The sequence below is a fragment of the Arachis hypogaea genome, chromosome 8, assembly GCF_003086295.3.
Source record: "Arachis hypogaea cultivar Tifrunner chromosome 8, arahy.Tifrunner.gnm2.J5K5, whole genome shotgun sequence".
Taxonomy (NCBI): domain Eukaryota; kingdom Viridiplantae; phylum Streptophyta; class Magnoliopsida; order Fabales; family Fabaceae; genus Arachis; species Arachis hypogaea.
The window spans coordinates 4,805,167-4,871,636 of record NC_092043.1 but is presented as its reverse complement, the minus strand read 5'-3'; the positions used below and the strand labels follow the sequence as shown (position 1 = coordinate 4,871,636).

General features: G+C 39.9%; 1 protein-coding gene across 9 annotated transcripts; it reads left to right on the top strand.

The window, feature by feature from the left end:
- The first annotated feature begins 13,824 nt into the window (after positions 1 to 13,824).
- LOC112705761 (PHD finger protein EHD3) lies at positions 13,825 to 24,914 on the top strand. 9 transcript variants are annotated; one of them, XR_011864460.1, is made up of 9 exons: positions 13,825 to 14,172; positions 14,616 to 14,927; positions 16,101 to 16,277; positions 16,374 to 16,706; positions 19,872 to 19,961; positions 20,069 to 20,113; positions 22,689 to 23,624; positions 23,922 to 24,271; positions 24,388 to 24,914. XR_011864460.1 is itself a non-coding variant. In XM_025756715.3 (8 exons), the coding sequence occupies exons 2-7, from the start codon at positions 14,628 to 14,630 to the stop codon at positions 23,574 to 23,576; spliced, it is 1,833 nt and encodes a 610-aa protein (XP_025612500.1). In that variant the 5' UTR covers positions 13,825 to 14,172; positions 14,517 to 14,627; the 3' UTR covers positions 23,577 to 23,624; positions 23,922 to 24,914. The 9 variants fall into 9 exon arrangements, 6 of the variants coding, with proteins under 6 accessions (XP_025612500.1, XP_072056535.1, XP_025612497.1 ...); XR_011864458.1 differs by having other exon boundaries at positions 14,517 to 14,927; XR_011864459.1 differs by having other exon boundaries at positions 13,851 to 14,280; positions 14,517 to 14,927.
- Positions 24,915 to 66,470: the final 41,556 nt, after the last annotated feature.

Here is a 66,470-nt window from a genome sequence, read left to right as displayed (position 1 = left end):
TGTCCTTAGCTGGACAGTGAGCTCTCATCGAGTCTCACAGATAATCAGAGCAAGGTTAGGACCTCCCAACATCAAACTTAGAGTTTGAATGTGGGGGTTCAACACCAAACTTAGAGTTTGGTTGTGGCCTCCCAACACCAAACTTAGAGTTGGACTGTGGGGGCTTTGGTTGACTCTGCAGTGAGAGAAGCTTTTCATGCTTTCTCTCCATGGTTACAAAAGAAGAACCTTGTGTCTTATAGTTTGCAATGTCTGCAAACCACAGAGCTTCCTGAACAGCAAACAATTGCTCATCCGGAAAGGTTTCAGAGATCTCAGTAGGAGGGAGGGATGCTCCTGCTACTAGTTCTATCTGGGACAGGTGATCAGCTACTTGATTCTCTGTTCCTTTTCTGTCTCTTATTTCTATATCAAACTCTTGCAGAAGCAACACCCATCTTATGAGCCTGGGCTTTGAATCCTGCTTTGTGAGTAGATATTTAAGAGCAGCATGGTCAGTGTACACAATCACTTTTGATCCTACTAAGTAGGATCTAAACTTGTCAATGGCATAAACCACTGCAAGTAATTCTTTTTCTGTGGTTGTGTAATTTTTCTGGGCATCATTTAAAACACTGCTAGCATAATAAATGACATGCAGAAGCTTGTTATGCCTCTGTCCCAATACTGCACCAATGGTATGGTCACTGGCATCACACATTAGTTCAAAGGGTAATGTCCAGTCTGGTGCAAAAATAACTGGTGCTGTGACCAGCTTAGCTTTCAGGGTCTCAAACGCCTGCAGACACTTTGTGTCAAACACAAATGGCGTGTCAGCAGCTAGCAGATTGCTCAGAGGTTTTGCAATTTTTGAAAAATCCTTTATAAACCTCCTATAGAATCCTGCATGCCCCAGAAAGCTTCTGATTGCCTTAACATTGGCAGGTGGTGGTAATTTTTCAATTACTTCAACTTTAGCTTGATCCACCTCTATTCCCTTGTTTGAAATTTTATGCCCAAGGACAATCCCTTCAGTCACCATAAAGTGACATTTTTCCCAGTTTAAAACTAGGTTGGTCTCTTGGCATCTTTTCAGAACAAGTGCTAAATGGTTAAGGCAGGAGCTGAATGAGTCTCCAAATACTGAAAAGTCATCCATGAAGACTTCCAGAAACTTCTCTACCATATCAGAGAAGATAGAGAGCATGCACCTTTGAAAGGTTGCAGGTGCATTGCACAAGCCAAATGGCATCCTTCTGTATTCAAATACTCCAGATGGGCATGTGAATGCCGTTTTCTCTTGATCCTGGGGATCTACTGCAATTTGATTATATCCTGAATATCCATCCAGGAAGTAGTAGTATTCATGACCTGCTAGTCTTTCTAGCATCTGGTCTATGAATGGTAAAGGAAAATGATCCTTTCTGGTGGCTGTATTGAGCCTTCTATAATCAATACACATACGCCACCCTGTAACTGTTCTTGTAGGAACCAGTTCATTTTTTTCATTATGAACCACTATCATGCCTCCCTTCTTAGGGACGACTTGGACAGGGCTTACCCAGGGGCTGTCAGAAATAGGATAAATAATCCCAGCCTCTAGTAATTTAGTGACCTCCTTCTGCACAACTTCCTTCATGGCTGGGTTCAGCCGCCTTTGTGGTTGGACCACTGGCTTGGCGTCACCCTCCAATAGGATCTTGTGCATGCATCTGGCTGGGCTAATGCCCTTAAGATCACTGATGGACCACCCAAGAGCTGTCTTGTGTGTCCTTAGCACCTAAATTAGTGCTTTCTCTTCCTGTGGCCCTAAAGCAGAGCTTATGATGACAGGAAAAGCGTCACCTTCTCCCAGAAATGCATATTTCAGGGATGGTGGTAGTGGTTTGAGCTCGGGTTTAGGAGGTTTCTCCTCTTCCTGAGGAGTTTTCAGAGGTTTTTTTATTTCCTCTGGTTCCTCCAGATCAGGCTGAACATCTTTAAAAATGTCCTCTAGCTCTGATTCGAGACTCTCACTCATATAGACCTCTTCCACCAGGGAGTCAATAATATCAACGCCCAAGCAGTCGTCTAATGTGTCTGGATGTTGCATAGCTTTGACCACATTCAACTTAAACTCATCCTCATTGACTCTCAGGGTTATCTCCCCTTTTTGGACGTCAATGAGGGTTCGTCCAGTTGCTAGGAATGGTCTTCCTAAAATGAGAGTTGCACTCTTGTGCTCCTCCATTTCCAGCACTACAAAGTCAGTAGGGAAGGCAAATGGCCCAACCTTGATAATCATGTCCTCAATTATACCTGATGGGTATTTAATGGAGCCATCAGCAAGTTGAAGACAGATCCGGGTTGGTTTGACCTCTTCAGTCAAGCCAAGCTTTCTGATAGTGGATGCAGGGATTAGGTTGATACTTGCCCCAAGATCACATAGAGCTATCTTGGTGCAGTTACCCTCTAATGTGCATGGTATCATGAAGCTCCCAGGATCTTTAAGCTTCTCAGGTAAGCTTTTCAGAATGACTGCACTGCATTCTTCAGTGAGGTAAACTTTTTCAGTCTCCTTCCAATCCTTCTTATGACTTAAGATCTCTTTCATGAACTTAGCATAAGAGGGTATTTGCTCAAGTGCTTCTGCAAACAGAATCTTTATTTCAAGAGTCCTGAGATAGTCTACAAAGCGGGCAAATTGCTTATCCTGTTCCGCTTGGCGGAGTTTTTGAGGATAAGGCATTTTAGCTTTGTATTCCTCAACCTTAGTTGCTGCAGGTTTATTACCTGTAGAAGTGGGTTGGGAAGCCTTTTTAGAAGGGTTGTTATCAGCACTTGTATGTGACTGATTTCCCACTGGCGTTTGAATGCCAGGGGAGGAAGCTGGAGTGGCGTTAGACGCCAACTCCTTATCTGTTACTGGCGTCTGAACGCCAGAAATGAGCATGGTCTGGGCGTTCAGCGCCAGCCTTATTCCTTTCTGGGCTCTAATTGTCCTCAGAGGGATTTTGAGTAGCCATTTGTTCATTTCTTGGCTTCCTGCTGCTTTGAAGTGAGGTATTTAATATTTTCCCACTTCTTAATTGAACTGCTTGGCATTCTTCTGTTATTTGTTTTGACAGTTGCTTTTCTGTTTGCTTTAACTGTACTTCCATATTCCTGTTAGCCATACTTGTTTCCTATAGTATTTCCTTGAATTCGGCTAGCTGCTGAGTTAGAAAGTCTAATTGCTGATTGAATTCATTAGCCTGATCTACAGGACTGAGTTTAGCAGTTACTGTTTTAGCTTCTTCTTTCATGGAAGATTCACTGCTTAGGTACAGATGCTGATTTCTGGCAACTGTATCAATAAGCTCTTGAGCTTCTTCAATTGTTTTTCTCATATGTATAGATCCACCAGCTGAGTGATCTAGAGAAATCTGAACTTTTTCTGTAAGCCCATAGTAGAAGATGTCTAATTGCACCCACTCTGAAAACATTTCAGAGGGGCATTTTCTCAGCATCTCTCTGTATCTCTCCCAAGCATCATAAAGAGATTCATTATCTCCTTGTTTGAAGCCTTGGATGCTCAGCCTTAGTTGTGTCATCCGTTTTGGAGGAAAATAGTGATTCAGGAATTTTTCTGACAGTTGTTTCCATGTCCTTATGCTGTTCTTAGGTTGGTTATTTAACCACCTCTTAGCTTGATCTTTTACAGCAAATGGAAACAGTAATAATCTGTAGACATCCTGATCTACTTCTTTATCATGTACTGTGTCAGCAATTTGCAAAAATTGTGCCAGAAACTCTGTAGGTTCTTCCTGTGGAAGACCGAAATACTGGCAGCTTTGCTGCACCATGATAATGAGCTGAGGATTCAACTCAAAGCTACTAACTCCAATGGAGGGTATACAGATACTACTCCCATATGAAGCAGTAGTGGGGTTAGCATATGACCCCAGAGTCCTCCTGGACTGTTCATTTCCACTTAGTTCCATGATGGAATAAAGGAGATGGTATGGATGTTGATATTATTTATTTTATAAAAATTTATTTTATAAAATAAAATAAAAACGAAATAAATAAAAGAAATTGAAAATATTTTGAAATTGAAATCTGAATTTTTATATAAAATTTTCGAAAATGTAGTTCAAAATTAGTTAGAAAAGATTTTTTTTGACTTTTGAATTTTATGATGAAAGAGAAAAACACACAAAAGACACAAGACTTAAAATTTTTAGATCCAATGCTCCTTATTTTCGAAAATTTTGGAGGGAAAACACCAAGGAACACCAAACTTAAAAATTTTAAGATCAAAACACAAGAAAGACTCAAGAACACCTTGAAGATTCACAAGAACACCAAGAACAAAAGAAAGAACACCAAACTTAAAATTTTTAGAAAACCAAGATAAATTTTCGAAAATTAAAGAAAGATCAACAAGAAAACACCAAACTTAAAGTTTGGCACAAGATTAAATCAAGAAAAATTATTTTTGAAAAAAAGATTTTAAAAAGAAGATGCCCAATTGCCAAGAACATAAGCCAATGCTATAACCAACTGAGCTAAAAATGTAATGTATTTTAAAGATGTATTATTTTTATAGATAAGAATAAATTTTTGAAAACTAATGTTTTGAAAAAGCACAAGAAAAACAAGAAAAGACACAGAACAAGAAAAATTAAAGATCAAACAAGAAAAATAAACAAGAACAACTTGAAGATCAAGGAAGAACAAAGAACACTAATACGAAAATTTTAAGGAAAAATATAAAATATGCAATTGACACCAAACTTAGAACAAGACACTAAACTCACGAAAAAAAATTAAAAATTGAAAAAGAAAAATAATATTTTTGAAAAATTTTTAAAAAGGGATAATAAAAGATGCAATTCTAGTGAAAAAAAGGATAAATTCTTCCTAATCTAAGCAACAAAATAAACCTTTAGTTGTTCAAACTCGAACAATTCCCGGTAACGGCGCCAAAAACTTGGTGCACAAATTTGTGTCTGCCAATATTAATGGACTATTTAACACAGCTTCGTACCACTAACCAGCAAGTGCACTGGGTCGTCCAAGTAATACCTTACGTGAGTAAGCGTCGATCCCACGGAGATTATTGGTTTGAAGCAAGCTATGTTTATTTTATTATTCTTAGTCAGGATATTAATTAAAATTATCAGTTGGAATTATTAGAAATAATAAAAGAGTGTGAAATAGTTACTTGTTGTGCAGTAATGGAGAATATGTTGGAGTTTTGGAGATGCTTTGTCTTGATTTATTCCTGTAATGTAATATTCCATCCATGGAAAAGTGCAAGTTCCCTCCATGGCAAGCTGTATGTAGGGTGTCACCGTTGTCAATGGCTACTTCCCATCCTCTCAGTGAAAATGGTCCAAATGCTCTGTCACAGCACGACTAATCATCTGTCGGTCCTCAATCAAGTTGGAATAGAATCCAATGATTCTTTTGCGTCTGTCACTAACACCTAGCCTTCAGGAGTTTGAAGCTCATCACAGTCATTCAATCCCAGAATCCTACTCGGAATACCACGGACAAGGTTTAGACTTTCCGGATTCTCATGAATGCCGCCATCAATCTAGCTTATACCACGAAGATTCTGATTAAGGAATCTAAGAGACGCTCATTCAATCTGATGTAGAACGGAGGTGGTTGTCAGACACACGTTCATGGATTGAGGAAGGTGATGAGTGTCACGGATCATCACCTTCTTCATAATTAAGCGCGAATGAACATCTTAGATAGGAACACACACGTTTGAATGGAGAAATAGAAACAATTGCATTAATTCATCGAGACGCTGCAGAGCTCCTCACCCCCAACAATGGAGTTTAGAGACTCATGCCGTCAAAGAGTATGTAATTCAGATCTGAAAATGTCATGAGGTACAAGATAAGTCTCTAAAAGTTGTTTAAATAGTAAACTAGTAACCTAGGTTTACAGAATATGAGTAAACTAAGATAATTGGTGCAGAAATCCACTTCTGGGGCCCACTTGGTGTGTGCTGGGGTTGAGACTAAAGCTATCCACGAGCTGAGGCTTTTCTTGGAGTTGAACTCCAAGTTATAACGTGTTTTGGGCGTTCAACTCCGGATCATGACGTGTTTCTGGCGTTTAACTCCAGACAGCAGCATGTACTTGGCGTTCAACGCCAAGTTACGTCGTCTATCTTCGTGCAAAGTATGGACTATTATATATTGCTGAAAAGCCCTGGATGTCTACTTTCCAATGCCGTTGAGAGCGCGTCAATTGGACACCTGTAGCTCCAAAAAATCCATTCCGAGTGCAGGGAGGTCAGGATCCAACAGCATCAGCAGTCCTTTTTCAGCCTTTCTCAGATTTTTGCTCAGCTCCCTCAATTTCAGCCAGAAAATACCTGAAATCACAGAAAAACACACAAACTCATAGTAAAGTCCAGAAATATGATTTTTGCCTAAAAACTAATAATATTTTATTAAAAACTGATTAAAACATACTAAAATCTACATGAAATTACCCCCAAAAAGCGTATAAAATATCCGCTCATCAATTCGCATGCCCCTTTGGAGTATTTGCCTACAGAAGAATGCCTTTTGGACTTTGCAATGCTCCAGCAACTTTTCAGAGGTGTATGCTTTCAATTTTTTCTTAAATGGTTGAAAAGTTTATTGAGGTATTTATGGATGACTTTTCTGTTTTTGGTAATTCTTTTGAATCCTGCTTTAAGCATTTATCTCTTGTCTTGAAACGTTGTCAAGAATCAAACCTTATTTTAAATTGGGAAAAATGTCATTTTATGGTTACAGAAGGTATTATTCTTGGACACCGGTTTTCAAGTAAGGGAATTGAGGTTGATAGAGCAAAGGTGGAGGTAATTGAAAAATTACCACCACCAACTAATGTTAAGGCAGTCAGGAGTTTCTTGGGTCATGCAGGATTTTATAGAAGATTTATAAAGGATTTCTCTAAAATTGCTAAACCTCTAAGCAACATGTTGGTTGCTGATGTTCCTTTTGTCTTTGTTTCTGATTGTGTGCATGCTTTTGAAACTCTAAAAGCAAACCTTACCTCTGCTCCCATTATAGCTCCCCCTGACTGGGATCTACTGTTTGAATTAATGTGTGATGCTAGTGACTTTGCTATAGGAGCTGTTTTAGGACAGAGGCATGGTAAGCTTGTACATGTCATTTATTATGTCAGTCGTGTGTTAAATGATGCCCAAAAGAATTACACAACTACAGAAAAAGAATTATTAGCTGTTGTGTGTGCTGTTGATAAGTTTAGGTCCTATTTACTTGGTTCTAAGGTTATTATTTATATTGATCATGCTGCTTTGAAGTACCTTCTAACCAAACATGATTCTAAACCAAGATTAATCATATGGGTGTTGCTCCTTCAGGAGTTTGATATTGAGATAAAAGACAGGAAATGGTCAGAGAATCAAGTAGCTGACCATCTTTTCAGAATTGAGCCTGAAGCAGGAGTACAACCACCCACAGCTGTGACTGAGATGTTTTCGGATGAACAATTGTTCCTCATTCAGCAGGCTCCATGGTTTGCTGACGTTGCAAATTATAAGGTCATGAATTTTATCCCAAGGGAGTACAGCAGGCAACAAGTGAAGAAGCTATTGACTGATGCAAAGTACTACATTTGGGAGGAACCATACCTTTTTAAAAGGTGTTCAGATGGAATCATCCGGAGGTGTGTCCCAGATGAAGAAAAACAACAGATTCTTTGGCACTGTCATGGTTCTGAGTATGGAGGCTACTTTGGCGGTGAAAGGACAGCTACAAAGGTCCTTCAAAGCGGGTTCTACTGGCCGACTCTCTTCAGGGACTCAAGAGCATTTGTAAAGTACTGTGACAGATGTGAAAAATCCACGAATCTCCCTACCAACCATGAAATGCCACAGCAGGGGATTCTTGAGGTTGAGTTGTTTGATGTATGGGGTATTGATTTTATGGGACCTTTCCCACCCTCACATTCAAATAACTATATTCTAGTGGCAGTTGACTATGTGTCCAAGTGGGTGGAAGCTGTGGCTTTACCCACCAATGATGCCAAAGTGGTAATGAGCTTCCTTCAGAGATATATCTTTAGCCGGTTTGGTGTCCCAAGGACACTCATTAGTGATGGTGGAAGCCACTTCTATAACAGACAGCTGGACTCTCTTCTGTAGAGATATGGAGTCCGTCATAAAGTGGAAACCCCTTATCACCCTCAGACAAGTGGTCAGGTTGAAGTTTCCAATATAGAACTCAAGAGGATTCTAGAGAAGACCGTCAATGTTTCATGAAAGGACTGGTCTAGGAAGCTTGATGATGCTCTCTGGGCATACTGGACAACATACACGACTCCCATTGGCATGTCTCCTTATCAGTTAGTCTATGGCAAAGCCTGTCACTTGCCAGTTGAGTTGGAGCATAAAGCTTATTGGGTAATCCGATATCTGAATATTGATTCAGAAGCTGTAGGAATCAAGCGAATGCTTCAGTTGAATGAGCTTGATGAATTCAGATATTCAGCCTATGAGAATGCCAAGCTTTAAAAGGAGAGAACCAAGCTACTGCATGAAAAAAAGATTGCCATCAGAGTCATTAAGCCAGGACAAAGAGTGTTTCTATATAATTTAAGGCTCAAATTCTTTCCCGAGAAGATGAAATCTCGATGGTCAGGACCATTTGTGGTTACCAGAGCTTCACCATATGGTCATATGGAAATACAGGAAGAGAATTCTGACAGGAAATTTACAGTGAATGGCCAAAGGTTGAAGCACTATCTTGGAGGCAAGATTGATCGTCAAAGGTCCACTCATCTGCTGAACTAGCAGAACTGACCGTCAAGCTAATGACGTTAAAGAAGCGATTGTCGGGAGGCAACCCGATAAATTTGTACCCTTAGCTAATTTTCATAGTAGTAGTTTTCTTTTTTTATTTTTATTGAGTTTTTACTGTTTCTCTGATCATGCAGCTATGTTATTCCAGGAACCGAATACCTCTAGCTAAAAAAAAAAACAATAAAGAGCACACGACGTGCAAGCGTCGTTGACACGAACGTGTCAATCATGTGTGCATGAAAAATAATATTTGACAGAGAGTTATGCGGGAGTGGCGCTGGACCCATGCTTGGCGCACAAACATGACCGCGCGTACGCGTACCACACGCGTGCGCGTCGTTTGCAATTATCGCCATCCACGCGTGCACGTCATTGACGCGAATGCGTAACCTGCAAAAACAGCATAAAAAAGTGTTTGGGCAGAGAGTTGTGCTGTCTTGGGACTGGAAGCTTGCTAGAGGCACAAATTTACTCACGCGTACGCGTCCCTGACGCGTACGCGTCCCTGACGCGTGCGCGTCATTTGCAAAAATGGTCCTCTACGCGTGCGCATGTATGACGTGCACACGTCATATGAAATTATTGGTTCCCAAGCCATGCGAACAGAGAGTTGTGCGTGTGCGCGGCTGGCTTCGCGTGAATCGCACAAAACCCATGGCACGCGGACGCATGCCTGATGCTAACGCGTCATAAAGAAAGTTCGCGACCCACGCGTACGCGTGCTATACGCTTACGCGTCGCCTGCGCCGCACAAATACACTTGTTTACCGCACAGTTTTTACTTTTCTTTCTCTCTCTCCCAATCCTAATTCTCTCTTGTTCTTTTGTCTTTATATTCTTCTTTTCTCTCACTATTTGTTTTTATTTTCAGTTCTTCTTTGCTTGAGGACAAGCAAACCTTTAAGTTTAGTGTTGACGCTTTGCTTAAGGGTTTTTTCTGTTTATTTTTATGGCACTAAGGGAGGTGAATCATCTTCACAAAGGAGCACAACCTGAAGAATAAAACGACCGCTCAGGATAGCTAAGGTGGTTGAGTTCCTTTCATTTTTTCCCTCCCGCTTTTATTATGTTATGTTCCGGTTTCCTGCTACTTTGTTTTGTTTAGTGCATGATCCTTTAGTAGTAGATTCATAGGTTCTAGTTTAGTTTTCTGTTAAGTGCTTTAATTCTGAAAGATGTCTCATGTATTACTCACTGAACTTGAATTCAAATAAAAAATACAGAAGTGATGTATTGCATGAGAAATTGAGTTAATTTTAAGAGTAGTCTTATTTACTTAAAGGTGGTGGTATTTTCTGTGATTGTTGAATGCATGATATGAACAGTGCATATTTGAATTTGAATCAAGGGATGTTGATGTATAAGGAACAGAATTAATTATCTTTTTGCCAATATGGATGCTACTTTGAGTCTTTTACAATTTTGTTTATTTTAGGTAGCATTCGGTGGAATTTGATGGAGTTTCTACAGCACAAGAATCAAAGGAGATGGCAGCGAGGAGCGACGCGTACGCGTGAGCAACCCGTACGCGTGATTTGGTGCTTTCCATGGCGACGCGTGCGCGTGACTGACACGTACGCGTGATTTGAAGATCTGCTCAGTGACGCATATGTGTGATCGACGCGTACGTGTGATCGACGCATCCGCGTGACTTGCGAAGAAGACCAGCGACGCGTACGCGTGACTGACGCGTATGCCTGACATGCGCCACGTGTAGAAAATGCAGAAAAATGCTAAAGGCAATTTCTGGGCTGTTTTGACCCAGTTTCCAACCCAGAAAACACAGATTAGAAGCTGCAGAATGGACAAAATAAGTGGTCCCCACCATTAGCTAAAGACTAGTTAATGAATTCGAATTTAAATTCAAATCTTATTTTGAGGAAAAGATTTTTTAGCTTTAGATAGATTTTAAATTAATTAGGATTAATTATAAAAGGAATGCCAACAGGGTTATTCCAATACAACATTATTCTATTCCAAATTTACAATCCTAGTTTTTTCTCTGAACCATGAGCAACTAATCCTCCATTGTTAAGGTTAGGAGCTCTGTCTATTTGTATGGATTGATTCATTTGATCTTTCTAATTTAATTCATGTTTTGATTTATATTATCAATAATTGTTTTCGTTCTTTATTTTATGAATTTGGGTGGAACGGAAGTATGACCCATGTTCTAATTGAGTTCTTGTAAAACTTGGAAAATGTCTCTACTTGAACAACAACTTGAAAACATATTATCCTGAATTTCTAATTGTTTGTATTTAACGGGATACGTGACATATAATTTCCTTATTTTTGGATAATTAGGATTCTTGTGGCATATAAACTGGAATTTGATCATCACCTTCTAATTGGAATTAATTGACCAAGAAATTGGCAGTTAATGAATTTTAAAGAAGACTAGGAAGGTCTAAGGAATTAGGGTCTAGTCACATATAGTTTGCCATGAATTAAATCTTGCATGATTAAAATAATTAGTAAGAAAAATGAATTCAGAAAAATAGATAACTCTGAAGCCTTAACTGTTTTCTCTATATTTTATTCCCAACTCATTGCTACTTGCTTTCTGAAATTCTTAATTTACTATTTAATGCTCTTTGAATACCCAAATACTCTTTTCTGTTTGTCTAACTAAGCCAATCATTTAACTATTGTTGCTTAGTCCATCAATCCTCGTGGGATCGACCCTTACTCACGTAAGGTATTACTTGGTACGACCCGGTGCACTTGCCGGTTAGTTTATGGGTTATAAAATACCGCACCAGAGCACAAACAAAAGCTAACTGTGGCAGAGATGAAGATGTCGAGATTGATGCGTGGTCATACACAATTGGATAGAATAAGGAATGAAGATATAAGAGAGAGAGAGAGAGAGAGAGAGAGAGAGAGAGAGAGAGAGAGAGAGAGAGAGAGAGTTAGAGTACCATCAATTGTGGAAAAATATTATAGAATCGCGTCTCAAGTTGTTCGGACATGTGAGAAGAAGACCGAAAGAATACCCAGTCATGAGGGTGGATGAGATGGAAGATGGACCAGGGGTGAAAGGTAGAGAAAAAACTAAGAAGGTCATCCATGAGGTGGTTAAACGAAATCTATATTTAAACAGTCTCTCTATAGACATGATATATGATAATGCTCAATAGTGTCATTTGATTCATGTAGCCGATCCCACCTAGTAGAACAAGATTTTGTTATTGTTGTTTTTGTTATTGTTTATGTTGTATTTTTAAATATTTTAAAATAGAATAATACAATATATTCTCAACGTATTGTTAAAGATAAATTAAAAGAAATTCTAACTACAGCAATTTGCTCTCTACAGATAGGGCTGCACATGGATGGGATATACGCTAAAATTCTATCAAATCTGCACTGCTCCCATTGGATCGGATCAGATATGGTATCTGCGTTTTTTTAGGTCGGATCGGATATCAGATATATCCACATAATTCAGAAATTTGTTTTAAGGCCTTGTTTGGCTGTTTTTGCAAAAAAATGTCCAGAAAATCATTTTTTCACTTGTTTAGGCCTATTAACTTTTAAAATATTATCAATAAAAGTTCTCTTGAATAATAAAAAAATAATAATAGCACAAGATCTAAGTTTGATTGTTCTAAGTTGGAATACAACATAAAAAATTAAAAACAAGATAACATAAAATTTATGATAAGACTTTGTAAAACAACACATTAAATTAGCAATTCAACATACCAAAACATACTAAAACAGCAACTCAGCAATTAAGCATACTAAATCATACTAAAACAGCAACTCAGCATACTAAAACACAGTAAAAGAGCAACTTAGCAAGTTCCAATTGACATATCTCTTCCATTTGACACTGTATCAGCAACCATTCATTCCTATTGAGAAATAGTAAGTGAGAAAAATTAGTAAAACATGTTAGAAATAGCAGGTCGTCACTCAGCAAATACTACAACCTACAGGTGAGTTTGGTGAAACTATCACTAGCAATGATACATTAGAAAATAGCTTATCTGGTAGAAATTGACTACAATGTCAAGTAGTTGATTTCTCATTCTTGTAAAATAATCTTTCAAAACTAGTATATGTTATCATGTTAGGTAAAGAAAAATACTTGACAACTGGAAACGAAATCAAATAGACCAATAATTTAAAGCATGTTTTGATTTGCCAAAAGATGATATAATGCCATTGTATTTTTTTCAAAAAGAAAAGAAAATCATTGACAGTAATTTAAAACTGTGAGAAAATGGTAGGACGATTCTCCTTTGGCAAAGAAAGATATAAAATTGAAGAATGTATAGAAAATATTTTCGAAATATCTTAGAATTTGTTCTGTCTATACTATAATATTTAATTTAAAAATTAAAATTAAATTACCTATAATACTTGATGAGTTGAAGAGCGAAGATGATAGAGACGAAGGAGGCCTGGTCTGACAAATTGATGAAGCCGCTTGGGGAGACAACCATTGCTGATGGAAGAGAAGACCAAGCTGCTAGAGGAGACGACCTCACTGCTGGAGGGGGTGATCGCACCATTGGAGGAGACCACCAACCGTGAGCGCTGCACTAGTGAAAAACGCAACCTATGGAGAACGCGGCCTATAGAGAACGTGTATGGAGAATGCGACCGCCGTCCACCGCGTCAATCGAGGAGGCGACGACCGTGCAGCTGGAGCCTGGAGGAAACGACAAACTTAAAAGACGGTGATGGATAATTAACGCCGGTGATGGAGTGAGGTAGAGCCAGTCAGAATGGAGAAGGAGAACCAGAATCTAAAAGTCAGAGTGAAAGTCTGAGAGGAGAGCCCAGAGAGTAAGAGAGGAGCGCCGTAACATTAGAGATTTAGGGTTGGGTCACATTACATTAGAATTTATTTAAAACTAGGCTATTTATATGATGTGCGGATATGCAGATTGGATCCGCGCGTATCACTGCCAAATTCACTATCCAATCTTATTATGGTACAGATAAAATAATATTGGTAAAATTTAGATTGGATGTCGCGGATATGCAAATATTTTCTAATCCATGTAGAGCCCTATCTACAAATTGCCCCACTCAAATTTTGAAAAAGACTATACAATGCAATAACGGATTTATAATCGAAACCTAATCTCTGCCGTATCTAAAGAAAATCAGTCGTTCGGTTGATAGTAGATACATTCATAAGAAAATATATTGGAAAAATCCATGACCGGTGAAAGACAGAAAGACGGTTCAGTTTGAAATTGCGGTTATTTTTTTTTTTTTTAAAAAAAGGAGTAAGAAAGAGACTCTCCCAGATAAGAATTTATAGCTCCTTCTTCTGCTGCTGCAGGCTGGCCAGCAAAGTTCACCAAACTCCCCTCATCTTCAGATTTCTTGCTTTAGGCATTACTTACCGGCTACCGCTAGTTTGGGTACTCTTTTTTCTCTTGATTGCTTCACTTCTCTGTGTGCTTCTGATTCATTATCAGTAACCGATCCATTGGAAGCTTAAAGAAAGAAAAAAAAGAAGATTAGCCCAGGTGTTTAGTTTTCTTTCTGGTGCAATTTCTTTTCCAGATTTTGTGTCACCAAAGCATCTTGCTATTGATTCATTTGCGTTTAATTTCCCGGAGTGCTAAACAGCATGCGCTTTAGTTCTCAAAGTTGCATTCATTTTTTCATTATTTTGGGCTAAACGGTTTCCATTATTATTCAGTTCAGCGTCGTTTCGACTACTTGTGTGTTAATTAATAGGTTTGCTCTTTTGGATTTTCAGTGTTTTGATTACCTTATGAGAGAGGTGTGGGAGAGGAACAAATCTGTTTGTAATTTGGATCTCTTTCCTCTGAAACCCTAATTTTCTGCATAAGTGAAGGTTCCTTACTCAATGGAAACTGGGGATGACAATAGCAATGCCGATAGCCCTGAACGTACGGCAGGGATGGAGGGGTGCTTGTATTCCGAAGCTGTAAATAATGGAATGGTAATTGTTGATGGGAGTGGTCCTGATGAGAGCAAAGAAATTAGGCATTCGAAGAAGGAAGCTGTAAATACCAGAGTGTCAACTGCAGATGGGCGTTTTCGGACATACAAGAGGCGGAAACATGTAAAGATGAGTTGTTCAGAAAGCAAAGCTCAGGAAGAAAGCAGAGTGTGTGTGGAAGCCGCAAGTCACTTTTCAGAACAGGTATCCTGCACATCTTTTGCTGCATGTGTGCCTTTGATATTTGTCTGTTTTCATTTATCATATGGCATAGGAGATTTTATATCTAATGTATTGTTTTGTTTTCTGATATTTTGTAGAATTGTTATGCACAAGCTGCTAGAATTTTAGGGTTATGTAGGCACTAGCAACTAGGCATGCATAAGACTGGAAAATTTTCAAGAGTGCTGATATTGAGGGATTTGTTTTTATAATTTTTCCTGTAAATAGTTTAATGTTAGATTCCACTTGGAATTATTTATATTTGTTCTACTGAGGAAAAGAAGTCTTGAATGCGAAGACCAGAATAGTAGTATGTTCACATGTTATTTGTGGTTCTCTCACTGCTAGGGAAGGTAGGAATCATGGGGAATGTGAGTCATCCTGAATATGCAGATATTGTAAAAGGATAGTCAGTCAACCATTTTGTGAGGTGTATGATGCGAATATTGTAACAAGTTGTGTGTGTTTGTGTTTACGTGTGTGAGGAATTTATTATTAAAAGGGTAGTAACATAAAAGGATAGTCAGTCAACCGTTTTGCAAAATAGGCTTAGGAGACTCATAGCTGCTGCGATGCTCTGAATTGGGTTTCTCTCCATTTTTGCAATTCCTATACTGTTATCTTCTTTCTAAGCTGATATTAAGCTGATATCAGTTGTGGGTGCTATTGGTGTTTAAAAATACACATACATCTTTTCTCTTTGCCTATTTTCTGTGGTTCCTATCAGCCCCTTAGTGTGTGAGTCTAAGATTTGTTAATCTGAGTTGCAGAAGAGACATTATTGCTGAAGGGCTAATGTTTTAGGAGAAGGAAAAAAAGTTGCTGTTGTCTGATTTTATTTGTCAATGAGCATGCTGTTTTTAAACAACGAGTCTTTCTCTTTTTCTTTTAAAGAAAAAAGCTTTCAGTAAGTGCTAGTTGATTTGTGAAGTTAATGACAAAATTGTTGTGGAGAACACACACGATAAATGAATCCAGCACATTATTTTTCTCTTAGAATTTAGATATGAATGCAATTTACAAAATAGTTAGTGGAGCGGTGGGGTGGCTTGTGTAGAATTCCTACTTCACAAAATTTAGATGATTTTAAGAGCAATACTTACAATATCTTCATCCCTTCTGCAAAGCTGTAATTTAAGATTTCCTTTTATGCAGGCTGTGAAGAAACCATATGGTATAGCTGTAGGAAATACTTCAAAAGATAATTCAAATGGACATTGGGGGAATGTTGTACTAAATCATTTATATCATTCATTAGGCAATGATAACAGTGGCACAAAGTGGTGCATAAAGGAAGCACTGATGAGTAATCCAAAATCCATTACCGACATGGTTTGTTCTATGTCTAGAACTGCATATATCATGCTTATATCACTATTAAATTACTTTTGTCTCTTCCATCTTGCAAATCAACATATTTTTCTGCAGGAAACTTCTAAAATTGACAAAGATGGTCAAGAATGCTCGTCACACTTCGACTGTTCCTCTCATAGGTTACAGTTTGAAGCTAATGGGCATGCATATGTCATGCATGGTGGATGTTCAAGTGAATCAGATGGCAATGGTCTTACTAAGAAGTGTCAGCGTGTGTTCCATAATATCTTAGCCTCTGAAAAATTCAGTTCATTATGTAAGGTGCTACTAGAAAATTTTCATGGAATGAAACCTGAAAGTGTAGTTGACTTTAGTGTCATAAATTCAAGGATGACAGAAGAAGCTTATGAACAATCACCCACACTTTTCTTGTCAGATTTTCAACAGGTAAAATTTAAGTACCTATACAACTAACAGATTTTGCATGGCTGTATGATTTTGCTTGAGAAAGTTTGAAAAATTTAGACAGCTGAATATCTGGATAGTATGGCTATTATTGTTGTTTATGTATCTTTCAACTTCTATGCTCTGAACCTGAAGTGCTTAAATTTGTACTGATCCTGACATTTGAAATAACCTAAAGGAGATGTGTTGCATATGGTGCACCTACATCATTCTACAGTGTAGGCAATTAAGCTAAAATATGGAAGCGTACATAAGGAGAATTAGGGAATAACAGGGCAGTATTGTAATTGACCTGCTAAGCTGGCAAAGTAGTTGAGGGGAAATATATTCTGTAGGGGAGAGATAAGAGGTATTTAGGTGATGGAAAGTGTTGACTGAGGTATTCAGATCATTGAGAATTAGGCTCAGAACTTCAGGAGTGAGATAGGCTCTTGAAATCCTATCACCTATGTTTTCCTTTTCTGTTTTCTTGGTAATTCAATAACATTCATACTACAGAGGGTTAAAATCACATGGGCTACGCTGCTACAATACAATTCTCCATTCCTCTATTACCGTTCTTTTGTTCTTTTCTATCATCATGGTACCATGTTTAACTGGAAATTCAATTTTCAATATTTATTAGTGGTTATTTCTTCGAAACATTTTGCTGCGCTTATTTCATGTTATTTTCTCTTATCTAATGCAATAGTTAAGCTGTTATTAACCATATTAATCTTGGATTTGAACAAGATAGACTTTATAAGAGTAAAGACATGGGTATCCCGTATTCCTTGATTTAGCTTTTGGTGTGGAGTTAAGGCTACAATCTTAAGAAGGTACTAGAGCCTATCTTGTTTTTTGTCTTGCTGATGTTCATCTGTGCAAACATCATGCCTTGAATATCCAATTTTGGGTGTGAGGGAGTGTGTTAAGTTTGAAGTTATTGAAGGGTACAACCAAGATTGCTCCTATAAATACCGGGGCATCCATTACCTCTTGAGCTAGCTTTTCGAGGTCACATTAGACTCATTCTTATATAACCCAGTTTTGGGATTATTTTAAAAAGATAAAGTTGAAGCTTAGAAAAGCAAGCCTTTAGGTAAATTAGAAGCTTCTTCGATGGAATTTATTTTTATAATAATTCTGATATGACTGGTTTGTAATAAATTATCAACAGCCTCCAGTAAGCACGTGCTGAAATGACTATCATAATTTTATTTGTTGTAGCTTATTCTAGGCCACAATTATGAATTATGGTAGTAAATCTTATTAAATATGTCCAACTTCATGGTTAAAATTTTACAAAACTAGGATATTTACTGCTGTTGCATTAGCTTTACTCACATCAACAGCACATTTTCTTGCGGGTCTTTCAAAGAAGGGATTGGCTTATTTTGGTAAATACATCCGACGAACTCCAATCCTTCTACCAATTAACATCTCACAAGATTTCTCAAAAACCTTGCTGTGCACTATGAAGCCTTCTATCACTCACCGTGGAGGTGTAACAGAGGAAAGAGAATTTTCTAAGGGGCCCATTACTAAAAGAGGGAAAATAGCCCCTCTGCCTAATAGCTACAGCAGAACGGAAAAGAGAGTGAGAGTAAGGAGGGGCCTACTAATGTAACAGAATTGGCACATGAAAAGGGTAGTGGAAGGGGTCTGAGATCTAATTTTGTTAGTGATCAGTTGGGAGAGAGGAAATTTGAGGGAGTGATTGATGATGAGGGAGGACATTGAGAATTTGGAGAATGGACTCAGGCTTGCAGAGAGGCTGGGCTCTTGCATCCCTCTACTATTGTTATTTTCTCTTTTCCTTTTCTCCAACAAATAATACACTAAGTGGGGAGGGTGATTTCTCACTGAATCCACCATTCCACTTCATTTCCCTCTTTTTTGGTCCCTATTTCTGACTATTTTCCCTTTTCTATCACTGGTGCATTATTTTCCTCTCTGTTTTCTCGATACTGGTTGTTACAAGTTCCTCCCTTTTTTTTTATGAAAGGCAATTTTTCCAAGGAAAATGTGATACTCATACGGATCCAATCCATTTTTAATATCTTATGCATTTTTGATAATTAAAAAATAATGTTACTTGATGACTTAATACCAATCAAATTGAAGTAAAAGTTATATTGCACAGTAATAGAACTTGTGATGTACAGGATTTAATGTTGGGCAATCAATGAAAATAAACTAATGTTCCTTAGATGAAAATGATGTATTGAACAAGTAATTTGACCACATGTGATTAGGAATGAGTGAATTAAAATCAAATGTGTTACTTATTGTGGAATAGATGGTAAAAGATTTTTTGGAGGTGGTTTTCAGCATTTGCAAAGAAGGCTTGTAAACGACCTATTAAGGAGAGTAAATTAGATGGATGATAGTCCAACACCTATAGGTAGAGGGAGACCTAGAAGAACTTTAGGTAAAATCATTAAGAGTTTTGGATTTTAATAGATTGAAAGAGGCATTTTTCTGAAATGATACTATAGAATTGTGCTGTCATCTAATCATATACTTATCCTCAATGGAACCTTGTTACAAAGATTAGAAACATATATTGTGAATTACTTGAAAGTAACAGTCAGCACGTTTGTTATTTATATGTTACACTCAAGAAAAACATACAATTTACATAAACGGTAGAAGAATGAGGTTATTGCCTGTCTCCTCATTTTTGTAGTGGCCAATATTTCTTGTAGAATATTGCCATGTGTTATGAATGATAATATATTAGAAGTTAGAGAACTCGAGCAGCCCTAAATGTTTCACATTAATTCATCCGTGGAATTTCTGGATCTGGTCTGATTGTTGCCATGGTTGAGGATAGTCTATAGTTCTGGATTTGTACAATGCTGGATTGCTTCCTTTTTTTTTCTTGGCTAATTTTGATGTAGGTTTGCATCTGGTTTGGTGTTAATATTTTGTTAAATTATTGTCAATGTTGTTTATATCAACCATTGAGTTGAACTATGGTGTTGTCATTTCTTTTTCAAGGTGAAATCTTTCTTCTTTAGTTTATGATTTGATGGTAAATATGGCAATTTATCTACAAATGATACACTGAACTTCTCAGTGTCTTCTGTAGACCCTGAGCAGATAACTGGGGAATGTAATTTCTGGGTCTAATTATATGTTTAATCTTTGTGATATGGTTAGGTTTGGAGAAAGCTTGAAAACACTGGAAATGAGATTGTTGCTATAGCAAAGAGTCTTTCCAACTTGTCAAGAGCGTATTACTTAGAGCATGTAAATCTAAAACCTTCGCTATTGGAAAGCATCTTTAATTGCTTTTGTGTATTCTTATCTTCCTGCTTTTTTTTATCCCTTTTGCTTACCTTAAATTTTTTGTTTAGGTGGGAGTTCCTGGACACAGTTCATTTGAGGATCAAAAACAAGTGGTATGACATAGGAGTATTATAATTTTATTTTAATATTTAATAAGCTGGTAATGCATGATATCTCATCAAGTACCAAAAAGACAGAAAAGGAATTTCTTTGAAGTCTGCAATTGAGTTACTTCAGTTTATAAACAAGAGTAGGGATAGTAATGGGTACCCGTCCCGACGGGTACCCCTCCCCCACCCCCAATCTACATTTATGAAAAATGCCCCCTATCCCCGCCCCATTTCCATCACAGGTCTCCGTTTAATTGTCGCCAAGGGGATAGTGGATACCCCTCCATGTTACCTTCAAAATTTTTTAAACAAATTTAGTACAAAACCCATAACACAATCCTTCAAAAGTTCAATAAAGTTTAACATAAGGCAACACAAAACACAATTTAACCTAATCTAATACAGATGTTAAATATCCAAGAAGACAACTTACAACTTTTATATATAAGTGAGGGCATTTTAGTAAATTTTCAATTTGCGGGGATTTTGCCGGTCCCCATGGGGCTGATACCTCTACCCCTGTCTCCGTCTCTATGGTGGGTTCCTGTGGGGATTTCACGGGTCCCAGTGCGGGTAATCCCCATGGGTACAGTTTGGACCTTCCAATGTCTACAGCTAGTGCAGCTTTTAGCTGGAAGAAAATAGTTACTGCTATTCCTCTCTAAGCCTAGGCCTAGCTTAGACTTCCTATCTTCCTCTATTGGGTACTTTTTATGGGGGTTTCTTTTTTCTGTGGCATCTGGTGAAAGTAGGTTTAATCTACACATCTGATAGAATACTTAGCTGGATTCCTGGTCCTTTAATTAAAAATTAAATATTGCATTTATCTGAATAGGTTACAATTTCCATTTTTAAGATAGCATCGGTTTGAGAGATGCATGCAAAATACCTAGTTTGGAAGGAGAGTAACTAAGGAAAAGTTAAGAAGCAAACTCTAATAGAGTATAGAGCATTGAGTTTTAGCTCAAAGCACATCTAGCCTCTTTCAGGACTAACTGATATACATTCAAATGCTCCCCAAAGCCTCCCTCAACTTTGGCATAGAGTTCCTCCACACACCAGGTTGTGGAACCCCCTTCTAATCATTGAAGAAAAAAGTAAGCAGTGGCAATCCTTTTCCCCTTGCACCTATTGTACTCTGACAAAAGCTAATGACATTCATTTGTATTGGTTATTAATCAACTGTATCCTAAAGCATAATAGCTGTAACAAAAAATGATTTTATAGTGAAAAAGGATGAAATTCTGAAAGAAATTGAGACATTAAATAGGATAGGTAAGGAAGGTCTTATCTCTAGTGAAGATTGTGAGAAGGGTTCCCAGTTAAATGAGTTTGAGGATCTTTTGTTGAAATAAAGATTAAAGAATTAGTTGGGGACAAAAGGCCAAATTCGAATGGAAGTGGATGTGAATTCTAAGCTTTTTCATAAGGTGCTTATTATTGGGAGAAAGAGGAAAAGTTTAATTTAGTGGTGGTTTGTGGGGATGGTTAGCTTGTTAAACACACACACATTTAGAGGAAATGTATTCTAGATCATTCCTTTGTAGTTTAAATTGGCAGCTATCCCTCGTGAAAAGGCTGCTTCTTGGAGAGACCCATTGGAGAAAAGGACATAAAGCAAGCTATCCTCATGACTTTATTGCTAGTTTTTTATCGGGTCTTTTGGACAGACCTTTATGGTTCCCACCTCTCTCTCATGACACAATGCTCACTCTCTCACTCGCCAGCTAGGCTAGTTACAAAACCCACCTTCATAGTTCACTCAATTATAATTAGGTCGTTAATATCTAATTGTCTAGGTATGTAACAGATGTCGTCAAAGTTTATCTTTCGAAGGTGTTGAAGAGTTCCATAACATGAGTATCATGTAGTTTTATGAGAAATGCTTCTGCAGTGAGGAAGATGATGAATCTTAGATTGTGCAGAATGTATGAATGAAAGTGAATTACCATGCTATTATTCATTAGTCTGAGTTGGTAAAACAGAATTGGTAACCAGTGATTGCCATAATCAAATTTCCTAACGTAGCTAAATTGTATTAAAGGAATTTCTTAATTTGGTTGACTCATAACTAAACCGATTGATTGACTTGTGGGTCAATCTGATCTCTATCTTCAACACACCCTGTGCACATGCCATTGTTTTTGTTAAATTAATGTTATACACTTATAGAACCAAAAAAAAAAATAACAAGAAAAGAAAAAATTCTTTGTTTTGAGGTAGATTTTTTTGTATCTGAGGACATTATTTCTTGACTAAGAAATATAATATTCAATATTGTAGTTCACTTTTTCTTTAGGTAAGTAAGAATTTGTTGTAGGCAGCTTTTTTATTTTTAAAACTTAATGTCTGAAAGTCCTGGCTGTTAGATTTGGAGATTTTGCTGGCTTTCACTACAAATGGTGCACATGATCTGTTTTACACAACAAATGCAGACCCTTATATTTATTTATTTTTTTGCTGTGGTTGCCGTTTTATTGAATCATTACAAAATGCACTCTTGATATGATTAAAGATTTTGCCTCAGATTTATTAGATTGGTCTTGAGAATTGCTTTTCATGCATTCTTGTCAAACAGTTCCATAACTATGCATTGGACAATGTTATGAGACCACAGCAGACAGAAGTTTGTGCTACAGATAAAGTCTGCAGTTGCAGGCATTGTGGAGGCAAGGCAGATGGGACAGACTCCTTGATTTGTGATTCATGTGAGGAGATGTACCATGTATCTTGTATCGTGCCGGCTTTGAAGGAATTACCTGAAAAAAGCTGGTTCTGTGCCAATTGTACTGCTATTGAAATAAGATCTCCACATGATAATTGTGTGGTGTGTGAAAGGTTGAATGCCCCAAAGTCCTTGAACAACATTGTTGGTGATGAGAGCATTCCTACAAATGATGAAACACACAATGAATTGGAGGAAAATTCAAATTGTACATATGGGATCGAGGTGTCCATAGGGAGAAGAAACTTGCCTGATTGCAAAATTTGTAGGGAGGAAGTAGATGGAGAAGATGTACGGATATGCGGTCACAATTCATGCCCTAGTAAATACTATCATGTAAGGTGTTTGTCCACTAAGCAGGTCCAGTCATATGCTCACTGTTGGTACTGCCCTTCTTGTTTATGTCGAGTTTGCCTCGTTGATCGAGATGATCACAAGATTGTTCTCTGTGATGGTTGCGACCATGGATACCACATCGATTGCATGGAGCCTAAACGGACTACCATTCCAAAAGGCAACTGGTTCTGCAGAAAATGCGATGCAGGGATCCAAGCAATACGCCGGGCTAAAAAGACATATGAGAATTTCAATTTTAGAACTGGCGAAGATGTTTCAAAGCCTAAGTATAAGCTTGGTAAGAAATGGAAACAAGGACGAGAATTGGAGAAAGATGGAGGAATGGACATGCTTTTAACAGCAGCCAACACACTTAAATTTGAAGAGAACTTGGCTAGTAGCTAGATTGGTTAATAAAAAGCATGAATTCCTTGACGGCATATGCATTAACTGGTAAAACCCGATTACTTAGCATTTTGTGCATTATTTTGATTATTGACTGATTTTGTTAGGCTGTAGAACTGCCACATTTAGCTGACTTTTGGGTACAAAATCATTTGAAACATAGGACTATAGAGGCCGAAAAGATAAACCACAAAAAAACTGTATGCAAGAGTAAGTTGGTCATAACAATTATGTAGTACATATGGGTGATATGAAACTTGATTGTCTCCTTTGCTACTTGTGAATTGTAAGATATTGAGTGGCCCAACTTATGACAATTACGACTTGTTTTGTGTTCCTTTTTAGGTCCTAAACATGCTTGTGATAAAAAGATTTTGCACACCTGTTTTGGGTTTCTCAGAAAACTGCTGTTATCAAGAAGATCCTTTCTAAATGTTTCTCAAGAAGAGTTAATTTCTTTGAAGGAACCGAATGCTGTGTTATATTTATTATTTGAAGGAACAAGAAACAAAGCGCTTGACATTAACAATCAGAAAATCTCCAATTTATTAAGGGGGTGGGTGATAAAATTAACTCATACCTTTGCAAGTAAAACGAGCGGCAGCTTAGATGGGGCAACTGTAATCTTCAATATTGGTTTTGTTAGATCTGCTGAGAAGCCAGCAAATGCATCCGATTATCAAATATTCGTATAGGTATACTTATCCTAATCAAAACCTAATGACCTATCATGTAACATGTATACTTGTCCTAATAACAACCTAATGACCTATCATGTAACATGTATACATTTTTTATTTTTTTGGATCAGTGGGGGGCCAAAAGGCGCAGAGACGTACTTTATAATCAAAGGTAAAAAATATCAATGATAATGATTCATTTTGAAGTGGAGTAAAATTACCTTTAAAAGAGCGGATAGAGAGATCTAGAGAATGAAAGAGGAAGAAAAAGCTACAGGGTTTGGACTTCAGAGAGGAGACCTTCAGAGAGGAGAACTAAAGAAGGATGCAACTTCTAAAGGAGAACATAGTAACATTATGGAGACAATCGGAGAAGTTTTGGGGACAGCGGTCTAGATTAAAATGGCTGTGATGAGGGGACAAAAATACGACATTCTTCCATACCACCACTATTTACAGAAGACAAAGAAAGAGAATAGAAAGGCTGGAGAATGTGATAAGAGAACTTTTGCCGGTTTAGAATGGATCAAAAGCAAGAATCAATTTGTTGGTAGTATAGTTTAAACCAACAATAAACTCTCTTAATCAAATGTCAATTTCAAAACACAATATAAACCGAGAGTAAATAAACTTCGGGTCGTTCTTTTCTAGGATGCAATTGAAGTGTTACTTCCTTGGTTGTTAAGGAAAAAAAGGGTTTCAAGCAAGAAATTAAAAATTAAAAGAACTAAGAAATCAAAGAACTAAAAAATGAGCAAAATTGTGAATTAATGCAAGCAAAGGTAAACAAGATCAAAACTAGTGAAAATGCTATAAATGCAATAAGGAGCCTTGACTTGGGAATTGAGAATCCAAGGAATCCTATCATCGCCATAACCACAACTATGATAATTGTCATGAGTTAGTCTCGCCTAGTCAACCCAACCATCGAGGAGTAAGTCAAGCAAGCATAATTGACCTTAATCCATAAGTCCTAGCCAACTTACCAAACTAGTTGATAAAAGGCTAGCGTCAATAGAAACAAGAGCCAATTAACTCCCAAAGAATTACCACTAAATGTCGGACATTATGACTCTAGTATCCTATGAACTCAAACCACAAGTTAAGGTGTGAAAATCTACTCAAAATCTAGAGTTGGCATTTTCATAAACACCTTGTGTGCATAAAATTAACACATGAAAAATTGCAATGTAAAATGTGAAACTATAACCAACTATCGACAAAACTAAACATAAACAAGCAATCAAACATAAAGGAAGCAAGGAACATTAAATTCATTGATCAAAACTTCAAGAAACACAAAATTGCAATATAAACAAAGTAACTTAAACCAAAATGAAATGAAGGTAAAAGTGCTATAATGGAAGAGGAAATTGAGAGTACTTACAATTAGAGAAGTAAAATCCAAAAGAAAAGCTTGCTATAAAATGCTACAATGGAGATGAAAATTAAACCCTAAGAGAGCAATGCTACACTACTCCTACTCCTATGAAAGCTTCCTATACTACTACAACTACCTAATTAAAAGTGAGCTCCCTTTTGATATGTGTTGAATTCCCCTTATATAGCACTCCAAATTCAGCTCCCAGCCTTCAAAATTTGGGCCAAAAGCCCTCAGAAAATGCACAGCACGTGTTTCATTAACAAAATCACGTGCAGGGACCTGTGCGGACGCACAGATGTGTGCGTCCGCACACTTGGTTGTTTTGGCTCCTATGTGTACGCATGGGTACTTGTGCGCACACACGCATAGAAATTTCCTCTTGTGCGTACGCACGCTGGCTTGTGCGCACGCACACTTGGCTGAAGTGGTCTTGTGCATACGCATGCTTGCTTGTGCGCACGCATACCTTGTTGTGTGTGTTTTTCCTTGTTTTCTTCATGTTTTCTCCCTTGTACATGCCTTATTCCATTTTTGGCCATCCATTCTTGCCTTCAAATGTCTGAAATCACTCACAAACCATATCACGGCATCGAATGATATAAAAGTGGAATTAATTTGCTCTATTAAAGCACAAAATTGCATGTTTTCATATTTAAGATCAAATTAGGGATCAAACACAAAAGTATGATATTTTGGTGCTTAAGTGTGAGTTCATGTGCTAGAATCCATCCAATATGGACTCATCAATTTCCCCACACTTAAACGATAGCATGTCCTCATGCTAAACTAACAAGGAGAATGATCAAAAGGGGTAATCAATTTATTGAATGCAACTATCTATATGCATGCAAGTATGTAAATACTATCTATACCTATATATCTATCTATAGTTTCTATATGAAATTGGTGAAAACAAACAATCAAATTCCTAAGCAAGTATAGATAATTAGGGCAAAGCAAGGGGATAATCCAATGCAACCAAAATCTAAAGAATTGATCCAACTCATTAAAGCGAAGCAACTTGCAAGAATGCATGATAAGAAGCATGGAAACATAGAGTTGAGTAATTGAACCCTCAATAGGTGTGTATACACTCTGATCACTCGGTGTTTAGGATTTCTGTTCATATCCTGGGTTGAGCAGTCTGATCCAGGATGTTCTACTGATAAGACGACCGACCTCTCCAGGTCAGGACAATCCGACCTCTCCTCAAAGAGCTCGGCCAAATCACCAGGAAAAGCCCAAAAAGGGCCCAAATGGAGGAACACGACCCAAATCCAAAGGCAGCCCAAGCCTATAGAGATAAGGGCGGTTTTCTTGAAGACAAGATGACCTCAATCAAAGATAAGATAAGATAAGATAAAGATAACTAACTTATCTTATCTAAGAAGGTCGCTCTACACCATTATAAATACACTGGAGCACCCAAGTATAACTCATACTCTGATTCTACCAAAAACCTGCTTAATACCCTTGCTAACTTAAGCATCGGAGTCCCTTGCAGGTACCACCACCCTCCGGTGACGAAGGATCAGCAGCATTGCCAGTCCAACAAGTCGGACACGACAGCTCCGGCCACCACGCACCAGCCGGACACGTCATCTCCGATCAGTACAGAAGATCTCATCCGAGATCGACCTACAGTTTCAGGTAACCCTCGAAACATTGGCGCCGTTGCCGGGAACCTGAAAGTCATCCCACCACCATGGCGGACGACCATGACAACGACCACGATTCGGATCTAGAAGACAGAACGCCGTACAAAAACGCGGACACTACACCAAAAGATATCCCGCAACCTAACGGAGACAAGAATTCACCAAACTCGGGAGCCCTTGAGACGCTTCAAGATCGTTTAAAACAACTGGAGGAAGAAGCCCAACATTAGCGAGAAGCTGGGAAGGATCTACAAAGGGAGATAAGGCGACGCCAGAAATTGAAGGACAAACTCCTAAAACTCGAAGCCGATCTCAAAGCCAAAGCGACTCGATCCACTCACGAGGACAGCTCCCGCAAGGACCAAGATCCATTTACCAAGGAGATCATGAAGACTAAAATCCCAAAAGACTTTAAACTCCCGGATATGGTTTTATACGATGGCACGACAGATCCCAGCCATCACATCAGTAATTTCAGGAGTCGAATGTACCTCATTGACGCCTCAGACGCAGTCCGCTGCAAAGCCTTCCCGACTACCTTAACAAAACGGCGATTAAGTGGTTCGACAATCTACCCCCCAAGGTCCATCTCAAGCTTCGACGACCTAACCAAAAAGTTTTTAGCCAGATTCTCTATCCAGAAAGACAAAACCAACCACCCTCCGGTGACGAAGGATCAGCAGCATTGCTAGTCCAACAAGTCAGACACGACAGCTCCGGCCACCACGCACCAGCCGGACACGTCATCTCTGATCAGTACAGAAGATCTCATCCGAGATCGACCTACAGTTTCAGGTAGCCCTCGGAACATTGGCGCCGTTGCCGGGAACCTGAAAGTCATCCCACCACCATGGCGGACGACCATGACAACGACCACGATTCGGATCTAGAAGACAGAACGCCGCAAAAAAAACGTGGACACTACACCAAAAGATATCCCGCAACCTAACAGAGACAAGAATTCACTAAACCCAGGAGCCCTTGAGACGCTTCAAGATCGTTTAAAACAACTGGAGGAAGAAGCCCAACATCAGCGAGAAGCTGGGAAGGACCTACAAAGGGAGATAAGGCGACGCCGGAAATTGGAGGACAAACTCCTAAAACTCGAAGCCGATCTCAAATCCAAAGCGACTCGATCCACTCACGAGGACAGCTCCTGCAAGGACCAAGATCCATTTACCAAGGAGATCATGAAGACTAAAATCCCAAAAGACTTTAAACTCTCGGATATGGATTTATACGATGGCACGACAGATCCCAGCCATCACCTCAGTAATTTCAGGAGTCGAATGTACCTCATTGATGCCTCAGACGCAGTCCACTGCAAAGCCTTCCCGACTACCTTAACAAAACGGCGATTAAGTGGTTCGACAATCTACCCCCCAAGGTCCATCTCAAGCTTCGACGACCTAACCAAAAAGTTTCTTGCCAAATTCTCTATCCAGAAAGACAAAACCAAGCACGCCCCAAGTCTATTAGGAATCAAACAAGGAGATCATAAAAGTCTCCGCAGCTACATGGAAAGATTCAACAAGGCATGTCTAGACATACAAAGTCTACCCATAGAAGCAGCCATCATGGGCCTCATCAATGGCCTATGAGAAGGGCCTTTTAGCCAATCCGTATCGAAAAAGTGTCCCGCATCTCTAAATGAGGTACAAGAACGAGCAGAGAAGTATATCAACATGGAGGAAAACCCTCGACGAGGAGATGCCTCAAAATCTGGATTCTCCTACTCCTCTCGAGATAAGGACAAAGAATCCAAGAAAAAAGAAGATCGACATGGGGAAAAGATAAAAAATACCACAATTATACCCCTCTTCGGGTATCCCTTGTGGATGTCTACAAAGAAGTATGCCATACTGAAAAGATACCTCCAACTCGGCCACTCAAAAGCAAAAAAGGAGGAGGAAACCGGACATAATATTGTGAATATCATCGAATCTATGGACATTCCACCAACGAATGTTTCGACCTAAAAAATATCATATAAAAACTGGTAAGTGAAGGAAAATTAGATCGGTATTTGGCGAGCCGAGCAGATGATCCCAGAAAAAGAAGAAGGGATAAAGATGTCAGACAGGCAAAACGACCACCTCGTATACCCGAGAGACACGTCTACATGATACACGGAGGATTTGCGGGAGGCAGGATCTCTAAATCATCTCGCAAAAGATATCTTAAAGAAGTATATCATGTCGAGGGAAGGGAGGAAACACCCGACATCCCCACAATTACTTTTACCAAAGAGGACGTATCCCGCATCATCTCAGGACACGATGATCCTATGGTCATCAATATTGTATTGGCAAACGTAAATCTCCACCGCACACTGATAGCCTAAGGAAGCTCCGCCGACATCTTATTCAAAACTGCCTTCGACAAACTCGGCCTAGAAGAAAAAGAACTCAGAGCATATCCGAACAGCTTATTTGGACTAGGAGACACCCCAGTTCAGCCACTTGGATACATCTCACTACACACGACCTTTGGAAAAGGAAACCGGTCAAGAACACTCAAGATAGACTACATCGTGGTCAACGTAAGTTTAGCCTACAATGCCTTAATAGGTCGGACAACATTGAATCAGCTCGGCGCAGTAGTCTCGACTCCACATCTATGCATGAAGTTCCCAACTGCAGAAAGAATAGCTACAATAAAAGTAGACCAGAAGACGGCACGCCGCTGCTACAACGAAATTTTAAACCTCAAAGGTAGAGGAGAAGAATTCCACACAATCGAACTCAGTGGAGCTCAGAGGCGGGAAGAACTCCGCCCACAACCCGAAGGTGAAGTAAAAATAGTCCAGATCGGAGATATCCCGGACAAAACAACCAATATCGGTACAATCCTAAAAGGAGACATAAAAGAATCACTCGTATAGTTCTTACGAGATAACGTCGACTTCTTTGCATGGAAGGCTGCAGACATGCCAAGCATAGACCCCAAGTTAATGTGTCATAAGCTAGCAGTCTACCCAGGATCTCGGCCAGTACAATAGAAACGTAGAAAGCTCGGACCAGAACGATCCCAAGCTGTGAAAGAGCAGGTACAAGCTCTACTGGAGGAAGGATTCATAAGAGAAGTCAAATACCCACTATGGCTAGCTAATGTTGTCTTGGTGAAAAAATCAAATGGGAAGTGGCGGATGTGCACCAACTACACTGATCTCAACAAAGCCTGCCCAAAAGATCTGTATCCACTCCCAAGTATTGACGCTTTGGTGGATGCCTCCTCCGGATATAAATACCTCTTGTTTATGGACGCATATTCGGGATACAATCAAATCCCGATGTATCCACCCGACCAAGAAAAAGCCTCATTCTTAACCCCAAAAGCAAACTACTGCTACATCATCATGCCTTTTGGACTTAAAGACGCGGGAGCTACTTATCAGAGATTAATGAATAAGGTCTTTACAGATCACATCGGAAAAATCTTGGAAGTATATGTGGACGACATGTTAATAAAGACACAAAGTGAAAAGACATTGCTGTCCGACCTCACCCAAGTATTCGACACTATAAGAAGGCATGGCATGCGACTTAATTCTGCAAAATGCACCTTCACAGTAGAAGCTGGCAAATTCTTAGGTTTTATGCTCACACAAAGAGGAATCGAGGCAAATCCGGATAAATGCCGGGCCATACTCGACATGAAGAGCCCGACTTGTGTCAAAGAAGTACAATAACTCAATGGAAGGTTGGCAGCCTTGTCCAGATTTCTAGCTGGATTAGCAATAAGATCTCTCCCCTTCTATGCCACTCTAAGGAAGGAAAAGAGGTTTGAATGGACAACGTAGTGCGAGCAGGCCTTCCAAGATTTTAAAAGATTCCTGGGACAGCCACCTATCCTAACTCGGTGATGCCAGGGCATCTTGGCCAGTTTCACTGACCTTTTCTTTACTGTTTTAGGGTAGTTTTATGCATTTTCTTAGTAAATAAGCAAGTTTTGGATGAAAAATAAACTTACACCTTGATTCAAGCAATTATTGTGAACTTTACATGATTTCATGAGGATTAGGCAGGAATTGAATGATATAATTGATGATGCATAATCTCATGACTTGGAGCAGAACTTTGATGCACTTTAATTGCTTGATTTCAGGACAAAGGAAGCAAGAAGGAGCTACGTTAGCAGCCACGTTAATCTAATTAACGTGACCACTAACGTGGAATGGGGACAAGCTTGTAGCATTAATGGAAAAAGTGATTGCCAATAACGCCCTCGAAGCCATCATAGCCCACGTTAGTTGCGACGTTAACTACATTAACGTGGTAGCTAACGTAGAGGAGGAAGAGGAGCTCCAACGTTAGTGGTAAAAATGATTGCCACTAACGTTCCACAAAGGCACAATGAAGCCACATTAAGAGTCACGTTAATCCAATTAATGTGAACTCTAACGTGGGATGAAGAACTAATCACCAACGTTAGTGACACTCACCTTAGTCACTAACGTTGGACCAACCCAAGAGTGCCCACGTTAGTGGTCACGTTAAGACCACTAATGTGAGGAATAATGTGGAGCTAAGCATGATAAGCCAACGTTAGTGAGACTCACCATTGTCACTAACGTTGGAGATGGCAATCACTACCACATTAGTTGCCACGTTAATCTAATTAACGTGAACTCTAACGTGGGAAGGAGGGGCGTTTGGAGCGTTAGTGACTGGTGCACGAAATTGCAATCACACTTTTGCAACCCCGCACAACTAACCAGCAAGTGCACTGGGTCGTCCAAGTAATACCTTACGTGAGTAAGGGTCGATCCCACGGAGATTGTCGGCTTGAAGCAAGCTATGGTTATCTTGTAAATCTTAGTCAGGATATCAGAAATTGTCAGGGTTGATTGTGAAAAGTAAAAGAACATGAAATAAGTACTTGTTTTGCAGTGATAGAGAATAGGTTGAGGTTTTGGAGATGCTCCATCTTCTGAATCTCTGCTTTCCTACTGTCTTCTTCTTCAAACACGCAAGGCTCCTTCCATGGCAAGCTGTATGCAAGGGTTTCACCGTTGTCAGTGGCTACCTCCCATCCTCTCAGTGGAAATGTTCAACGCACCCTGTCACGGCACGGCTATCCATCTGTCGGTTCTCAATCAGGCCGGAATAGAATCCAGTGATTCTTTTGCGTCTGTCACTAACGCCCCGCCTTCAGGAGTTTGAAGCTCGTCACAGTCATTCAATCATTGAATCCTACTCAGAATACCACAGACAAGGTTTAGACCTTCCGGATTCTCTTGAATGCCGCCATCAGTTCTAGCTTATACCACGAAGATTCTGATTAAAGAATCCAAGAGATATCTACTTAATCTAAAGTAGAACGGAGGTGGTTGTCAGGCACACGTTCATAGTTGAGAATGATGATGATTGTCACAGATCATCACATTCATCCGGTTTAAGAACAAGTAATATCTTAGAATGGAAGCAAGCATGATTGAATAAGAAACAGTAGTAATTGCATTAATCCATCAAGACACAGCAGAGCTCCTCACCCCCAACCATGGGTTTAGAGACTCATGCCGTGGAAGGTACACAAAGAAACATGTAAAGTGTCATGAGGTACAGATACAATGTCAAAAGATCTTATTAATAGTGAACTAGTAACCTAGGGTATACAGAAATGAGTAAATGACATAAAAATCCACTTCCGGGCCCACTTGGTGTGTGCTTGGGCTGAGCATTGAAGCATTTTCGTGTAGAGACTCTTTCTGGAGTTAAACGCCAGCTTTCATGCCAGTTTGGGCGTTTAACTCCAAGTTTTATGCCAGTTCCAGCGTTAAACGCTGGAATTTCTGAGGCTGATTTGCCACGCCGGTTTGGGCCATCAAATCTCGGGCAATGTATGGACTATTATACATTTCTGGAAAGCCCAGGATGTCTACTTTCCAACGCCGTTGAGTGCGCGCCAATTGGGCTTCTGTAGCTCCAGAAAATTCACTTCGAGTGCAGGGAGGTCAGAATCCAACAGCATCTGCAGTCCTTTTCAGTCTCTGAATCAGATTTTTGCTCAGGACCCTCAATTTCAGCCAGAAAATACCTGAAATCACAGAAAGACACAGAAACTCATAGTAAAGTCCAGAAAAGTGAATTTTAACTAAAAACTAATAAAAATATACTAAAAACTAACTAGATCATACTAAAAACATACTAAAAACAGTGCCAAAAAGCGTATAAATTATCCGCTCATCACAACACCAAACTTAAATTGTTGCTTGTCCCCAAGCAACTGAAAATAAAAAAAAAAAGATAAAAAGAAGAGAATATACTATAGACTCCAAAATATCAAGGAAACTTAGCTCCAATTAGATGAGCGGGACTAGTAGCTTTTTGCTTCCGAACAGTTTTGGCATCTCACTTTATCCTTTGAAGTTCAGAATGATTGGCATCTATAGGAACTCAGAACTCAGATAGTGTTATTGATTCTCCTGGTTAAGTATAATGATTCTTGAACATAGCTAGTGTATGAGTCTTGGCTGTGGCCCAAAGCACTTTGTCTTCCAGTATTACCACCGGATACATACATGCCACAGACACATAATTGGGTGAACCATTTTCAGATTGTGACCCAGCTTTGCTAGAGTCCCCAATTAGAGGTGTCCAGGGTTCTTAAGCACACTCTTTTTGCCTTGGATCACACTTTATTTCTTTCTTTTTCTCTTTCTTTTCTCTCTCTTTTTTTTTCGAATTTTTTTTTTGAATTCACTGCTTTTTCTTGCTTCAATAATCAATTTGATGATTTTTCAGATCCTCAATAACAGTTCTCTTTTTCCCTTATTCTTTCAAGAGCCAACAATTTTAACATTCTTAAAACAACAAATTCAAAAGACATATGCACTGTTCAAGCATTCATTCAGAAAACAAAAAGTATTATCACCACATCAAACTAATTCAACTAGTTTCAAATATGAATTCAAAATCCTGTACTTCTTGTTCTTTTGTGATTAAAGCATTTTTCATTTAAGAGAGGTGATGGATTCATAGGACATTCATAGCTTTGAGACATGAATTTTAAATTTTATTAATTATGAATTAAGAACAAGACTCAAAAATAGATATAAGATGAGACTAGAAAATAAAAATAGAAAATAAAAAAAAGAAAAAAGATTAAATAGGCTCCTAATGATAGAGGTTTTCACAGAGTTAGGACTCAACAGCCTTGATTTTGAGAAGTGGATGCTCCCTCAACTTGAGAGGATAGCTTTTGGCGTTTCAACTCTTGGAGTTCCCGCCCCTGCTTCTCTTGTTCCTTCAGCAATTTGCAGAGCATGCAGTTCTGATTCTGCTGTTCTTCCTTCAGTTGCTCCATAGTTTCTTGTAGCTTGATGATAGATGCTTCTAGGCTGGTCCAGTAGTCAATTTTAGGGAATTCAGGGAGGAATTCCTGCGCCCTCCTCTTGATAGAGTTGTCTTGCATTTGTCCTTCCATTGACTTCTTAGTGATTGGATGTTCAATGGGTATGAATTCATCTACTCCCATCTTTACCCCAGCCTCTTTACAGAGCAAGGAAATCAAGCTTGGGTAAGCCAATTTGGCTTCAGTGGAATTCTTATTTGCAATTGTGTAGATCTCACAAGCAATCACATGATGAACCTCCACTTCTTTTCCAAGCATAATGCAATGAATCATCACTGCTCTCTTGATAGTGACCTTAGAACGGTTGCTAGTGGGCAGTATGGAACGCCCAATAAAGTCTAGCCAACCTCTTGCAATTGGTTTGAGGTCTCCCCTCTTGAGTTGGTTTGGGACACCCTTTGAATTGGTTATCCACTTAGTTCCAGGGAGGCATATGTCCTCTAGAACTTGATCCAACCCTTTATCTGCTCTCACCATTCTCCTATTAAAGGATTCAGGATCATCTTGCAGTTGAGGCAATTTAAAGATTTCTCTTATTTTGTCCAGATGGAAGTACATAACTTTCCCTCTGACCATGGTTCTGTAAGTATGGTAAGCGGTTCCAGTCATTCTCTGCTTATCTGTTAGCCACAGATTTGAGTAGAATTCCTGAACCATATTCCTTCCAACCTTTATCTCAGGATTGGTTAGAACTTCCCATCCTCTGTTTCGAATTTGCTCTTGGATCCCCGGATATTCATCTTCTTTCAGATCAAATTTAACTTCCGGGATCACTGACCTCAGACCCATTATTTTGTGATAATGGTCTTCATGTTCTTTGGTTAAGAACTTCTCTTGATTCCAAAGATTCTTTGGATTATTCTCTTTCTTTCCTCTTAAATTGGTTTGTTTTCCCTTAGGAGCCATGATCTTGATGAATCTTGGCTTAGTGATCACGGAAAAGCACACCAAACTTAGAGGTTTGCTTGTCCTCAAGCAAAAGAAAGGAAAGAAGAGAGAGAGAGGAGAAGAGCAAATTCGAATGGTGTGGGGGAATGAGGAGGCCAAACGTGTTTTATAAGGGGGGGGGGGGAAGAAGAGATTTCGAAAAATTGAAAGGGGATTTGAAAAGATATGGAGAGAATTTGAGAGAAGGGTGAGTTTTTGAACAAGATTTGGGATTGATTTAAGAGATTTGAAGAATGATTTTTGATTTTTGAAGATTTTAAAGTGAATGGTGAAAGGTTGACATGTATTTATGTAGAAAAGTATGGGTAAGAAAAGGAAAGTTTGAAAAAAATTTGATTGGAAATCAAAATCTTGTTCCCCCACCTTTCTGGCGTTAAACGCCCAGAATGGCACCCATTCTGGCGTTTAACGCCCATTTGTTGCCCATTGTGGGCGTTTAACGCCCAGCCAGGTGCCCTGACTGGCGTTAAACGCCAGAATTCCCTTTATCACTGGGCGTTTTGCTAAACGCCCAGGATGCTGCACACCTGGCGTTAAACGCCCAGAATGGTGCCCATTCTGGCATTTAACGCCCAAAATGGCACCTTTACTGGCGTTAAACACCCAGAATGGTGCCCATTCTGGCGTTTAACGCCCAAAGTACCCCTTACTGGCGTTTTTTCGCCAGTAAGCTCTTTTTTTCTGCTTTTTGCACTGAATCCTTCTGTAACTCTGTGAATTCCTTCATTTTTGATACTTGCCTCTGTAGAAACAAAACATATAACCTGCTAATGACTGGGTTGCCTCCCAGCAAGCGATTCTTTACTGTCTTTAGCTGGACCTTCACTGAGAATTACTCAAGTCTCAGTTTTGAGCATTCCTGCTCGAAATTGCCTTCAAGATAATGCTTGATTCTCTGTCCATTAACAATGAACTTTTTGTCAGAATCAATATCCTGAAGCTCAACATATCCATATGGTGACACTCCTGTAATCACATACGGACCCCTCCATCGGGATTTAAGTTTTCCTGGAAACAATCTGAGCCTAGAGTTGAAGAGTAGAACTTTTTGTCCTGGCTCAAAGACTCTGGTTGACAACTTCTTGTCATGCCACTTCTTTGCCTTTTCCTTATAAATTTTTGCATTTTCAAAGGCATTGAGTCTGAACTCCTCTAGCTCATTTAGCTGGAGCAATATTTTTTCACCAGCTAACTGAGCATCCATGTTTAGGAATCTGGTTGCCCAGTAGGCTTTATGTTCCAGTTCCACGGGCAGATGACAGGCCTTCCCATACACCAGCTGGTATGGAGAGGTTCCTATAGGAGTCTTGAATGCTGTTCTGTATGCCCACAGAGCATCATCCAAGCTCTTTGCCCAATCCTTTCTTCGGGCTATCACAGTCCGTTCTAGGATTCTTTTTAGCTCTCTGTTAGAGACTTCAGCTTGCCCATTTGTTTGTGGATGATACAGAGTTGCCACTTTGTGGCTAATTCCATATCTAACCATAGCAGAGTATAGCTGTCTATTGCAGAAATGAGTGCCCCCGTCACTGATTAGTACTCTGGGAACACCAAACCTGCTGAAGATGTGTTTCTGGAGGAATTTCAGCACGGTCTTGGTATCATTAGTGGGTGTAGCAATTGCTTCTACCCACTTAGATACATAGTCCACTGCCACCAGAATGTAAGTGTTTGAGTATGATGGTGGGAATGGACCCATGAAGTCAATTCCCCATACATCAAACAATTCTATCTCTAGTATTCCTTGTTGAGGCATGGCATATCCGTGAGGCAAGTTACCAGCTCTTTGGCAACTGTTACAGTTACGCACAAACTCTCGGGCATCTTTATAGAGAGTAGGCCAGTAGAAGCCACATTGGAGGACTTTAGTGGCTGTTCGCTCACTTCCAAAATGTCCCCCATACTGTGATCCATGGCAGTGCCATAGGATCCTTTGTGCTTCTTCTATGGGTACACATCTACGGATCATTCCGTCTGCACATCTCTTAAAGAGATATGGTTCATCCCAGAGGTAGTACTTGGCATCTGAAATTAATTTCTTTCTTTGCACTCTGCTGTACTCCTGAGGTATGAACCTCACAGCTTTATAATTTGCAATATCTGCAAACCATGGAGCTTCCTGAATGGCAAAGAGTTGCTCATCTGGGAAAGTCTCTGAGATCTCAGTAGAAGGGAGGGACGCCCCAGCTACTGGTTCTATTCGGGACAGATGATCAGCTACTTGGTTCTCTGTCCCTTTTCTGTCTCTTATTTCTATATCAAACTCTTGCAGAAGCAACACCCATCTTATAAGCCTGGGTTTTGAATCCTGCTTTGTGAGTAAGTATTTAAGAGCAGCATGGTCAGTGTACACAACCACCTTGGATCCTACTAGATAGGATCTAAACTTGTCAATGGCATAGACCACTGCAAGTAATTCTTTTTCTGTGGTTGTGTAATTCTTCAGTGCGTCATTTAGAACATGGCTGGCATAATAAATGACGTGCAGAAGCTTGTTATGCCTCTGTCCCAACACTGCACCAATGGCATGGTCACTGGCATCACACATTAGTTCAAAGGGCAATGCCCAATCTGGTGCAGAGATGACTGGTGCTGTGATCAGCTTAGCTTTCAGGGTCTCAAATGCCTGCAGACACTGGGTGTCAAACACAAATGGTGTGTCAGCAGCTAGCAGGTTACTCAAAGGTTTTGCAATTTTTGAAAAATCCTTTATAAACCTTCTGTAGAATCCTGCATGCCCCAGAAAGCTTCTGATTGCCTTAACATTGGCAGGTGGTGGTAATTTTTCAATTACCTCTACCTTTGCCTTATCCACCTCTATTCCCCTGCTTGAAATTTTGTGCCCAAGGACAATTCCTTTAGTCACCATAAAGTGACATTTCTCCCAGTTTAAAACCAGGTTAGTCTCTTGGCACCTTTTCAGGACAAGTGCTAGGTGGTTAAGACAGGAGCTGAATGAGTCTCCATATACTGAGAAGTCATCCATGAAGACTTCCAGGAATTTCTCCACCATATCAGAGAAGATGGATAACATGCATCTCTGAAAGGTTGCAGGAGCATTACACAGACCAAAAGGCATCCTCCTGTAGGCAAACACGCCAGAAGGGCAAGTAAATGCTGTTTTCTCTTGGTCCTGAGGATCTACTGCAATTTGGTTGTAACCTGAATAGCCATCCAAAAAGCAGTAATAATCATGACTAGCTAGTCTTTCTAGCATTTGGTCTATGAATGGTAAAGGAAAATGATCCTTTCTGGTGGCTGTATTGAGCCTTCTGTAGTCAATACACATACGCCACCTTGTGACTGTTCTTGTAGGAACCAGTTCATTCTTTTCATTATGAACCACTGTCATGCCTCCCTTTTTGGGGACAACTTGGACAGGGCTCACCCAGGGGCTATCAGAAATAGGATAAATAATCCTAGCCTCTAGTAATTTAGTGACCTCTTTCTGCACCACCTCCTTCATGGCTGGATTTAGCCTCCTTTGTGGTTGGATCACTGGTTTGGCATTGTCCTCCAACAGGATTTTGTGCATGCATCTAGCTGGGCTAATGCCCTTAAGATCACTTATGGACCACCCAAGAGCTGTCTTGTGTGTCCTTAGCACTTGAATCAGTGCTTCCTCTTCCTGTGGATTTAAAGCAGAGCTTATAATCACTGGAAAAGTGTCACCTTCTCCCAGAAATGCATACTTCAGGGATGGTGGTAGTGGTTTGAGTTCAGGTTTGGGAGGCTTATCCTCCTCCTGAGGAATTTTCGAAAATTCCTTTGTTTCCTCTGGTTCTTCTTGATCAGGTTGAGCATCCTTGAAGATGTCCTCAAGCTCTGATTCTAGGCTTTCAGTCATATTGATCTCTTCTACCAGAGAGTCAATAATGTCAGCGCCCATGCAGTCATTTGGTGTGTCTGGATGCTGCATAGCTTTTACAGCATTCAACTTGAACTCATCCTTATTGACTCTCAGGGTTACTTCCCCTTTTTGTACATCAATAAGAGTTCGTCCAGTTGCTAGGAAAGGTCTTCCTAGAATGAGAGTTGCACTCTTGTGCTCCTCCATTTCCAGCACCACAAAGTCAGTTGGAAAGGCGAATGGCCCAACCTTGACAATCATATCCTCTATTATGCCTGATGGATATTTAATGGAGCCATCAGGAAGTTGGAGGCATATCCGGGTTGGTTTGACTTCTCCAGTCAACCCAAGCTTTCTGATAGTGGATGCAGGTATTAGATTGATGCTTGCTCCAAGATCACACAGGGCTGTCTTGGTGCAAGCACCTTCTAATGTGCATGGTATCATAAAGCTTCCTGGATCATGAAGCTTTTCTGGTAAGCTTTTCAGAATGACTGCACTGCATTCTTCAGTGAGAAACACTTTTTCAGTTTCTCTCCAATCCTTCTTATGACTTAAGATTTCTTTCATGAACTTAGCATAAGAAGGTATTTGCTCAAGTGCCTCTGCAAACGGAATCTTTATTTCAAGAGTCCTTAGATAGTCTGCAAAGCGGGCAAATTGCTTATCCTGTTCCGCTTGGCGGAGTTTTTGAGGATAAGGCATCTTGGCTTTATAGTCTTCAACCTTAGATGCTGCAGGTTTATTCCTTACAGAAGTGGTTGAAGAAGCCTTGTTAGAGGGATTACTGTCAGCACTCTCAGGTGTCTGATCTTCCCTTGGCGTCTGAACGCCAGGATTGGGTGGAAAATGGGCGTTTAACGCCAACTTTTCCCCCTTTTCTGGCGTTTGAACGCCAGAACTGGGCAGGGAATGGGCGTTTAACGCCAGCTTTCCCCCCTTTTCTGGCGTTTGAACGCCAAAAGTGTTCCTCTCTGGGCTCTTACTGTCCTCAGAGGGATTTTGAATAGTGGCTTGGTTGTCCTCTGTCAATTGTTCCTTATTTGGCTTTTTGCTCTTTTGAGCAGTGTTATTCAGTGTCTTCCCACACCTCAGTTGAACTGCTTGACATTCTTCTGTTATCTGTTTAGATATTTGCTGTTTTGCTTGATTCAACTGCAGTTCTATGTTCTTGTTAGCAACTTTAGTTTCATGGAGCATCTCTTTAAATTCTGCTAACTGTTCTGTCATCAGGAGCAATTGTTGATTAAGCTCAATCATCTGTTCTTGAGGATTAGGATCAGTGACTACTGTCATGACTTCCTCTTTTGGAGAGAACTCATTGCTAGAGTACAAATATTGGTTTCTAGCAACAGTGTCTATAAGCTCTTAAGCCTCTTCAATTGTCTTCCTCATGTGTATAGATCCACCAGCTGAGTGGTCCAAGGACATCTGAGCTTTTTCTGTAAGCCCATAGTAGAAGATGTCTAACTGTACCCACTCTGAAAATATTTCAGAGGGGCATTTTCTTAGCATACCTCTATACCTCTCCCAGGCGTTATAAAGGGATTCATTATCCTCTTGTTTAAAGCCTTGGATATCCAGCCTTAGCTGTGTCATCCTCTTTGGAGGGTAAAAGTGATTCAGGAATTTGTCTGATAACTGTTTCCATGTCTTTATGCTTGCTGTAGGTTGGTTATTCAACCACCTCTTAGCTTGATCTTTTACAGCAAACGGAAACAGTAATAGTCTGTAGACATCCTGATCCACCTCTTTATCATGTACTGTGTCAGCAATTTGTAAGAACTGTGCCAGAAACTCAGTAGGCTCTTCCTGTGGAAGACCAGAATACTGGCAATTTTGCTGCACTATGATAATGAGTTGAGGATTTAGCTCAAAGCTGCTTGTTTTGATGGGAGGTGCACAGATGCTACTCCCATATGCAGCTGTAATGGGGTTAGCATATGACCCCAGAGTCCTTCTGGACTGATCAATCCCACTTAGGTCCATAATGGATAAAGGGAAATGATATGGATTGCAAATAGATAAAAATATTTTTATTTATTTATTTATTTATTTTTGAATTAACCGAAAAATAAAATAAAAATAAAAGGAAAATAAAATAAAAAATTCGAAAATTAAAAGAAAACAAGATCAAAGCAAATTGAAGACTGAATCAATTAGTTAATTAAAAAGATTTTGAGATTAGCAATTAGAAAGATATGATTGAAAAATTTTTATAAAAAAGATTTGATTTTTGAAATGAGGAAAGAGAAAAACAGCAAAATGACACCAAACTTAAAATTTTTAGAAAATCAAACACAAATTTTTCGAAAATTTTAAGGGAAAAACACAAAGAGGACACCAAACTTAGAATTTTTAAGGATTAAAAAGGGACTAAAGACATGCAAATTCGAAAATTAGAAGAAAAATAAAAGCATGCAATTGACACCAAACTTAAGATATGAAACTAGACTCAACTAAAAGACTCTAAACCAACAAAAACAAAACAGTCCTAATCTAAGCAACAAGATAAGCCGTCAGTTGTCCAAACTCGAACAATCCCCGGCAACGGCGCCAAAAACTTGGTGCACGAAATTGCAATCACACTTTTGCAACCCCGCACAACTAACCAGCAAGTGCACTGGGTTGTCCAAGTAATACCTTACGTGAGTAAGGGTCGATCCCACGGAGATTGTCGGCTTGAAGCAAGCTATGGTTATCTTGTAAATCTTAGTCAGGATATCAGAAATTGTCAGGGTTGATTGTGAAAAGTAAAAGAACATGAAATAAGTACTTGTTTTGCAGTGATAGAGAATAGGTTGAGGTTTTGGAGATGCTCCATCTTCTGAATCTCTGCTTTCCTACTGTCTTCTTCTTCAAACACGCAAGGCTCCTTCCATGGCAAGCTGTATGCAAGGGTTTCACCGTTGTCAGTGGCTACCTCCCATCCTCTCAGTGAAAATGTTCAACGCACCCTGTCACGGCACGGCTATCCATCTGTCGGTTCTCAATCAGGCCGGAATAGAATCCAGTGATTCTTTTGCGTCTGTCACTAACGCCCCGCCTTCAGGAGTTTGAAGCTCGTCACAGTCATTCAATCATTGAATCCTACTCAGAATACCACAGACAAGGTTTAGACCTTCCGGATTCTCTTGAATGCCGCCATCAGTTCTAGCTTATACCACGAAGATTCTGATTAAAGAATCCAAGAGATATCTACTTAATCTAAAGTAGAACGGAGGTGGTTGTCAGGCACACGTTCATAGTTGAGAATGATGATGATTGTCACAGATCATCACATTCATCCGGTTTAAGAACAAGTAATATCTTAGAATGGAAGCAAGCATGATTGAATAAGAAACAGTAGTAATTGCATTAATCCATCAAGACACAGCAGAGCTCCTCACCCCCAACCATGGGGTTTAGAGACTCATGCCGTGGAAGGTACACAAAGAAACGTGTAAAGTGTCATGAGGTACAGATACAATGTCAAAAGATCTTATTAATAGTGAACTAGTAACCTAGGGTATACAGAAATGAGTAAATGACATAAAAATCCACTTCCGGGCCCACTTGGTGTGTGCTTGGGCTGAGCATTGAAGCATTTTCGTGTAGAGACTCTTTCTGGAGTTAAACGCCAGCTTTCATGCCAGTTTGGGCGTTTAACTCCAAGTTTTATGCCAGTTCCAGCGTTAAACGCTGGAATTTCTGAGGCTGATTTGCCACGCCGGTTTGGGCCATCAAATCTCGGGCAAAGTATGGACTATAATACATTGCTGGAAAGCCCAGGATGTCTACTTTCCAACGCCGTTGAGAGCGCGCCAATTGGGCTTCTGTAGCTCCAGAAAATCCACTTCGAGTGCAGGGAGGTCAGAATCCAACAGCATCTGCAGTCCTTTTCAGTCTCTGAATCAGATTTTTGCTCAGGACCCTCAATTTCAGCCAGAAAATACCTGAAATCATAGAAAAACACACAAACTCATAGTAAAGTCCAGAAAAGTGAATTTTAACTAAAAACTAATAAAAATATACTAAAAACTAACTAGATCATACTAAAAACAATGCCAAAAAGCGTATAAATTATCCGCTCATCATTATTCTTGTTAGAGTGACTGTTAGTGTGAGTGGTGCAAATTATCAAAGAGTTAGTGGGTTAGTGATCAGAATTGTAAGTAAATTCAAAGAAAAAGAAAACAACGAGGGGATAGGGGATGAGAAAGAAAATTAATTGAAACTAAAAGTAAATGACTAGGCAAATTAAACAATAAAAAGAAAAGGCTCAATCTAGTGAACTTCCAACTTAATCATTGTCGATACAAAATCAATCCCCGGCAACAGTGCCATAAACTTGATGCACGAAAACTTGTCTCTCAACAAATTTCCCTTCAAAAAGTATACCGAATTATCGTCAAGTAAAAACTCACAATAGAGTGAGGTTGAATCCCACAGGGATTGATTGGTCAGGAAATTTTAGTTGGGAGAGATCCAATTAAATGGCGGGAAAGTAAAGTGTAAAAAATAAATTGCAGAGTCTTAAATGGGGATATGGAGAGATGAACATGAAAATAAATGGCAGAAAGTAAAGAGAATAGGTAAGATTAGAGATGGGGGATTCATTGGGATTAGGAGATGTTGCATTCTCCGGATCAAGTTCATTCTCATCTCTTCCTCAATCAATGCATTCATTGATCTCCTTGGCAATCTTAAGTGATTGGATCCCAATTCCTTGGCAATCCAATCTCTCTAAGCTTGAACAATTTCCCAATTCATTGATTTAATTGCTCATGGGAAGAGATGAAGTATGGTTATTGATTATACCACATGTATTTCCAAATCAAAGTGTTGGGAGGATTACATGTCACTATATCCGCCCAAACTCCAATTTGGTCCAACATGAGAAAGCATTTCTAGCATGATCTCCTCATCCCTTTTCCAAGGCTCAGAAGAGATCCAATTATGGAGAGTTTCTTTTCCAAGACAACTAACTAATTAAATTAAGATTGAAAGCTTTCTAGTAAATCAAGAGAAAAGAAAGAGGAAGAAGAATGAAAACTATAATTGATCCATCAAATTACAACAGAGCTCCCTAACCCAATGAGAGGGGTTTAATTGTTCATAGCTCTGGAAATGGAAAATGGTAGGGAAGAGTACATGCTTAACAAAACTAGAAAATGCAAAAAGTAAATATACAGAGTGTAGTTCTCCAAAAGTGCCAAGCTTTTTCTATAGTTCAAAACTACTCCTATATATACTACTCTTCTTGATCTTCTAGTGAGTTCTTCAAGTCTTGGATATGGGCCTTAGATCTTGAGTTGAAGCAGTTACAATCTTCAGTGGGCTCAGCTTTGTTTGCAGAAAAGTGTGAGTTAGGCATGGGCGTTAGTTAGGACGTTAGTGGTGTTAACGTTAAGTGAAGATGTGGGTTCGAAAACATTAGTGACAATCACCTTTTTCACTAACATTCCAACCCAAAATGATCAACGTTAACTTCAACGTTAGTGGCACTAACGTGACCACTAATGTTGCCTCTTGGTCCTTCGCAAACGTTATTGGAACTCACCTTTTCCAATAACGTTGCCTTTTCCCCCCATTCCCTACGTTAGAGTTCACGTTAGTATAACTAACGTGACTCTTAACGTGGGCATGCTTAAGCTTCGAGAGCATTAGTGACACTTACCTTTGTCACTAACACTCCAAACGCCCCTCCTTCCCACGTTAGAGTTCACGTTAATTAGATTAACGTGGCCACTAACATGGTAGTGATTGCCATCTCCAACGTTAGTGACAATGGTGAGTGTCACTAACGTTGGCTTATCATGCTTAGCTCCAAGTTATTCCTCACGTTAGTGGTCTTAACGTGACCACTAACATAGGCACTCTTGGGTTGGTCCAACGTTAGTGACAAAGGTGAGTGTCACTAACGTTGGTGATTGGTTCTTCATCCCACGTTAGAGTTCACGTTAATTGGATTAACGTGACTCTTAACCTGGCTTCATTGTGCCTTTGTAGAACGTTAGTGGTAATCACTTTTACCACTAACGTTGGAGCTCCTCTTCCTCCTCTACGTTAGTTACCACATTAATATAGTTAACGTGGCAACTAACGTGGGCTATGATGGCTTCGAGGGCGTTATTGGCAATCACTTTTTCCATTAACGCTACAAGCTTGTCCCCATTCCACGTTAGTGGTCACGTTAATTAGATTAACGTGGCTGCTAACGTGGCTCCTTCTTGCTACCTTTGTCCTGAAATCAAGCAATTAAAGTGCATCAAATTTCTGCTCTAAGTCATGAGATTATACATCATCAATTATATCATTCAGTTCCTGCCTAATCCTCATGAAATCATGTAAAGTTAATAATTGCTTGAATCAAGGTGTAAGTGTATTTTCGTCCAAAACTTGCTTATTTACTAAGAAAATGCATGAAACTACCCTAAAACAGTAAAGAAATGGTCAGTGAAACTGGCCAAGATGTCCTGGCATCACAACAGCAAACTTAAAGCTTGCTTGTCCCTAAGCAAGTACTGAAATGTAGGAAAAAGGAATGAAAGAACAAGATAAACAATTAATCATTATAGAAGTCAAATCCCTGGTTTATGGGGTTTATTGCGTAGCAACTTAGGTTCGTTCCTTCACTAGTTTTCAGGCCTTTATCATGCCCTTGACACTCACTTGATTGCATCCTTTGAGATTTCCTATTTGTTGATCTTCCCTTCTTTTCCAGGTTTTATTGCATTCTTTTTAGGCTAAGTGCTCTGTGAGAGGGCGACTCTTTAAGATAAGCTTTCAGCCAACACTCCCGAACCAGTTAGTTCAAGGTGCTAGGTGTTAAGACACCCCTAAGGACTTACTCCATAAAGTCTCTTTCCCCTATACATACACACCACAGGCCCATGGTTTGTCATTTTTCTTTCTTGAGACCTTGGTGGCCAGCACCTCTTTGGGTTACTAAGTGCTCTACAGCAAAGGTTACTCTTGATAGTAGACTTTCAGCTGATAATCCCGGATTAATTAACCCAAGATACCAAGTGATAAGGCACCCCTGAGAGCTTATTCATCCAAGCATATCCCTTGCACAAGAACACCACAGACACATGCCTCAATATTCAACCCTTGGTGCCTAGCCTTATTTCTTATTGTTTTTCTTTCCTTTTCAACTCTTATTGCTCTTTCTCTTTTCTTATTAGGAGTTTTTTTGTTAGTCTCATAGGATGTGTTCCAAGCATGCGGTTTAGAGCATATAGTTGCCTATATACCTTGTTAGTGAACCAACTTAGCTAATTAATCACCATACCACAAACATTCAGAATTTACTTCACAAGATAACTCCACTCTTGTTTTTCATAACATCTTCTTTTTGATTGACTTAAAAGGACAAGCATACATATAAGAAAGATGAAAATGAAAGCTAGGGACTTAGACCAACACACTTATATGTGACTAAGGAGAGAACAAGCAGAATATAGATATCCCTGAGAACAATATTCAACCATACTTTCAATTCAAGCACTATATTTAGGGATAGTTCAATACAACCTCTTGATGTCTTCCTTGGGTGATGTTGTATGGTTCCTTCCTGAGATTGATTGACTTCCTGTAAAACTATTGGAAGTTGCTTGTTTCTCCAAGCACTTGGAAGATGGTTAGCATACATGTATGCCTGTGAATTTCTGAACTTAATTTGGTGTGTGAACACCAAACTTAGTTCTTTGCCTAATGCAACAAATTGAATACATGCAGAAACCTCATGTGCTTTTATTAAGAGATAACTATGAATTAAAAAAACAATCAAGCATTAGAGATTAAACAATTGTCAAGTAGTTCCTTCGTTTGTTAGAGCCGATGCTTTATCAATGAAGGGTTGCAATGTACTCTTCAGGTGGGGTCCTTGGTGGAACACCAAACTTAGAGTTTCACATTCACCCTTGGAAATTTTTGGTGTGCAACACCAAACTTAGCTCCTCGCAATACGGAAAATTCTGCTTGAATCCTTTATTGAGACAATAATGAAAAGATAATACCTCAGGTTGGGTTACCTCCTAACAAAGCACTTTTTTTAGCGTGGTAGCTCAACGGTGGCTTCTTCTAATTGAGATTATACTTTTGTTTGGGGTCTTCCCCCATGCTGCCCAAGTAGTGCTTGAGTCTTTGTCCATTCACCGTGAATGTTTTCTTTGAGTTTTTCTTCCATGATTTCTATATGTCCATAAGGTGAGACTTTTGTGACCAGAAAGGGTCCGAACCACCTTGATTTGAGTTTTCCAGGGAAGAGTTTCAGTTTGGAGTTGTAGAGGAGTACATGTTGTCCTTCTTCGAAACTTCTTGGTGCCAGGTTGAGATCATGTCTCCTTTTTGCTTTTTCCTTATAGATCTTGGTGTTTTCATAGGCTTGAGACCTAAACTCTTCCAGTTCTTGCAGCTGCAAGGCCCTCTTTTCACCAGCAGCAGTGCTATAGAGGTTTATTATCTTGAGGGCCCAAAAGGCTTTGTGCTCCAGCTCTAATGGTAGGTGGCATGCCTTTCCGTATACCAGTTGATATGGGGACATCCCAATTGGTGTTTTGAAGGCTGTCTTGTATGCCCAAAGAGCATCATCCAATTTTTTCGCCCAGTCTTTCCTTGATGCCCCCACAATCTTTTCCAAGATCCTTTTAAACTCTCTATTAAATATCTAGGTCTTCCCACTTGTTTGGGAATGATAAGGTGTGGCAACCTTATGCTTCACCCCATATCTTAGGAGTAGGGTCTCCAATGGTCTATTGCAAAAATGACTCCCTCGTCATTGATGAGGGCTCGTGGAACTCCAAATTTGGTGAAGATATTCTTTCTAAGAAAGTTTATTACCACCTTGTTGTCATTTGTTGGGGTTGCCACAGCCTCCACCCTCTTAGATACATAGTCCACTACCACCAAGATATACTTGTTCGAATATGAGGTTGGGAATGGTCCCATAAAGTCAATCCCCCATACATCGAACAGTTCAAGTTCTAAGATGTATTGCTGTGGTATCTCATTTTCCTTGGGCAGATTTCCAGCCCTTTGGCACTCATTACAGCTCCTCACCAGTTCCTTAGCATCCTTGAAGATAGTGGGCCAGAAGAATCCACATTGCAGTACCTTTGCTGCGGTTCTTTCTCTGCCAAAATGACCTCCAAAGCTAGCACTATGACAACTCCACAGTAGCTCCCGTCCCTCTTCTTCTGAAATGCACCTCCTAAGGATTCCATTTGAGCATTTCTTGAAGAGATAAGGTTTATCCCAAATGAAATACTTAGGATCATTGATGAGTTTTCTTCTTTGATGTTTGTTGATCCCAGGGGGTAGGTCACCGGCTGCTTTAAAATTGGCAATATCTGCAAACCAGGGTGCCTTGTGAACTAACATTAGCTGCTTGGGTGGAAAGAACTCATTCACACTTGTATCATGTGTAGCTCCTTTCTTACAAGGGATTCTGGATAAATGATCTGCTACCTTGTTCTCCACGCCCTTTTTGTCTCTAATCTCAATATTGAATTCCTGCAACAATAAGATCCACCTGATTAGTCTTAGTTTTGATTCCTATTTGGAAAATAGATATTTAAGTGCCGTGTGATCAGTGAAAACAATCACTTTAGAACCAATGAGGTACGATCTAAATTTGTTGAATACAAACATTATTGCCAGCAACTCCTTCTCAGTAGTGGTATAGTTTCGTTGAGTGTCATTGAGGACCTTGCTGGCATAGTATATGACATGCACCAAATTTTCTTTTCTCTTTCCGAACACTGCCCCAACTGCAAAATCAGATGCATCATACATCAGTTCGAATGGCAAATTCCAATCAGGTAGGGTGATGATAGGAGCTGAGGATAGCTTCTTTTTCAAGTTTTCAAATGCGAGCATGCACTTCTCATCAAAGATAAATGGTGTATCAGACATAAGGAGATTGTTTAAGGGCTTGGCTATCTTTGAAAAATCTTCAATAAACCTTTTGTAAAAGTCAGCATGCCCCCAAAAAGCTCCTAATTGCCTTGACATCACTCAGTGGAGATAATTTTTCAATTAGCTCCACCTTAGCTCTGTCTACCTTAATACCTTGGTTAGACACTTTATGACCAAGGACTATTCCATCGTCACCATAAAGTGGCATTTTTCCCAATTCAAGACCAGATTGGTCTCTTGACATCTTTTTAATACCAAGGCAAGATGATTTAGTCAATTAGGAAAGGAATCTCCGAATACTGAAAAGTCATCCATGAAAACTTCAATGAACTTTTCTATCATATCCGAGAAGATGGAAAGCATGCAGCGTTGAGAAGTTGTAGGTGCATTACATAGCCCAAATGGCATACGCCTGTAGGCAAACACTCCATATGAACAAGTGAATGATGTTTTCTTCTGGTCTCTTGGATCAACCACTATTTGGTTATATCCTAAATAACCATCTAGAAAACAATAATATGCGTGTCCTGCAAGTCTTTCCAGCATCTGGTCCATGAAGGGAAGTGGGAAGTGATCTTTTCTTGTGGCTTCATTGAGCTTTCTATAATCAATACACATCCTCCATCCTGTGATAGTTCTTGTAGGGATTAGCTCATTTTTTTCATTGGGTACCACAGTGATTCCTCCTTTCTTGGGGACCACTTGGACTGGACTAACCCATGGGCTATCCAAAATTGGGTAGATTACTCCTTCCTGCCACAGCTTCATGACCTCCTTTTGTACCACTTCCTTCATAACTGGATTCTGCCTCCTTTGGGGTTGAATGGATGGTTTGGCATCATCTTCCAACAGTATCTTATGCTTGCATATGGCCGAACTGATTCCCTTCAAGTCAGCAAGTGTCCACCCAATGGCATCCTTATGCTTTTGTAAGACTTGAAGCAACTGTTCCTCTTGTTCTCGGCTGAGGGCTGAATTATAATCACTGGATAGCTTTCATTCTCTCCTATTATGCATACTTAAGAGTAGGCGGCAGTGCCTTTAGCTCAAGTTTGGGTGCTTTTTTTCTTTCATCCTTCCCCTCTAGTGTGCCTTGAATATGAACTTTAGCTGTTGCAACCTCTTTGCTTGATGCTGATTCCTCTTCTTCTGTTAACTCCTCAAATTCTTCTTCTTCAAGAGTCTCTTGCACCACAGCATCCACTGAGTCCAACCTGATACATTCTCCCAATGAGTCTTGTGGGTAACTCATGGCTTTGAACACATTGAATATCATTTTCTCCTCATGTAGTCTAAGGACAAGTTAACCCTTTTGGACATCAATGATGGCTCTGGCAGTGGCTAAGAATGGCATTCCCAAGATGATAGAGGTCTTGGCTCCTTCCTCCAAATCCAATACTACGAAGTTTGCTGGAAAGATAAAGTCTCCTACCTTCACCAACAAGTCTTCTACTATTCCGTGAGGAAACTTGAATGACCGATCTGCTAGTTGCAGGGCCATTCTTGTTGGTTTGGCCTCCTCAATCCTCATCTTTCGCATCATTGCTAAGGACATCAGATTTATGCTTGCTCCTAGATCACATAAAGCCTTCTCCACTGTGATTTCCCCTATGATACAAGGGATTTGGAAACTCCTAGGATCCTTCACTTTCTGGGGCAATTTGTGCTGGATGATGGCGCTGCATTCTTCGGTGAGTACCACAGTTTCGTTGTTCTTCTAGCTTCTCTTCTTGGTCATCAATTCCTTCAAGAACTTGGCATATAGTGACATTTGCTCTATTACTTCAGCAAAGGGTATGTTGATCTGTAGTTTCTTGAAAATTTCCAAGAATCTTGAGAATTGGTTGTCCTCTCCTTTCTTCTTTAATTACTGGGGGTATGGGGCTTTTGGAAAGCATGGTTTCAGCACTTCTCCCTCTTGATGTGACTCAGGAGTGGAGACTTGCATTTCCTCTTGTCCCTTTTCTTTTTCATCCGAAGTCTTCTCTTGCAGTTTCTTATAGGTCTCCCGCAATTCCTTTCCATTTCTAAGGGTGATAGCCTGACACTCCTTCCTTAGAGTTGAGTGTTGCTGTGAATGTTGTGGGTAGGGGTTTGCTTGAATAAGTAGCCAATTTGTGTTTCAAGTTTCTTGATGGCAGCATCCTGATTCTGCATATTGGATCGCACCTCTTCCACTGTCTTGAATTTCCTTATATATACTTTCAAGTAGAGTCTCAATTTTGGAGAGTCTATGCTTGGTTAGTGATGGTGGGTTAATGTTAGATGGTTAAGAAGGGTGATTAGGTGGGTGTTGATAGGATCTCTGTGAGGTATGTTGGTGAGTTGCATTGCTGTTGGAATTGTGGTTGTGGTGTCTCTGGTCTTGGCCTTGGTCTTATTGGTTTCCCCACCCGAAATTACTATGGTTTCTCCAACCAGAATTGTAAGTTTTGGAGTATGGATCTCTATCTGGGTGAGTTTCCAACATAGTTGGCTTGTTCCCAGTCACCTTCTTCTCCTGCATTCACTCCTTCTTGAGCTGGTGATGAAGTGATGACTGCTGCAACTTGGTTTTCTTCCACCTTCTTGGTAAGATCTGCTAGATGCTTGGTGATCATCTTATTTTGAGCCAGCAATGCATCCATGTGGTTCAGCTCCATTACTCCTCGAGTATTACTCCTTTCAGAAGCATAGAAGTAGTCATTCTCAGCGACAGTCTCAATGACATCTATGGCTTCTTCAATGGTTTTCTTCTTGTTTAGAGAGCCCGCTGATGAATGGTCTACGGCCTTCTTTGACTCATAAGAAAGACCTTCATAGAAAATGTGAAGTTGAACCCATTCATTGAACATGTCTGGTGGGTACCTTCTTGTTAAGTCCTTAAACCTCCCCCATGCCTCATAGAGAGTTTCACGATCTTGTTGCCTGAAAGTTTGTACCTCTGCTCTCAGCCTGTTAATTATTTAGGGAGGGTAGAATCTTGCCAAAAATTTGTTCACCACATCTTTCCAATTTGTTAAGCTCTCCTTCGGAAAGGATTCCGGCCACTTAGATGATTTGTCCCTGAGTGAAAAAGGGAACAAAAGTAGTCTATAGACATCCAGATGAACACCATTAGACTTCACAGTATCACATATTCTCAGAAAGGTGGTTAGATGTTGATTGGGGTCTTCTCTGGCATTTCCTCCAAATGAGCAGTTGCTCTGAACAAGGGTGATGAGCTGGGATTTTAATTCAAAGTTGTTGGCATGTATGGTGGGCTTTTGGATGCTACTTCCATAATTTCCTGGGTTTGGATTGATGTAAGAGTCTAGAACTCTCCTCTCTTGCCCAGCATGATTCACAGGTCCTTCTCTGGCATGGTTGTGAGCTTCTTCTTCATGATTATTTTCCAAGTTCTCCTCCATATTTGTTTCAAAGTACTCTTCCTCTTCCTCAGTACCAACAACTCTTTTTCCTCTTGCTTCCCCCCTTAATCTACGGAGGGTCCTCTCAGATTCAGAATCAAAAGAAGTTGAAGCTCCGCTTCTTCTCCCTGTCACACAACTAATAGAGCACACAGCAATAAATAAAATAAAGTGATTATTCTTGTTAGAGTGACTGTTAGTGTGAGTGGTGCGAATTATCAAACATTTAGTGGGTTAGTGATCAGAATTGTAAGTAAATTCAAAGAAAAAGAAAACAACGAGGGGATAGGGGATGAGAAAGAAAATTAATTGAAACTAAAAGTAAATGACTAGGCAAATTAAACAATAAAAAAATGCTCAATCTAGTGAACTTCCAACTTAATCATTGTCGATACAAAATCAATCCCCGGCAACGGCGCCATAAACTTGATGCACAAAAACTTGACTCTCAACAAATTTCCCTTCGGAAAGTATACCGAATTATCGCCAAGTAAAAATTCACAATAGAGTGAGGTTGAATCCCACAGGGATTGATTGGTCAAGCAACTTTAGTTGGGAGAGTGTGCTAGTTGAGCTAAACAGAAATTGAGTTGAGAATTGCAGAAAATTAAATGGCGGGAAAGTAAAGTGCAGAAAATAAATTGCAGAATCTTAAATGGGGATATGGGGAGATGAACATGAAAATAAATGGCAGAAAGTAAAGAGAATAGGTAAGATCAGAGATGGGGGATTCATTGGGCATAGGAGATGTTGCATTCTCCGGATCACGTTCATTCTCATCTCTTCCTCAATCAATGCATTCATTGATCTCCTTGGCAATCTTAAGTGATTGGATCCAAATTCCTTGGCAATCCAATCTCTCTAAGCTTGAACAATTGCCAAATTTCTCGATTTAATTGCTCATGGAAAGAGATGAAGTATAGTCACTAATTATACCACATGTATTTCCAAATCAAAGTGTTGGGAGGATTACATGTCACTATATCCGCCCAAACCCCAATTTGGTCTAACATGAGAAAGCATTTCTAGCATGATCTCCTCATCCCTTTTCCAAGGCTCAGAGAAGATCCAATTATGGAGAGTTTCTTTTCCAAGACAACTAACCAATTGAATTAAGATTGAAAGCTTTCTAGTAAATCAAGAGAAAAGAAAGAGGAAGAAGAATGAAAACTATAATTGATCCGTCAAATTACAATAGAGCTCCCTAACCCAATGAGAGGGGTTTAGTTGTTCATAGCTCTGGAAATGGAAAATGGTAGGGAAGAGTACATGCTTAACAAAACTAGAAAATGCAGAAAGTAAATATACAGAGTGTAGTTCTCCAAAAGTGCCAAGCTTTTTCTATAGTTCAAAACTACTCCTATATGTACTACTCTTTTTGATCTTCTAATGAGTTCTTCAAGTCTTGGATATGGGCCTTAGATCTTGAGTTGAAGCAGTTACAATCTTCAGTGGGCTCAGCTTTGTTTGTAGAAAAGTGTGAGTTAGGCATGGGCGTTAGTTAGGACGTTAGTGGCGTTAACGTTAAGTGGAGATGTGGGTTCGGAAACGTTAGTGACAATCACCTTTTCCACTAACGTTCCAATCCAAAATGATCAACGTTAACTTCAATGTTAGTGGCACTAACGTGACCACTAACGTTGCCTCTTGGTCCTTCGCAAATGTTGTTGGAACTCACCTTTTCCAATAATGTTGCCTTTTCCCCCCTTTCCCTACGTTAGAGTTCACGTTAGTATAACTAACGTGACTCTTAACGTGGGCATGCCTAAGCTTCGAGAGCATTAGTGACACTTACCTTTGTCACTGATGAGCGGATAATTTATACGCTTTTTGGCACTGTTTTTAGTATGTTTTAGTATGATCTAGTTAGTTTTTAGTATATTTTTATTAGTTTTTAGTTAAAATTCACTTTTCTGGACTTTACTATGAGTTTGTGTGTTTTTCTGTGATTTCAGGTATTTTCTGGCTGAAATTGAGGGACCTGAGCAAAAATCTGATTTAGAGGCTAAAAAAGGACTGCAGATGCTGTTGGATTCTGACCTCCCTGCACTCGAAGTGGATTTTCTGGAGCTACAGAAGCCCAATTGGCACGCTCTCAACGGCGTTGGAAAGTAGACATCCTGGGCTTTCCAGCAATGTATTATAGTCCATACTTTGCCCGAGATTTGATGGCCCAAACCGGCGTGGCAAATCAGCCTCAGAAATTCCAGCGTTTAACGCTGGAACTGGCATAAAACTTGGAGTTAAACGCCCAAACTGGCATGAAAGCTGGCGTTTAACTCCAGAAAGAGTCTCTACACGAAAATGCTTCAATGCTCAGCCCAAGCACACACCAAGTGGGCCCGGAAGTGGATTTTTATGTCATTTACTCATTTCTGTATACCCTAGGTTACTAGTTCACTATTAATAAGATCTTTTGACATTGTATCTGTACCTCATGACACTTTACACGTTTCTTTGTGTACCTTCCACGGCATGAGTCTCTAAACCCCATGGTTGGGGGTGAGGAGCTCTGCTGTGTCTTGATGGATTAATGCAATTACTACTGTTTCTTATTCAATCATGCTTGCTTCCATTCTAAGATATTACTTGTTCTTAAACCGGATGAATGTGATGATCTGTGACAATCATCATCATTCTCAACTATGAACGTGTGCCTGACAACCACCTCCGTTCTACTTTAGATTAAGTAGATATCTTTTGGATTCTTTAATCAGAATCTTCGTGGTATAAGCTAGAACTGATGGCGGCATTCAAGAGAATCCGGAAGGTCTAAACCTTGTCTGTGGTATTCTGAGTAGGATTCAATGATTGAATGACTGTGACGAGCTTCAAACTCCTGAAGGCGGGGCGTTAGTGACAGACGCAAAAGAATCACTGGATTCTATTCCGGCCTGATTGAGAACCGACAGATGGATAGCCGTGCCGTGACAGGGTGCGTTGAACATTTCCACTGAGAGGATGGGAGGTAGCCACTGACAACGGTGAAACCCTTGCATACAGCTTGCCATGGAAGGAGCCTTGCGTGTTTGAAGAAGAAGACAGTAGGAAAGCAGAGATTCAGAAGATGGAGCATCTCCAAAACCTCAACCTATTCTCTATCACTGCAAAACAAGTACTTATTTCATGTTCTTTTACTTTTCACAATCAACCCTGACAATTTCTGATATCCTGACTAAGATTTACAAGATAACCATAGCTTGCTTCAAGCCGACAATCTCCGTGGGATCGACCCTTACTCACGTAAGGTATTACTTGGACGACCCAGTGCACTTGCTGGTTAGTTGTGCGGGGTTGCAAAAGTGTGATTGCAATTTCGTGCACCAAGTTTTTGGCGCCGTTGCCGGGGATTGTTCGAGTTTGGACAACTGAAGGCTTATCTTGTTGCTTAGATTATGACTGTTTTATTTTTGTTGGTTTAGAGTCTTTTAGTTGAGTCTAGTTTCATATTTTAAGTTTGGTGTCAATTGCATGCTTTTATTTTTCTTTTAATTTTCGAATTTGCATGTCCTTAGTCCCTTTTTGATCCTTAAAAATTCTAAGTTTGGTGTCCTCTTTGTGTTTCTCCTTTAAAATTTTCGAAAATTTGTGTTTGATTTTCTAAAAATTTTAAGTTTGGTGTCATTTTGTTGTTTTTCTCTTTCCTCATTTCAAAAATCAGATCTTTTTCATAAAAATTTTTCAATCATATCTTTCTAATTGCTAATCTCAAAATCTTTTTAATTAACTAATTGATTCAGTCTTCAATTTGCTTTGATCTTATTTTCTTTTAATTTTCGAATTTTTTTGTTTTATTTTCCTTTTGTTTTTATTTTATTTTTCGGTTAATTCAAAAAAAAATATAAATAAAAATATTTTTACCTATTTGCAATCCATATCATTTCCCTTTATCCATTATGGACCTAAGTGGGATTGATCAGTCCAGAAGGACTCTGGGGTCATATGCTAACCCCATTACAGCTGCATATGGGAGTAGCATCTGTGCACCTCCCATCAAAGCAAGCAGCTTTGAGCTAAATCCTCAACTCATTATCATAGTGCAGCAAAATTGCCAGTATTCCGGTCTTCCACAGGAAGAGCCTACTGAGTTTCTGGCACAGTTCTTACAAATTGCTGACACAGTACATGATAAAGAGGTGGATCAGGATGTCTACAGACTATTACTGTTTCCGTTTGCTGTAAAAGATCAAGCTAAGAGGTGGTTGAATAACCAACCTACAGCAAGCATAAAGACATGGAAACAGTTATCAGACAAATTCCTGAATCACTTTTACCCTCCAAAGAGGATGACACAGCTAAGGCTGGACATCCAAGGCTTTAAACAAGAGGATAATGAATCCCTTTATAACGCCTGGGAGAGGTATAGAGGTATGCTAAGAAAATGCCCCACTGAAATGTTTTCAGAGTGGGTACAGTTAGACATCTTCTACTATGGGCTTATAGAAAAAGCTCAGATGTCCTTAGACCACTCAGCTGATGGATCTATACACATGAGGAAGACAATTGAAGAGGCTCAAGAGCTTATAGACACTGTTGCTAGAAACCAATATTTGTACTCTAGCAATGAGTTCTCTCCAAAAGAGGAAGTCATGACAGTAGTCACTGATCCTAATCCTCAAGAACAGATGATTGAGCTTAATCAACAATTGCTCCTGATGACAGAACAGTTAGCAGAATTTAAAGAGATGCTCCATGAAACTAAAGTTGCTAACAAGAACATAGAACTGCAGTTGAATCAAGCAAAACAGCAAATATCTAAACAGATAACAGAGGAATGTCAAGCAGTTCAACTGAGGAGTGGGAAGACACTGAATAACACTGCTCAAAAGAGCAAAAAGCCAAATAAGGAACAATTGACAGAGGACAACCAAGCCACTGTTCAAAATCCCTCTGAGGACAGTAAGAGCCCAGAGAGGAACACTTTTGGTGTTCAAACGCCAGAAAAGGGGGGGAAAGCTGGCGTTAAACGCCCATTCCCTACCCAGTTCTGGCGTTCAAACGCCAGAAAAGGGGGAAAAGTTGGCGTTAAACGCCCATTTTCCACCCAATCCTGGCGTTCAGACGCCAAGGGAAGATCAGACACCTGAGAGTGCTGACAGTAATCCCTCTAACAAGGCTGCTTCAACCACTTCTGTAAGGAATAAACCTGCAGCATCTAAGGTTGAAGACTATAAAGCCAAGATGCCTTATCCTCAAAAACTCTGCCAAGCGGAACAGGATAAGCAATTTGCCCGCTTTGCAGACTATCTAAGGACTCTTGAAATAAAGATTCCATTTGCAGAGGCACTTGAGCAAATACCTTCTTATGCTAAGTTCATGAAAGAAATCTTAAGTCATAAGAAGGATTGGAGAGAAACTGAAAAAGTGTTTCTCACTGAAGAATGCAGTGCAGTCATTCTGAAAAGCTTACCAGAAAAGCTTCATGATCCAGGAAACTTTATGATACCATGCACATTAGAAGGTGCTTGCACCAAGACAGCCCTATGTGATCTTGGAGCAAGCATCAATCTAATACCTGCATCCACTATCAGAAAGCTTGGGTTGACTGGAGAAGTCAAACCAACCCGGATATGCCTCCAACTTGCTGATGGCTCCATTAAATATCCATCAGGCATAATAGAGGATATGATTATCAAGGTTGGGCCATTCGCCTTTCCAACTGACTTTGTGGTGCTGGAAATGGAGGAGCACAAGAGTGAAACTCTCATTCTAGGAAGACCTTTCCTAGCAACTGGACGAACTCTTATTGATGTACAAAAAGGGGAAGTAACCCTGAGAGTCAATAAGGATGAGTTCAAGTTGAATGCTGTAAAAGCTATGCAGCATCCAGACACACCAAATGACTGCATGGGCGCTGACATTATTGACTCTCTGGTAGAAGAGATCAATATGACTGAAAGCCTAGAATCAAAGCTTGAGGACATCTTCAAGGATGCTCAACCTGATCAAGAAGAACCAGAGGAAACAAAGGAATTTTCGAAAATTCCTCAAGAGGAGGATAAGCCTCCCAAACCTGAACTCAAACCACTACCACCATCCCTGAAGTATGCATTTCTGGGAGAAGGTGACACTTTTCCAGTGATTATAAGCTCTGCTTTAAATCCACAGGAAGAGGAAGCACTGATTCAAGTGCTAAGGACACACAAGACAGCTCTTGAGTGGTCCATAAGTGATCTTAAGGGCATTAGCCCAGCTAGATGCATGCACAAAATCCTGTTGGAGGACAATGCCAAACCAGTGGTCCAACCACAAAGGAGGCTAAATCCAGCCATGAAGGAGGTGGTGCAGAAAGAGGTCACTAAATTACTAGAGGCTGGGATTATTTATCCTATTTCTGATAGCCCCTGGGTGAGCCCTGTCCAAGTTGTCCCCAAAAAGGGAGGCATGACAGTGGTTCATAATGAAAAGAATGAACTGGTTCCTACAAGAACAGTCACAGGGTGGCGTATGTGTATTGACTACAGAAGGCTCAATACAGCCACCAGAAATGATCATTTTCCTTTACCATTCATAGACCAAATGCTAGAAAGACTAGCTGGTCATGATTATTACTGCTTTTTGGATGGCTATTCAGGTTACAACCAAATTGCAGTAGATCCTCAGGACCAAGAGAAAACAGCATTTACTTGCCCTTCTGGCGTGTTTGCCTACAGGAGGATGCCTTTTGGTCTGTGTAATGCTCCTGTAACCTTTCAGAGATGCATGTTATCCATCTTCTCTGATATGGTGGAGAAATTCCTGGAAGTCTTCATGGATGACTTCTCAGTATATGGAGACTCATTCAGCTCCTGTCTTAACCACCTAGCACTTGTCCTGAAAAGGTGCCAAGAGACTAACCTGGTTTTAAACTGGGAGAAATGTCACTTTATGGTGACTGAAGGAATTGTCCTTGGGATAATTTATACGCTTTTTGGCATTGTTTTTAGTATGTTTTTAGTATGATCTAGTTAGTTTTTAGTATATTTTTATTAGTTTTTAGTTAAAATTCACTTTTCTGGACTTTACTATGAGTTTGTGTGTTTTTCTGTGATTTCAGGTATTTTCTGGCTGAAATTGAGGGTCCTGAGCAAAAATCTGATTCAGAGACTGAAAAGGACTGCAGATGCTTTTGGATTCTGACCTCCCTGAACTCGAAGTGGATTTTCTGGAGCTACAGAAGCCCAATTGGCGCGCTCTCAACGGCGTTGGAAAGTAGACATTCTGGGCTTTCCAGCAATGTATAATAGTCCATACTTTGCCCGAGATTTGATGGCCTAAACCGGCGTGGAAAATCAGCCTCAGAAATTCCAGCGTTTAACGCTGGAACTGGCATAAAACTTGGAGTTAAACGCCCAAACTGGCATGAAAGCTGGTGTTTAACTCCAGAAAGAGTCTCTACACGAAAATGCTTCAATGCTCAGCCCAAGCACACACCAAGTGGACCCGGAAGTGGATTTTTATGTCATTTACTCATTTCTGTATACCCTAGGTTACTAGTTCACTATTAATAAGATCTTTTGACATTGTATCTGTACCTCATGACACTTTACACGTTTCTTTGTGTACCTTCCACGGCATGAGTCTCTAAACCCCATGGTTGGGGGTGAGGAGCTCTGCTGTGTCTTGATGGATTAATGCAATTACTACTGTTTCTTATTCAATCATGCTTGCTTCCATTCTAAGATATTACTTGTTCTTAAACCGGATGAATGTGATGATCCGTGACAATCATCATCATTCTCAACTATGAACGTGTGCCTGACAACCACCTCCGTTCTACTTTAGATTAAGTAGATATCTCTTGGATTCTTTAATCAGAATCTTCGTGGTATAAGCTAGAACTGATGGCGGCATTCAAGAGAATCCGGAAGGTCTAAACCTTGTCTGTGGTATTCTGAGTAGGATTCAATGATTGAATGACTGTGACGAGCTTCAAACTCCTGAAGGCGGGGCGTTAGTGACAGATGCAAAAGAATCACTGGATTCTATTCCGGCCTGATTGAGAACCGACAGATGGATAGCCGTGCCGTGACAGGGTGCGTTGAACATTTCCACTGAGAGGATGGGAGGTAGCCACTGACAACGGTGAAACCCTTGCATACAGCTTGCCATGGAAGGAGCCTTGCGTGTTTGAAGAAGAAGACAGTAGGAAAGCAGAGATTCAGAAGATGGAGCATCTCCAAAACCTCAACCTATTCTCTATCACTGCAAAACAAGTACTTATTTCATGTTCTTTTACTTTTCACAATCAACCCTGACAATTTCTGATATCCTGACTAAGATTTACAAGATAACCATAGCTTGCTTCAAGCCGACAATCTCCGTGGGATCGACCCTTACTCACGTAAGGTATTACTTGGACGACCCAGTGCACTTGCTGGTTAGTTGTGCGGGGTTGCAAAAGTGTGATTGCAATTTCGTGCACCAAATAATCACTTCATTTTATTTCTTGCTGTGTGCTCTGTTAGTTGAATGACAGGGAGAAGAAGCGGAGGTTCAACTTCCTTTGATATTGAACCTGAGAGGACCCTCCGTAGATTAAGGAGGAAAGCAAGAGGGAAAAGAGTTGTTGGTGTTGAGGAAGAGGAAGAGTACTTTGAAACAAACATGGAGGAGAACTTGGAAAACAACCATGAAGAAGAAGCTCACAACCATGCCAGAGAAGGCCCTGTGAATCATGCTGGGCAAGAGAGGAGAGTTTTAGACTCTTACATCAATTCAAACCCAGTAAATTGTGGAAGTAGCATCCAAAAGCCCACCATACATGCCAAAAACTTTGAATTAAAACCCCAGCTCATCACCCTTGTTCAGAACAACTGCTCATTTGGAGGAAGTGCCCAAGATGACCCCAATCAACATCTAACCACCTTTCTGAGAATATGTGACACTGTGAAGTCTAATGGTGTTCATTCGGATGTCTATAGACTACTTTTGTTCCCTTTTTTCACTCAGGGACAAAGAATCTAAGTGGCTGGAATCCTTCCTGAAGGAGAGCTTAACAAATTGGGAAGATGTGGTGAACAAATTTTTGGCAAGATTCTACCCTCCCCAAAGAATTAACAGGCTGAGAGCTGAGGTACAAACTTTCAGGAAACAAGATGGTGAAACTCTCTTTGAGGCATGTGAGAGGTTTAAGGACTTAACAAGAAGGTGCCCACCAGACATGTTCAATGAATGGGTTCAACTTCACATTTTCTATGAAGGTCTTTCTTATGAGTCAAAGAAGGCCGTAGACCATTCATCAGGGGGCTCTCTAAACAAGAAGAAAACCATTGAAGAAGCCATAGATGTCATTGAGACTGTCGCTGAGAATAACTACTTCTATGCTTCTGAAAGGAGTAATTGTCGAGGATTAATGGAGCTGAACCACATGGATGCATTGCTGGCTCAAAATAAGATGATCACCAAGCATCTAGCAGATCTTACCAAGAAGGTGGAAGAAAACCAAGTTGCAGCAGTCATCACTTCATCACCAGCTCAAGAAGGAGTGAATGCAGGAGAAGAAGGTGATGGGAACAAGTCAACTATGTTGGAAACTCACCCAGATAGAGATCCATACTCCAAAACTTACAATTCTGGTTGGAGAAACCATAGTAATTTCGGGTGGGGAAACCAACAAGACCAAGGCCAAGACCAGAGACGCCACAACCACAATTCCAACAACAATGCAACTCACCAACATACCTCACAGAGATCCTATCAACACCCACCTAATCACCCTTCTCAACCACCTAACCTCAATCCACCATCACTAACCGAGGATAGACTCTCCAAAATTGAGACTCTACTTGAAAGCATATGTAAGGAAATTCAAGACAGTAAAGCTTTTCGGGAAGAGGTGCGATCCAATATGCAGAATCAAGATGCTGCCATCAAGAAACTTGAAACACAAATTGGCTACTTATTCAAGCAAGCCCCTACCCACAACATTCACAGCAACACTAATTCAGCTCCAAGGGAGGAGTGTCAGGCTATCACCCTTAGAAATGGAAAGGAATTGCAGGAGACCTATAAGAAACTGCAAGAGAAGACTTCGGATGAAAAAGAAAAGGGACAAGAGGAAATGCAAGTCTCCACTCCTGAGTCACATCAAGAGGGAGAAGCGCTGAAACCATGCTTCCCAAAAGCCCCATACCCCCAGCAATTAAAGAAGAAAGGAGAGGACAACCAATTCTCAAGATTCTTGGAAATTTTCAAGAAACTACAGATCAACATACCCTTTGTTGAAGCAATAGAGCAAATGCCGCTCTATGCCAAGTTCTTGAAGGAATTGATGACCAAGAAGAGAAGCTGGAAGAACAACGAAACTGTGGTACTCACCGAAGAATGCAGTGCCATCATCCAGCACAAATTGTCCCAGAAATTGAAGGATCTTGGGAGTTTTCAAATCCCTTGTATCATAGGGAAAATCACAGTGGAGAAGGCTTTATGTGATCTAGGAGCAAGCATAAATCTAATTTCCTTAGCAATGATGCGAAAGATGGGGATTGAGGAGGCCAAACTAATAAGAATGGCCCTGCAACTAGCAGACCAGTCATTTAGGTTTCCTCACAGAATAGTAGAAGACTTGTTGGTGAAGGTAGGAGACTTTATCTTTCCAGCAGACTTTGTAGTATTGGATATGGAGGAAGGAGCCAAGACCTTTATCATCTTGGGAATGCAATTCTTAGCCACTGCCAGAGCCATCATTGATGTCCAAAAGGGTGAACTTGTCCTTAGACTAGATGAGGAGAAAATGATATTCAATATGTTCAAGGCCCTGAGTTACCCACAAGACTCAATGGGAGAATGTATGAGGTTGGACTCAGTGGATGCTGTGGTGCAAGAGACTCTTGAAGAAGAAGAATTTGAGGAGTTAACAGAAGAAGAGGAATCAGCATCAAGCGAAGAGGTTGCAACAGCTAAAGTTCATGTTCAAGGCACACTAGAGGGGAAGGATGAAAGAAAAAAAGCACCCAAACTTGAGCTAAAGGCACTGCCACCCACTCTCAAGTATGCATACTTAGGAGAGAATGAAAGCCATCCAGTGATTATAAATTCAGCCCTCAGCCAAGAACAAGAGGAACAGTTGCTTTAAGTCTTACAAAAGCATAAGGATGTCATTGGGTGGACACTTGCTTACTTGAAGGGAATCAGTTCGGCCATATGCATGCATAAGATACTATTGGAAGATGATGCCAAACCTTCCATTCAACCCCAAAGAAGGCTGAATCCAGTTATGAAGGAAGTGGTACAGAAGGAGGTCATGAAGCTGTGGCAGGGAGGAGTAATCTACCCAATTTTGGATAGCCCATGGGTCAGTCCAATCCAAGTAGTCCCCAAGAAAGGAGGAATCACTGTGGTACCCAATGAAAGAAATGAGCTAATCCTTACAAGAACTGTCACAGGATGGAGGATGTGTATTGATTACAGAAAGCTCAATGAAGCCACAAGAAAAGATCACTTCCCACTTCCCTTCATGGACCAGAGGCTGGAAAGACTTGCAAGACACACATATTATTGTTTTCTAGATGGTTATTCAAGATATAACCAAATAGTGGTTGATCCACGAGACCAGGAGAACATCATTCACTTGCCCATATGGAGTGTTTGCCTACAGGCGCATGCCATTTGGGCTATGTAATGCACCTGCAACTTTTCAACACTGCATGTTTTCCATCTTCTCGGATATGTTCGAAAAGTTCATTGAAGTTTTCATGGATGACTTTTCAGTATTCGGAGATTCCTTTCCTAATTGCCTAAATCATCTTGCCTTGGTATTAAAAATATGTCAAGAGACCAATCTAGTCTTGAATTGGGAAAAATGCCATTTTATGGTGACAGATGGAATAGTCATTGGTCATAAAGTGTCTAACCAAGGTATTAGGGTAGACAGAGCTAAGGTGGAGCTAATTGAAAAATTACCTCCACCGAGTGATGTCAAGGCAATTAGGAGCTTTTTGGGGGCATGCTGGCTTTTACAGAAGGTTTATTAAAGATTTTTCAAAGATAGCCAAGCCCTTAAGCAATCTCCTTATGTCTGATACACCATTTATCTTTGATGAGAAGTGCATGCTCGCATTTGAAAACTTGAAAAAGAAGCTATCCTCAGCTCCTATCATCACCCTACCTGATTGGAATTTGCCATTCGAACTGATGTGTGATGTATCTGATTTCGCAGTTGGGGCAGTGTTAGGACAGAGAAAAGAAAATTTGGTGCATGTCATATACTATGCCAGCAAGATCCTCAATGACACTCAACGAAACTATACCACTATTGAGAAGGAGTTGCTAGCAATAGTGTTTGCATTCCACAAATTTAGATCGTACCTCATTGGTTCTAAAGTGATTGTTTTCACTGATCACACGGCACTTAAATATCTATTTGCCAAACAGGAATCAAAACCAAGACTAATCAGGTGAATCTTATTGTTGCAGGAATTCAATATTGAGATTAGAGACAAAAAGGGCGTGGAGAACAAGGTAGCAGATCATTTATCCAGAATCCCTTATAAGAAAGGAGCTACACATGATACAAGTGTGAATGAGTTCTTTCCACCCAACCAGCTAATGTTGGTTCACAAGGCACCCTGGTTTACAGAAATTGCCAATTTTAAAGTAGCCGGTGACCTACCCCCTGGGATCAACAAACATCAAAGAAGAAAACTCATCAATGATCCTAAGTATTTCATTTGGGATGAACCTTATCTCTTCAAGAAATGCTCAGATGGAATCCTTAGGAGGTGCATTTCAGAAGAAGAGGGACGGGAGGTCCTGTGGAGTTGTCATAGTGATAGCTATGGAGGTTATTTTGGCGGAGAAAGAACCGCAGCAAAGGTGCTGCAATGTGGATTCTTCTGGCCCACTATCTTCAAGGATGCTAAGGAACTGGTGAGGAGCTGCAATGAGTGCCAAAGGGCTGGAAATCTGCCAAAGAGAAATGAGATGCCATAGTAATACATCTTAGAACTTGAACTGTTTGATGTGTGGGGGATCAACTTCATGGGACCATTCCCAACCTCACCCACTTATTCACATAATTAGCATGATATTACAAGTCCTTCCCAAAATTGTTCTATGATTGAAAACTTGCTTCCTAAAGATCTTTTAATTGTATATTTTTATTCTCCTTTGTACCATTCGATACCGTGATCTGTGTGTTAAGTGTTTCAGGCTTCATAGGGCAGAATTGGCTTAGAGAATGGAGAGAAAGCTTGCAAAAATGGAAGGAACACAAGAAATTGAGGAGATGACCAGCGAGAAGTGGAGAAAGTCACAGCGACGCGAACGCGTGCCTGACACAAGCGCGTGGATTGGAATCTGCACGAGTGACGCGAATGCATGGACGGCCCACACGCGTGGCAAGGAAAAATGCTGGATGACGCGAACACGTGGACGCGTGGTCGTGTGACGTGCGCGATCTGTAGAATTTACAGAAATCGCTGGTGTGGATTCTGGGCCGCGTTTTAACCCAGTTTTTAGCCCAGAAATACAGATTAGAGCTGGGGAACATGTAGAGACTGAGGACGACTCTCATTCCGCATAATTTTTAGTTTTAATTTTTGGATCTAGAGAGAGAATTCTACCTCTTCCTTTAGGTTTTTCTTTTACACTTATAGTTTAGGATTTGAAGGCTTTTGCTTTGGTTATTGAGAAGAGTCTACCTCCAAAACTGGTAATTCTAGTTTGTTTACTTACTTTTCACTTACTCTTTCATATCCTTAATTTGTCCAAAGTTACAATTGGATTATTTTTAGAGTTTATTAAT

Bases quoted from the DNA above. Each gene is read 5' to 3' on its own strand.
- LOC112705761 (XM_025756715.3), top strand. From the start codon at position 14,628: ATGGAAACTGGGGATGACAATAGCAATGCCGATAGCCCTGAACGTACG. The intron at 14,928-16,100 runs GTATCCTGCACA...CCTTTTATGCAG, and splicing joins CAAGTCACTTTTCAGAACAG to GCTGTGAAGAAACCATATGG. The intron at 16,278-16,373 runs GTTTGTTCTATG...ATTTTTCTGCAG, and splicing joins CAAAATCCATTACCGACATG to GAAACTTCTAAAATTGACAA.